This window comes from Bos javanicus, chromosome 22, assembly GCF_032452875.1.
Source record: "Bos javanicus breed banteng chromosome 22, ARS-OSU_banteng_1.0, whole genome shotgun sequence".
NCBI lineage: Eukaryota > Metazoa > Chordata > Mammalia > Artiodactyla > Bovidae > Bos > Bos javanicus.
Genome location: NC_083889.1, coordinates 48,681,656 through 48,740,696, shown reverse-complemented (window position 1 = coordinate 48,740,696; position 59,041 = coordinate 48,681,656). Strand labels below are relative to the sequence as shown.

At 50.5% G+C, this 59,041-nt stretch overlaps 4 protein-coding genes across 6 annotated transcripts; 1 reads left to right on the top strand and 3 right to left on the bottom strand.

The window, feature by feature from the left end:
• Window positions 1-4,304: 4,304 nt before the first annotated feature.
• TLR9 (toll like receptor 9) lies at window positions 4,305-10,862 on the bottom strand. Its single transcript, XM_061396798.1, has 2 exons — window positions 8,586-10,862; window positions 4,305-7,598 (listed from the first exon to the last, which is right to left on the bottom strand). Exons 1-2 carry the CDS (start codon window positions 8,586-8,588, stop codon window positions 4,512-4,514), a joined length of 3,090 nt encoding a protein of 1,029 aa, XP_061252782.1. The 5' UTR covers window positions 8,589-10,862; the 3' UTR covers window positions 4,305-4,511.
• Window positions 10,863-10,953: 91 nt separating this feature from the next.
• On the bottom strand, window positions 10,954-20,190 carry TWF2 (twinfilin actin binding protein 2). 2 transcript variants are annotated; one of them, XM_061396808.1, is made up of 9 exons: window positions 20,005-20,190; window positions 16,675-16,752; window positions 14,092-14,270; window positions 13,594-13,689; window positions 13,270-13,374; window positions 13,007-13,132; window positions 12,219-12,369; window positions 11,954-12,075; window positions 10,954-11,549 (listed from the first exon to the last, which is right to left on the bottom strand). In XM_061396808.1, exons 1-9 carry the CDS (start codon window positions 20,027-20,029, stop codon window positions 11,382-11,384), a joined length of 1,050 nt encoding a protein of 349 aa, XP_061252792.1. In that variant the 5' UTR covers window positions 20,030-20,190; the 3' UTR covers window positions 10,954-11,381. The 2 variants fall into 2 exon arrangements, with proteins under 2 accessions (XP_061252792.1, XP_061252793.1); XM_061396809.1 differs by lacking the exon at window positions 20,005-20,190 and adding an exon at window positions 16,195-16,328 and having other exon boundaries at window positions 14,092-14,265; window positions 16,675-16,755.
• A 10,692-nt stretch (window positions 20,191-30,882) lies between these two features.
• On the top strand, window positions 30,883-35,396 carry PPM1M (protein phosphatase, Mg2+/Mn2+ dependent 1M). Of its 2 annotated transcripts, none has more exons than XM_061396795.1 (10): window positions 30,883-31,166; window positions 31,808-31,931; window positions 32,073-32,327; window positions 32,773-32,885; window positions 33,229-33,313; window positions 33,406-33,524; window positions 33,662-33,725; window positions 33,959-34,066; window positions 34,170-34,318; window positions 34,627-35,396. In XM_061396795.1, the coding sequence occupies exons 1-10, from the start codon at window positions 30,943-30,945 to the stop codon at window positions 34,769-34,771; spliced, it is 1,386 nt and encodes a 461-aa protein (XP_061252779.1). In that variant the 5' UTR covers window positions 30,883-30,942; the 3' UTR covers window positions 34,772-35,396. The 2 variants fall into 2 exon arrangements, with proteins under 2 accessions (XP_061252779.1, XP_061252780.1); XM_061396796.1 differs by lacking the exon at window positions 30,883-31,166 and adding an exon at window positions 31,202-31,588.
• A 1,896-nt stretch (window positions 35,397-37,292) lies between these two features.
• On the bottom strand, window positions 37,293-56,405 carry WDR82 (WD repeat domain 82). The gene is made up of 9 exons (XM_061396797.1): window positions 55,917-56,405; window positions 50,581-50,678; window positions 47,808-47,874; window positions 43,564-43,663; window positions 43,027-43,143; window positions 42,625-42,780; window positions 42,128-42,197; window positions 41,421-41,563; window positions 37,293-40,157 (listed from the first exon to the last, which is right to left on the bottom strand). The coding sequence occupies exons 1-9, from the start codon at window positions 56,075-56,077 to the stop codon at window positions 40,128-40,130; spliced, it is 942 nt and encodes a 313-aa protein (XP_061252781.1). The 5' UTR covers window positions 56,078-56,405; the 3' UTR covers window positions 37,293-40,127.
• Between the last annotated feature and the right edge of the window lie 2,636 nt (window positions 56,406-59,041).

Here is a 59,041-nt window from a genome sequence, read left to right as displayed (position 1 = left end):
ACTGCTGCAGGAGCGCAAGGATTCATCAACTGCTTACATAGGAAAAGTTCGTGTAAGCAAGGTTTCTAATAAAGATGCAAGTGTGAAAATGGATGATGTCATGGAAGCTCCCTAAGAATATTCAGAAGCCTAGGGCATTAAATGGGCTTCCCTGGTGGCTCAGATGGTAAAGAATCTGCCTGCAATGGAGGAGACCCATGTTCGATCCCTGGTTCATGAAGTTTTCTGGAGAAGGGAATGGCAACCCACTCCAATATTCTTGCCTGGAGAATTCCATGGACAGAGGAGCCTGAAGGGCTACAGTCCATGGGGTCGCAAAGAGTTGGAGAGGGCTAAGCGACTAACATTTTCACTTTCAGGGCATTAAATAATGTGTCCTAGAGGGAAATGGGAGAGCTGTAACTTGGAATCTTAGCAGGTAGAATTTCCTTAATTTTACATTTCTTCCCGTCAAGTTGTCCTAAGTCTTGTGCCCAGACCTTGGCTTGTCTAGCGCCCTCTGATCGCCGATGGCAGGGAAGTACAAGGAGGCAACACCAGGGTGTGCAGATCCCCAGTCCTGCTCCCAGGTTCCTGAGCCTCTGATTCTGAGGCAGGAGATAGACAGGCTCCAGGTTGGATATTTACAGTCCCCCAGCCTCCTCTTTCGGAGAAGGCAGTGGCAACCCACTCCAGTACTCTTGCCTGGAAAATCCCTTGGATGGAGGAGCCTGGTTGGCTGCAGTCCATGGGGTCGCTATGAGTCGGACACGACTGAGCGACTTCCCTTTCACTTTTCACTTTCATGCATTGGAGAAGGAAATGGCAACCCACTCCATTGTTCTTGCCTGGAGAATCCCAGGGATGGAGGAGCCTGGTGGGCTGCCGTCTATGGGGTTGCACAGAATTTACTGCCGGCCTCCTGTTTCCTCTCCAAAATGGAAGTGACCACAGAAACAGGGTAAATAGCCGGTCTTTGTCTCTTGTAAACATCTCAAGGGAATAATCATGACAAGGACAAAGAGAGGCCAGAACCCTGCCTGAGTAAAGGATAAAGGAGGCATTACACATGCTCAGAAAGTCTCCTTGGAGTCGAAAATCAGAGGATATTCCAGGCTGTAATGAGTTTTGCTTCTCCCAGAAGCCTTCACTTTGAGATCCATCTTGGCTAAGGTGTATGTGTGCAAACCTCAGGTGAGGGTCCTGAGACAAATTAACCAGGGGGAGAGCCAGCAAGATGATTGGCCTGAGGGAAGACAAAGACCCGGAAAACCGACCCCTTATAAGGGATTTAAACTTCAAAAAGGTGAGACTCTCTCTCTGAGCTCACCTGTGTGCCGTTCCATATGTACTTTTCAATAAACTGTTCACTTTACACTTTACCTTCTACCGCCTCACCTCATTCTTGACTAAGCAGGCAAAGACTAGAGACCCTAGCCTAACTGCTGGCTCTCTTGCAGAAACCAGTACTCGAGAAACCAAGCACCACACTTGGAGAGTTAGAGAACTCAGATTCATTATGCCAGCGGGCCCAGAGGAGTTAACACTCCAACCTCTGAACCCTGAACAGAGGGATTAGAGTTTTTCTAGACAGACTGTAGTGGGCAACGCTAGCTGTTAATAGGCTGGTTTAAACTAAGGGGTTTCACGCGCACGGGTACAGTGGTCAAGATGGGGAGGGGGATCCCTGGCTTGGACAGGCATGATTAAGCAGGTTTGCAGGGGCTGGGAGATTTCAAAGAGCAGGACAAGGGTGAGTGAGATAAACTCCAGTTCCTAGTATTGCAAGTCCCCACTTTCTGAGACTACATGACCTATGTGATCTAGACTTTGCAAGGGGCAAGCTGAGTTACAGAGGCAGAAGGAGAAGGAGGTGATGTAAAACTTTAACTTTTCCTCTTCAGCTCCACTGTGGTCCAGTGGTTAGGACTCCCAGACTGGGAAAGTAAGACCCTGCCTCCAGCAATGGCTCCCTGCTGCTTGCTGCAAACTGGCAGTTACTGCTGCGTGCGTCCGAAATCAGTTCCACCACAGTTGCCTCTGAACCCCTTTCAGTGCACTGGGCCAGGGCCTTGACTTAGGAGGATCCATCTCTGGATAGAGAGAGAAAAATCTCTCACAGTCCCATCAGCTGGTAGTCCTCAGTGTAAGTCCCATACCTAAAAATAACCACTGGGCGACCAGCTAGGTCTCCCAGACTTGAAACACATTACCATGAATACTTGTAACAGCCTGCAGAGTAATTCTGGCCATTCTCACAGGCAGATGTACAGACTCTATAGGGGAGGGCACTTGCCCAGGATAACCCAAAGAGCAGAGTTGGTGGTCCCCCCAGGTAATCTGATTCAAGGCCAATCTCTTCCCCAGCCTTGCAAAGCCGTGTTGTGGGCAGTGTTAATGGTTGAGGACATGCAGCAGTGTGGAGAAGAGGGCCAGCCACCAGTGTCCTTCCTGACCACAGGAGCCCAGTTCGTAGCACCCCCTGCAGGGCCCAGGCCAGTGGCTCTGCCCCTAGATGTGGTCGATGACAGCAGAACTTTCCCCTGCAAATTGAATCGAGCACCATAGATGCCTCTAGACTGACTTAAGTGGAGCCCAAGAGTGCTCCTACCATAGCCCCCATGCTTCATCTCCAAGATGTTCTTCTTCTGAATCCTCAGAAGAACCAGGACTGGGAGCGTGCATGGCCGGGAATGCAGAGGTCCTAGCTGGGGTCTGCCCTAGGGCAGACTCTGTTGGTCAGAGACAGGCAAACTGTGCTTCTCACACGCAAAATGTGGTGCCCTAGGCAGGGCCTGACTTCTGCTCCCAGATGTGGCCAGAACAGTCTCAGAGCCACTCAGCAGTCCCCTCTCCCCTACCCACAAGACTCCAGCCTAGGGGAATGACAGTTCTTGTTTTATTTTCTCCCCAAGCATGGGTTAAGGACGTGCATGGGGCCGTGCTAGCCTACTCCTCCAGAAACTGGACTGGATCAGGGCCCTCGTGGGGCTACAGATACGTGGGTCAGAGACCCTCCTCTGTCTTTCTTTTAGGCAGGCAGAGAATAGGGGATGCCAGCCTCCAGCAGGAGCCCCTGAACCCAGGTCAGAAAGGAGAAGGTGGCCTAGACTTCTCTCCCAGCTATAGCCTGGAGGGAGGGGGAAAAGCAGCCTCCTGTCCCTACCAGGGATCGCCACAACCAGGCTGCAAGATTAGCCAAGTCTGCCTGAGTGCCAACCTTCCAGCCCAGAGGTCCTGAGCCCTGAGCTGCCCCAAACTGGGCCCATGGCCAGCTCAGCTGGGTCTTCTCTCCCAGTGCCCCAGACGCCAGCTCCAACCAAGAGGCTGCACGTGTCTCCTCTGCTCCTCAAAGGGCAGGTTTAATTGTGGGGATGGGAGACAGCCTGCCTGAGCAAAGTAGCTCAAGGACCCTGGGCCTAACAGGACCCATCACTCCTCACACACTTGTGGAGACACTGAACAGGCTCTCTCCAAACACTGGGCATCGAGGCTCCCAGCAGTATCCCAAAGTCTACACAGAAATCTAGCACCAAAACTAGAAACACACACACATACTCCATCGTGGCTGCAACTCCCACCTACGTACAATCAGCTATGAGAGGCAGGAGCAGGAAAGGGAGGCCCCTCCTTTGTAGCCAGGTGACCGCTCACCGAGGTGTCCCTTTGATGCCAAACAGACAGACTCAGCATGCGCTCAAGGCGGAAACAGGGATGGGTTGTGAGCTCACTTTAGACTCTTCCCTGGCTCTCAGCCTACTGCTGCCAGGATTCACCCACAGGCCTTCCTCTCCCCAGCCTGGACCAGCCTCCCCAGTGCAGCATAAACATGGCCACCAGAAGGCGCAATCACCCCTGCTGAGCTTGCTGCACATCTTCCCGATCGCTTTAGGAATGAACATTCTGCAGGGTTACCACCTCTTAGGAATCTGGTGCCAGTTAGAAATGAAGCAGGCCTGCAGATTCCCTGCCTGCCCTTGAGGTACCCTAGGCCCTGCTGGTGAGGGAGATAGATCCTGAGGACAGTTACAGAGGAATGCCGAGCTCAGTAGGACTGCGAATTGAGGAAGGAGTTGAAAGGGTCAGGAGACCCAGTCTCTTCTCTGGGAAGGACCAAGACCTCACTGTCTGAAAAACATGACAGTGAACACCACTGCCCTTAGCAGCTTCCCCCGTAACCCTGCCAGCCTAAGCCCTGTGGGCCCTCCCCTTTTCTCCATGGCGATTACCGCCAATCACCTCTTGCTCCCCGCCTTTGTTTTAGGCCCAGTGAATTCTCCCCTTTTCCCTCCCAATAGCACCTTCAGTGAGCTCAGGGTTAGCTGTTGGCCCTCCAGCAGCATTTATTTGTGTGCCTGCTCTATGCCAGGGGGCCAGACAGAGCGGTGGGATTGCAAAGGGAGGCAAGTTGGGGCATCCCAGGCAGAGAGGCAAAACGGTGGGGGCGGGGGAGGGGGGCGTTGTGGGGAGTCGGGCGGGGGGGTGGGAAGTGGGGGTGTGGGGTTAAAGGAGTGCTGGGCAGTCACTCTGTGCTATTCGGCTGTCGTGGGGCCCCGGCAGAAGTTCCGGTTATAGAAGTGACGGTTGTCCCTGGTCAGGGCTATGCCCAGGTTGGCCCAGAAACTACCCTGGCCACTGGGCTGGTGGGGCCAGAGGAGGACGCTCTGGCGGCAGAGGCGCTGGCGCAGCCGCACGTAGCGGGACCGATAGGCGGCGGGGCGCAGGATCACCAGCACTACGACGTCCTTGCGGTCCTCCAACAGGCGCTGCTGGGCCAGCAGGAAGCTGGCGCGCAGGAGGCCGCTGACCCGGTCCGTGTGGTCCAGCACGAACATGGTCTTGCGGCTGCTGTAGACCGAGGCCCACAGGTTCTCGAAGAGCGTCTTACCAGGGAGCCAGTCTCGCTCCTCCAGGCAGAGGCGGAGCGCCCGGCGCCCCCGGCGCTCCTCCAGCTGCACGCGGAGCTCGTTGTACACCCAATCAGCCACTGCACTCTGCACCTTGTCGAAGACCACGAAGGCATCATAGAGCAGGGTGTCCTCGCCCCGCTGCCGCCGCCGTCGGGGCAAATGGGCCAGACACAGGTGGAAGCAGTACCAGAGGTCCCAGCCACAGAGGTGGTGCAGCATGGGCACTGCCAGGCCCAGCGCCACCATTAGCAGCGAGAGGCCAAAGCAGTCCAAGGAGAGGGTCTCATCCAGGCAGAGGCGCAGGTCCTGTGTGAAGATGCTGCGGCCCTGGAGCTGGCCCGGACTGCCACATGTGACGCGCCTGGACAGCCCGGGCACGGCCTCCTGTCTCTCCAGCAGGAAGTCCACAAAGGCCGCCCCGCAGGCGCAGTGGAGCGGGTTGGCGCTCACGTCTAGGATTTTCAGGGTCCCTGCTAAGGAACCGAACCAGGAGGGATCCACTGTCTTCAGGGCATTGGCGCTGAGGTTAAGCTCTATCAGCCGAGTCGCGCGGGCGAAGAAGCCGGGGATCACGAAGCCGATGCTGTTGCTGCTCACGTCCAGCTTCTGGAGCCGGATGCCAGGCGGCAGGCTGCCGTTGCTCAGGGCCTTCAGCTGGTTTCCTGCCAGATCCAGGGCTTCCAGCCGGGGCAGGACGGTCAGGCTGCTCCAGTTGAAGAAGGCCAGGTTATTGTCCCGGAGACGCAGCTGCCGCAGGCTCTTGGGCAGGTTGTCCAGGTGACGAGGCAGGAGGGTGTGCAGATGGTTCTCGGACAGGTCCAGCTGGACCAGGTTCCTCAAGCCTTTGAAAAAGCAGAGATAGAGGTCTCCCTCGGCCCACATCTGGCTCAGGGAGTTGCCGCTGAAGTCCAGGGCGCGCAACGAGGCGCTGCTGAGCTTCTGTGACACGCGGCTGTGGATGCCATTGTGCGCAAGGCTGAGGTAGCGCAGGGAGGGCAGCTGGGCCACGAAGCTGAGGTTGTGGCCCACGCCCTGCATGCTGAAGGGCTGGCTGTTGTAGCTGAGGTCCAGTGCCTCCAGCTGCGGCAGCTCCGTGAATGAGCGCCCATGGTACAGGTCCAGCTTGTTGTGGGACAGGTCGAGCACTCGCAGGCTGGTCAGCGGCACGAACTGGGAGCCATTAACCGCCTGCGAGATGCTGTTGTGGCTCAGGCGCAGGCACTGGAGGCGGGAGAGGCGGGTAAACATCTCTTGCTGGATTGTCACCAGGTTGTTCCGTGACAGGTCCAAGGTGAAGTTGAGGTTGCAGCTCGGCATGAAGTCCTTTGAGCTGACGGCGTCCAGCGGGCCTGGAGCGAGGCCCCTGGGCAATCGCCAGACTTCCACCCTGCTGTCCACCTCCCCCAGGGCGGCCGCTGGCGTTGCGGCTCCGCTGATGCGGTTGTCCGACAGGTCCACGAAGAGCAGGCTCGGGAAGGCCCCAAAGATGCTGAGCTGGGCCTGGTTGATGAAGTTCAGCTGCAGACGCAGACTCTGGAGCTTGGGCAGCCGGGTCAGCGGCTGGAGCGTGATGTTGGTGAGGGAGCGGAAGAAGATGCCGTGCATGTCCAGCTTCTCCAGGGACACCAGACTCCCAAAGGAGGACGCCAGGTGCAGGTGGGCGAAGGACACCTTCTTGTGGTAATTGAAGGACAGGTTGAGTCTGCGCAGCTGGGTCAGGTCGTTGAAGATGGTGGTCTTGGTGATGTAGTCATAGAGGAAGTTCTCACTCAGGTCGAGCACTTGGAGCCTGCCCAGGCCGCGGAACCAATCTTTCTCTAGTTTGTAGAGAGAACTGTCCTTCAACACCAGGCCTTCGAGGCGGCTCAGGTGACTGAAGGTGTCAGGGTGCAGCTTGGGGAAGTTCTTTGGGCACTCCCTGCAGGGGTTGCGGGCATGGTCGCAGCGGCGGCAGTTCCCACCCACGTCAAGCACGCGCAGGGCAGTCAGGTTGGCCAGGTCCTCGGGTGCCAGGGTGACAATGTGGTTGTAGGACAGCAGCAGGGTGTCCAGGCTGGGGGGCAGGCGGCGGGGCACCTCCGTGAGGTTGTTGTACTTGAGCGACAGGTGCGTGAGGTTGCCCAGGCCGAGGAGGGCGCCTGGGGCCACCTCCAGGGCCCGCGGGCAGGGGTTCATGTAGTAGCAGTTGCCATCCATGTACAGAAAGCGCAGGGAGTGCAGGCCGGTGAAGTGGGTGGGGCCTAGCACCAGGATGCTGGTGTGGCTCAGCGACAGGGACACGAGGGAACTGGGCAGGGCAGGCACGGTCGTGATGCCGTTGTAGCTCAGGTTCAGCTCCTCCAGGGTGGGCACAGCCAGGAAGGTGTTGGGCTCGATGGTCATACGGCAGGGGAAGTGCATGGGGCTGAGGCCGGCCGGAGGGCAGTTCCACTTGAGGTTGAGGACCCGCAGGTTGGACAGGTGGACGAAGTCAGAGTCATGCAAGTGGTGGATGCGGTTGGAGATTAAGGAGAGGCTGGTGACATTGGCCCGGGGGGCTCCAGCCGAAAAGTGCGGCACAGACTTCAGGAACAGCCAGTTGCAGTCCACCTGACCATGGGGCTGGAGCTCACAGGGCAGGAAGGCAGGCAGGGTGCCCTCGGCCAGGGCCGCTGCCAGTGCCGCCGCCTGCACCAGAAGAGAAAGGGGGTGCGGGGCACAGTAGGGGCCCTGCAAGGTGGGCGCCGGGTCAGAACACGGCCCCAGCTCCACCTCCTCTGCCTCACCTCCCTGGGGGTTCCCCAGAAGGGCTTCCACCTCTGTCTCTCCATCTCTCCCAGCCCTCCAGGGAGGTTCCTGTTTCTCTCTCCAGTGCCCATCACATCTCCAAGGCCCATGCGGAACTTGGACTCAGATCTGAGACCCAGCCTTTGACTCAGAGAAAGGAATCAGAGCTCATCCTGAGACCTGCAATCTAGACTCGTGATGGAGGCTTTCACTCAAAACCAAACCCTAGCTGGACAGGAGAGCCAGGTCAGTGGTCAACAGGCCCCCCAGGCTCATCCTCGCTTCCCCCTTCCATTCCTTCTCTTGGGAGAGACAAGAAGGTCACTTCTCGTCTCTCCCAAGCAAAGAGGCATCTTCCCTTCCCTGCAGCACCCCTGAAAACCTCCCTCTGCTGTCTGTCAGGCTCCCCCCAACCACTCCTGCTCCGTTTGGCCAAGAGGTGGGAATGAAGGTCTCCTGCTGGGGTTCAAGCTGGCCACTGCCCAGGGCCTTGGCCAGGATGGCCACTGCCTAGCTCTTTCATGCTCTGCCCACCTTAGCCAGCCCAGGCACTCAAACTGCTGTGGGTCAGAACGAATTGGAGGGAAGGTTGGGCAGCAAAGGGCAGTCAGGGCATAGCCCTGGCGTCCCCTTGGCTTGCAGCCCAGCACCACCACCACCAGTGAGCCCAGCACCACCACCAGTGAGCCCAGCACCACCAGTGAGCCCAGCACCACCACTGAGAGCATCCCTTAGCCCCAGCCTCCTCACCCAAGCAGTGAGTTTGGGTCTCATGGCTCATGACTTCAGGGCTCAGTGCATTTCCCCAGAGCCACCTGGGTGACTGTGCCTTTCACCCACCCTTGTCTGTAGCTCCCAAGCCCGTGTTTCTCTCCATCACTTCCTCCCCACCTTGTCCCCTTCCCCGGGGGCCGAGGGCTGCTATCCTACCATGACAGGGAATGCGGCTTCTCCAGAGGGTCTGGCGGGCAGGTTGGGAGGCAGCTGCAGGGAAGGATGCTTGGCGCCCACTTCCCGTGCCGCCGGCTCAGAGATCAGAGGAAGTGAGAATTTTGTAATAACCTAGCAGCCCCCTTCCTCCCTATGCTCATGGCAGGGGCGGGGTGTAGGGGACATAATGAGTCAGAGAGGCCATTTGCATAGTCAGGTGGCAGATCGCTCCGCCACCCCTTCCTCTTTCTACTCCCCGCCCCCCACCCCAGTCTGTCTGAACCATCTGTCACATCCCACGTGGGCCTCACACCTGTCCTCTGGGAAGTCTGGGGAGAGGTGAAGGCCCAAAGCTCAGTCTAAGGTTGGCAAGAGATTGGAATTAGGAGCAGTGTCAGACCTGGTGGGGTATGCCTCAGCCTTCTCAGCCCCTGCGCCCCCAGGCAGCAGTCTCAGGCTGGCAGCTCCTTCACTGTCCTTTCCTGCCCTGGGGTACCAGTCCCAGAGCTCTGTGTGTCATGCCAGGCCTGGCGTATGGGGCAGGGGGCAGCACTGGCCTTGCCCAGGGTCATCTGCCCCTGCCACAGCGGCAGCTTCCTCCAGGAGCAGGCCCTCCTCTGCATCCCCAGAGCACCATCAGAGCACAAACCCCACCGCTGGATCAGCTGAGACCTCCTGGCTCATCCTCCCCTGAGGCTCCCCCCACAATCCTTCTGACCCAGATGATTGCAACAGATCACTCAGGCCCCAAGCCGCAGGTTGCCCCGGGACCCTCAGCAAGTCCTGCTGGCTCCATGTTCAGAATCTGCCCATTTTCCCCCCTGCCCCCACTTTCACATCCACCAGTCTGAGCTGAGCTGCCATCTCCTCCTGCCTAGACCAGTGCAGTTGTTACCTCCTCAGGACCGCCCTGCTTCTGCTCTCAAGGTCCACAGTTTGTTCTTATTAGGCCCCTAAGTCACAGTAGGTCCCTTCTCTGCTCAGACCCCTCCATGGCCCTTTCTGGGGTCAGAGCCACAGTCCACACATAGCCAGCAGGGTCCTATGGTATCTGCCTGCCCCTTGCTCCCTGCCCAGTCTCCAGCCACACTGGCCTCCTGGCTGCGGCTCGAACACATGCATGTAATTCTCCTGCCCCAGGGCCTTTGAATGTACTGTTCCCTGTGTCTTGAAGCTCTTTTTCCAGATACTCACATGGCCCCCTCCCTCACCCACCTGACATCTCTCGTCACACATTACCCTTTCAATGAGGCCTTCTCTGATCTTCTTATAAAGCCCCTACCCCAGGTGGAGTACTCCTGAGCTCTTTTACCTAATTTGTTAACATTTTTGTTTTGTTTGCAAATAAAGAGTTTATTTGAAGTGTTAGAAATTGCAATTCTGGATATACAGATTTGGGTAAAATGAAAGAGTGTTTCAGGGAAGAGAAAGAGTTCAGGGGATCATAAAGGCAAAAGCCATAAGGTTGTTAAAGTTGTCTGTAGGTGCTCAACACTTGCTGAATTCATGGGTCTCCACAGTCAGCTCTGGGCAGCATTGAGTGTTTCTGAGTGATGGCTAAGTGAATGAGGGAATGAATGAACAAATAAATAGCGTTTCTGGCAGGACGGGGCAGGGCTGGACATCTGCTACCCCTGCTTCTCTGTGCCCATCTCTGGGTGGATGTCATGGCAGGCAGGCTCCAAGCTGCCAGGCACCCAGCTGGTGCACAGGCCCAGGGGGTTTGACAGCATGGGAATGATGGTGTTGTCTTCCTGCCCACTTGAGAACCAGTGTTTGAAGTGGGAAAGATGAGTCTGCCTTCTATGGGTCCTGGCTTGGGTTCCAGCTCCACTCCCTACAATTCTAAGCACTTCAGTAGAGGCAGAGAAAGGCCCCAGGGATGGGACACTGCCCTGAGTCCCAGCCCAAGAGGCACTTTCCAGAAAAAGGACGGTGCCCATCCAGCAGTGAATCCATCATCGGCCCCATCCATCCCCAACCCCGTACTCTTCCCATCTGGGATAGCAGGGGTATTCTACACACTTCTCAGAGGCAGAAAATGAAGTTCTGGCTGCTGCTGAATCCCAAGTCCAAGGGAGATTCCCCCAGAGTCCCTGGGACCAGAAACCTAGGCAATTTGGGACAAGAGAGGTACCCAAGGTACTCAAGAGGGGGCCAATGAGCTGACAGCGAAGCCTGCACATGTACACACGGACACAGCTCTTCCACATATCTGCAGCCAGGCGGGCTGGGGCTCCACCCAGCAGGCCCACAGGCCCCTTCTGCATTGTGTGTGTGTGTGTGTGTGGTGGGGAGGGATAGGTCTATGCCCAGGGCCTCCCCATACCCAGGGCCAGAGGTGGTCCCTCAGGGCCAAACTCAGCTGTTGATTTAAAAATATTTTATTCTTTAAAAAATACAGCATTCAACCATCTCGTCCTGCGGTGACCCCCTGCCCCAGCCCCAAATGACCTCACCCCTTGTGGCCAAAGGGTTCTGGGCCATGCTGGGGCCCTAATCTTAGTTCCCCTGGGGGCTTGGTTCACGCCAGTCCCCCCACGCAGCCCGTTGAACCAGCCGAGCAGGGTCCCCAGATGCCCTGGGCACAGGGATGATAGACAGGGACAGCAGTGGGGGAGGGTCACAGCACCCCAGGGGCCCTCGGAAGCTGCAAGGATGTTCAGTTACCAGTCCTCCTACCCATAGGAGGCAACCCCCACCCCAGAGCCCGGCTGCAAGGAGGGAGGTGGCCGTGGGGGTGGGGTGGGGGCAGCCCCACAGTTCCACACGCCAGCAGGGCTCAGGTCCCACCACCTAGCTGTCATCCCCATTCTCACCGGGGCCACGGATGAGGCGCTTGTGGCCCCGCTTGCCCTCGGGGCCCCTGGGCTTGGCGAAGGCCCGTTTGGCGAGGTGCTGCTTGGGGTGCACCTCGTCGTAGAGGAAGTCAGCCGTCAGCTCCGCCCCATCACCAATCTCGATCTGTGCAGGGCAAGGCATGGTTGGTCACTCCGAGGGTGCAGGGCCCTGACACACACCACCCTCAGTCACCCCCACTCCTGGAGCACCCCTTGGATCTCTTGCTCTCCAGCCCTAGGGTGTCCTCCCAGATGCCCAAATGAAATGCCACCCCCAGGAGCACAGAGCTGGGGGCCTGCTGGTGGAAGGCCTTGTCACCTTCCACCTGCCTTCCAAACTCAGGGAAAGGAGAGACACGGGTGTCACAGCTGGGGCTTGTCCAGGCCATCAGCAACACACACGACCCCTTGGGTCTCAGTCTCCCCCTCCATCCAACAGGGCAGCAATGCCCCCTGCTCTGCCATTGTCTCAGGACCCTGACATCCAACATAAGGGGTGGTGACAGGGCCCGAGGGAACAGCACCCACCTTCTTGGCGATCTCCAGCTGGAAGTCCTGCTCCACGGAGTCGAGGAGGCGGCTCTTGCAGCTGGAGTAGAGCATGCGCTCCTTGATGCTGCACTTGTAGCCGGGCATGGAGTAGATGAACACTGCGGGGGATGGGGAGGTGAGCTGAGGCGGGCCTGGCACTCCTGCCACCCCCACAGTCCCTGCAGGCGGCCCGCCCAGCCGTGGGCCATCATGGCTCCTGCCCAGCCACTTGAGCAGTGGGAGCCCCGCCATGGCCACTCACCCACAGACTCCAGGGGGTCACCCTCGTGGGTGTGCTTGTAGAGGAAGAAGTGGTAGCGGGCGGCGTCTCGGGGCACTCGGGACGGCAGCTGGGCCACGTCCGTGGGCTCTGTGTGCACCAGCTCGATAGTCTCCCGCTCCAGGTCCAGCTTCTGCCGAGGGGCAGCAGGAGATGTGAGGGCACCGTGCGGGCGAGGGCCCAGGCCCACCCTCCCTGACAAGAATTCCCCAAGGTGGGAAGCCGCTGTCAGCTCCTCTCCCAGGGCTCCCCTCCCCGACTCTGAAGAGGCCACTCCTGAGCCCAGGCCGAACTCTGCCCCTTTGAACACTCTGCTAGAGAAGGAAGTCCCACCAAGGACGATGGACAGGTCAGGGGCAAAGGCCTTGACCTCAGGGAGGCAGCATCCCTGGGCCAGCCCATCCTCATGATGGAAGAGCCACTCTGAAAGGGGGAAGGCTGGACCACTGAGGCACTGGCTGGGGAAAGGCGGGTGATCAGGGGGGCTACAGAGGGAGTCTGGGACAGGAAGGGGTTCAGGGCTGAGGGGGGAGCCAAGGGTGACGTGTGCACGCAGCATGGAGGGTGGAATGAGGGGCAGTGTGGCAGGCGCCCCTGCGGGAACAGACTGTAGTCACTACACACGGCAACTGCAGGAGGCAGGCAGGCATGGGGGCAGCCTGTTCCCATGGGTACAAGGGTAAGCTGAAGCGAGCTCATGCGTGGGGGCAGGAGCAGGTGGGGTACAGTGTACCCCAAGTGTGCGCCTGGGGCAGGGAACCAGCACCTACCAGCTGGATGTAGTTGATCGTCTTCTGTCTGAGCTGCTGAAGTGCCCGTTGGGCCTGCGGCTGCAGGGGGAAGGCCAGGCCCTGCAAGGTCTGGTGTTTGCTCTCCACGCTGATCTCTGTCTTCACCTGGGGACAGGTGAACAGTGAGTGAGGCCCTCACCTGCCCACACCAGGGGGTAGCCACATGGGGAGTGCAGGCTCAGCCAGTGGGGCCTGACTTGACCTGGAGGCCTTGGGCTGGGACTTCTGCCCAGCGTGCCCACCTCGTTAATACGGATCTGCTGGAGTTCTCTTTCAGCCGAGGTCAGTGGGGCAGGCGCTGCACAGGACGACAGGTGCTTCTGGTACCCGGCAAAGGAGAGGTCATCCTGGCCAGTGGATGCAGCGTAAGTGAGCACCTTAGGATGGGCTGGCAGAAGCCCACTGAGCACCCCAGCTTGCAGACCTAGGACTCTCCCAGCCCTCCCTACTCATCCCCTGGCACCCACTTGCTCTGTAACCCTGCATAGCACCCCACCTTCTGTGGGCCCGTGACCCTAGTCTGGTGGGGTCCTGGTCTGGGGTGGTAGGGTGTAGGGTGCGGCTACCTTCACAGTCCCGAACAGCTCATCCTTGATGTGGCCGCCTCCAAACTCCTTCTTCACTGTGGCCCGTGTGGCTGCATATAGCATCTTCAGCCGCACCTGAAGGGCAGGGGCCGAGCCATGAGACTTCTCTCCAGGCAGGGCTGCCTGTCCAGGAGCAGGCATGAGCCTCTGGGTGGGGACCAAGTCCCCTCATTGTGCCCACTCACCCAGCAGAGGGCGCAGCACGAAGGCGAGGCTGCAGTAGGGTGGTCTGGACAGCAGAGGGAACCCTCACCCAGCGCAACCTTTGCCTCTCAGAGCCAGGCTGACAGGGTGGGGAAGCTCTGAGATGCCAGGCTCCAAGTGCAGGACCTTGTCCCTCCCTCATTCATACTCCCTAGAGCAGGATCTGATATCTCCCGCTTTAGACTCCCCAGGGCAGCGCCACGTTATCTTGATCAGACCCAGCTTCCCCTCCTCCTCCGATCCCTCGGCTGGGCAGGAGTTCCGACGACTCACGGGGGAATTATCAGGTGACCAGGCGAGGAAGAGCCACTCGAAGCCCTGGGCATTCTGCGAGTCCAGGCGGTAGAGCAGGTAGCAAGGCTGTTGGGCATCCAGCAGCGGCAGAACGGCCCCGTCATAGTCCTGGTCCCAGCAGCCCACCAGCTCCCGAAAGGCGCCCAGCACGAGCTGTTCTGGGGGCAGAGGCCAGGTGAGCCAAGGAGTAGCCATGTCCCACAGCCACCTCTCACTGTGGGCCTTGGCCTCTGGAGGTGACTCAGACCCACTGACCACCCTCCCTGCCTTCCCCTGAAGCCTGTGACTCAATCAGTGTGTGAGTGAATGAATGATTGAGGGCGCAGAGCTGCCAGCCTGAGGCTGCTCCCTCTACACACACACACAACGCACATGTGGCCTCGAGAACATGCCAACAGATGACCCAATACAGACAACCACACCAAGACACGCAGCTGTGTACCCACAGCCACCAACAACGCAGCCTCTTACAGATACCCACACCCCTCACCCCACTGGAATACACCCAGTGGACGGCCCCACTGTGCCTCCGGCCCCCTCCTCCCTCAGCCTGGGGCTCCAGCAGACCCCCCGGCACACTCTTCTCAGAATGAACTCAAACAGAATGCTGTTTGAAGTACTGTCACAGCCTCAGGCCCCTGCAGGCAAAAAGGCTTGTGGGAAAGAGGGAGACAGGGGCTCCCACCAGACACTGCAGAAACAGGTACCCTGCTGCCCTCCACCAGCTGTAGTCCCCTTCCCCAAAAGTAACCAATCAAAAGCAGCCAACCTCTTAATACCCAGGGCTGACCAGTCCTGCCGCCTTCCTGGCTGGCGCAAAGTGGCTGAATGGACACACACTTGACCCACCAACCCCCACCAGGCGTCTTGGTGTGGCACCAAACACCAGCCCATGTATGCACAGGCCCAGGCTGGAGGAAGAACTGGGGTAAGTGGACAACTACCACCTGGCCTGAGGGTACCAGCACCTGAGCACCAAGCCCCCCTGATGGGGGCAAAGGGCTGGGTATCCAAGAGCGCCTACAGGCCGGGCCTGCCAGCCCATCCACCTCCCTCTGGCCTTGGCCTCTTCACCTATCCTCCCAGAACTCAGATAGATCAAGGCTGAAAACCAGCAGTCACAGGCTGATCAAGGCTGAAAACCAGCAGTCACGGGCTGATCAAGGCTGAAAACCAGCAGTCACGGGCTGATCAAGGCTGGGGAAGGCGGGGGCGGGCGGGGCGGGCGGCGGCTGGGCAACAGCACTGCCAAAATTGTTTAATTTGTTGCCAACATTTTTCAAACTGGAAAGTCTGATGTAACAAGTGGAATTCCTGGCTCTTCTAGAAAAATCAGGAAGATCAAGCCACACTCAGATAGGCTGCCGGCAGGAGGCCTGGATCCTCTGGGGCTCCCAGATGCCCAACAGCAGAATGCAGATAAGGGCCCACTGAGAGACTCCTCCTGCTCAATGTCTCAGGGATGTTCTGTCTGGGAGGTGACAGGGAAGGCTGAGGTCTGGGGTCCATGAGTTCATCTCTTTGGAGGGGTGCAGGGGACTGACCTACCCCCATATCCCCGACCCGGCCTCTGAGGGCATCTGAATTTGGGGACCCTGGACACCATCCAGCAGAGCTCTAGCTCTAAAGCCTGGGTGAATTCTCGGTCTGGGCAGACCCAGCTTTGACCCAATTCAGCATGTGAACAGTCAGCTGGGCACCAAGCCCATTCAGGAGGCACCCAGAAGGGCCCACTACTGCATGGCTATCAAGAAGGGCTGGAAGGATTTGTGGGGGCCTGGCCCACTCCCCGGAGAAGGCGATGGCGCCCCACTGCAGTACTCTTGCCTGGAAAATCCCACAGATGGCGGAGCCCATTCCCAGTTCTAGAGTCTGTACTCCTCACCTCCAGGGACAGCCCTGTACCCCAGGACTTACCTACCCAGAGCTCCCCAAGCCTCAGTCTAATCCTCTGCCTCCCCAAATTCCCTCCCCACTTTAGGCCTCAGCTCAAGCTCACTCACACTCTAAGCCCTAAACCTCTAGCACCACCCCTTATGGAAGCCTCAGGTGCCCCAGGTTCAAGTCATGGCCCAGCCAAACCTGGAATTCCTTGGTCCTGCTCTCAAAGAGACCGACACAAGTTCCTTCTCCCCACAGCGAGGGCAGTCCCCCTGAATAGGGCTCCGGCTTCTCCTTAGGCATCTTCCCCAGTCAGCAGTCAAGTGAGGCCAGGCCTGTCGACCACCCAGGGAGGTAAACAGCACTAGACACCGAGGGCAGTGCCTGGCCTTACTCATCCCCTGCGACCCTGCCCTGCCCCGCCCCCTGACTAGGCCAGCAGATGACTACAGAGCCTCTGGAAAGGCTCAGCAGGACCCCTGGGCAGGGCTCTCCTTGCTATGTCCCCAGCTCCTGTGTAACAGGCGTAAGGACCATGCCCACCACCAAGGCTCTCCTACAAGGCACCTCTCATTTCCAGATGGGATACTGAGGGGCTGAAGGACAACATTCCCCCCACCTCCCAGAGGAGCAGTAGGGTCCAGCCACCAGTCTGTCCTCTTGCCCACAGGAAGCACTCACCGTCCTCAATGACAACTTTGATGAGTCGCACAGAGCCAGCCCTCGCCTTGGCAAAGAACTCCTTCAGCTCTTCAGTGGCTACAAGAACAAGAAACATGGTGGGCGCTGAGCAGGCACAGGGAACAGCGTGGGCAGGGACACACTCGGGGCTTGCTCTGTCCTGGGGGTCTGGTGGCGGAGCTGGGAGCCAGATTATATACGGTCCCCCATGTGACTGGGAACCTGAGACGGCCGCTGAACGCAAGCTCCCAAATTTAGCCAGCAGAGGTGGCAGGCAGGCAGCCTGCTGGCTGGGATGGCTCTGTTGACAGGGCACATGGAGAGGAGACAGCCCACCCGGGAATGGGATAGGCCAAGCCAGCCAGAATGAACAACTCCCACCTGTTCCCTACACCCCAAGAAGGCCCAGCACAGGGCTAGCCTGGGACACACCCAGCATCCTCATATCCACAGACAAAATTACAGGAGCCCCCAACATGCATTGACCACTATGTTTATTCACACATACACACACACACACACATGGATACAGTCCCCAGGTTGCTAATAAATTCAGACACAGGCAAATGCAGAGCATGGCTAACAAATGTGTGCAGGCAAGTGGCTGTACACAGAAACACAGAGGTACACACTGCTGCGCACACACGCATACACACACACACACACACACACACGCCCAGCCCCATCCCCCAGCCAGGCTGCCTCATGCTGGGAGGCCCTGAAGAGCCAGGCCAGCCCTGGCTCAGTCCTGCCAGGGGGCGATAAACCTCCACCCCCAGGCAGCCAGGAAGAGGAGTGATTCTCAGGGACTCTCCAAAACAGACCCTGATTGTGGTCCCTGAGCCACAGAGCCAAAAAGTGACAGCCAATGACCAGGAACACAGCTGCAGAGGAGAGGATCATGGTCAGAGCTAGGGAAATGTGGAAATCTCAGATCCACTGGTGGTTCAGATGGGGGAGTAAAGGTCCAAGTTGGGAAGGACCTACTTGGGTCTCCAGAGGGCTGCACAGGGCCAGGCCAGCATGACCTTGGGGCTGCCCAGGGGTCAGGAGAATTGTGTGGGAACACAGCTGGAGGGTTGAGGTCAGAGAATATTTATAGGGCCCGACTGGCAGCTCGAGGGTGGGTGCGGGGGGGCCTTTAGGAAAACAAACTCTGGTCATGTCCTCAGGTGCCCGTCATGCAGGGTGACCGTGCGCATGATTCACAGGGCGGCACTGTGTCCCACCTTCCAAAGCCACAGGGTGGGTGGAACTGCAGCTAAGCCGGGCAGGCCCTTGGGGTTGACAGCAGCATGGTATGGAGACATAGCCCCACTGAGCCAGGACAGATCTGCCCCTCAGTGGACTACAGGCCTGAGGTTCCACCAGATGTATATGACCTCTGACCTCACTGAACCTCAAACTTCTCTGTAAGATGGAGTTAATACCTCCCACAGCATTAGAGCCTGTCCTAATAACAATTATTCATTTTTATTACTGCAATGACAGCAGGGCAGGCTATTACCTGCTCAGACCTTCCCCAAGGGAGAGGCTGACACACCCCTTCTAGTGTTACCAGGACAAAGTGACACCCCAGTAGCGGAAGACACACCGCCCTCCATGTCTCCTCAGCCACCATCAATAATCCAGAGGCCAGGCCTGGGACACCTGAGCCTCTATCATCAAAGATTCATGCCCCCCACCCGCACTCCTGCTGCCTTGCCTCCCACCCTCTCCCAGTCAGCCTCAGGTTACAGCCCTCTCCTGCCTGCTGTGAGGCAGTGGATAGGGACTGGCACCCAGGCATCCACGGTGATCTCTCCTGCCACCTCCCCAGGCCAGAAATGGGAAGGGGTGGGCTGCTCCCAGGCGGAAGGAGGGCTGCCAGATTTCCCTAGGCAGGCTGATCTCAGTAAAGGGAAATGAAGGAGTGAAGGAGGGCCCAGGCCACAGGACCAGTCAGCCCAGCATGTGCCCATGTTAGGGCAGTGGAGCCCTAACCTCTAATCCCCTCCCAGTTTGAGGCAGCAGCAATGATCAGACAAAGGGGAAGGAAGGGGCAGGTCTGGTGAGGGGTTGTTCCCTTCGTGGGGCTGAGTCATGAAGCCGCCCCTCCAGCTCTTCTTGGAGAGCCCTGGCCCAGACCCAGGCTCCTGCTTTTTCTGGTCCTATGGGGCGTGGCCAGGGAAACCCGGTCAGGGCCAGCCACCAAGCGGCCACAACCGCAAGCAGAGATCCAGGTGGTCAGGTTGGTCGATGGTGATGGCCCCGGGCAGGGGATCCTGGTGTGGTGGGAGGAATGGCTGAGGGCCAAACCACCGGGCTTCTGGGCAAGCAACCTGGGCCTTTCCCACAGGCCAGGCAGCCCTCCCAGGCCAGTGACACAGGGGGACACTGAAGTCCAGATAGGGTCAGGACACCTGGCTCCTGGCCACTGCTTCTTCCCTGTCCTGTGGAAGGAGGAATCGGACCCTTGCGGGAGGAGGAGGATGCTCTGGGCTCTGGGGTGGAGGACCTGGCCTGGAATCTCTAGGTCAGAACCTTCTTCCTTGCCTCCAGCCTGGAGCTGGGACCTTCCAACCCTGACTAGGGCAGACTCAGGAGATCAGAGTGGAAAATGGCAGGGAGATCAGAGGTCAAGGTCAGACTGGCAATTCTCCACATCCCCACTTAGAAAACACCTGTCCCAAGGTTTTGCCAGCCTAGTTTGTGAGGGTCTGGGGAGGAGCCAAAAGGTCAGGACCCCCTCCTCACACAGACACAGCCAATAGGAGCCATACTGTGCATGCATTGAATCGAATGAACACTGAAAGGCACCCAGATTGTGCACACGCACACAGACACCCCCAGATATGTGCACACAGTCACGAAACACTGATCATGGTGATTCCGTCATCGTCTGAAGATGATTCCAGCCGACAGTGTCCAATCAGCCATTAGTGCAGGTGCGCTCGATGTACACAAGCAGTCAGATCCAGATGTGCATACATAGGGCTGTACCCACAAGACTAGTGCACATGCGTGCACACTCCCTCAGATGTGAACATCCGGGTACACCCACCCTGCGTGCTAATAGATGGGCACACACAGGCACATCCACCCCCAGATGGGAACACAGACGCTTCCACCCCAGCTGCGCGCCTGCACGTACACCCACCCTCAACTATGCACAGTAAGTCCGCATTCCACCAAGAAATGACCACCCCAGGCGACTCGCGGCTGCAAAAGAAAACAGGAAGCTTCCCCAGGCTGATGCCGGGAGAGGAAAGAGGGGCCCGACAGCCAGGGAGGGGCTGCAGCCGCGAGCAGAGACCCTCGGCCCCCTGTCTGTTCGCCATCCGTCCTCACCGTGGATGCCGGTCTGATGCGCCATGACTCCGTGACCCGCTCCGCCCGCGCCCTCGGAGCCCTCGGCTTGGCCCCGGCCCGGCTTGGCTCGCTTGCACTCGAAGGAGAGGAAGGAGGAGGATGTGGTGGCGGCCGCCCAGACTCGCGCAGCTTCCCGGGCGGTGCCGCAGGACCCGCCTCCAGAGCGCCCCGCCCCTGACGGGCGAGGGGCGGGGACTCCGGGCCGCGCGTGCGCATAGTGGGCGCTTGGTTCCGGGTTCGCCTAAAACTGGGAATCGATCGTATTGCACGCGCGCTTGCGCGTGCCGTCTGTGACCGAAAACAGGTCCAGCGTATAGCTGAGCGTGTGTGTCTGTGCACCCGGAACCGAGTGGCCTGGCGCTGGGGCGTCCCCGTGAGTCCCAGCCAGGTGGGTTTGCAGGTGAGGGATCCGCGCTTACCCCAGTTTGTGGCCTTGAAGTGGGTGGAGGCGTGTGTTTGAGTGGCATCCCTTTCCTCTGAGACGTTTCTTGAGCACCTCCTGTGGGGCCTGCGCTCCTCGAGGCGGCTCGACCCGCCGGCCCTGCCCTAGCAGTGGGAGCCCAGACAGACCTTCTACTGGGCAGTCAGCAAATGAACGGAGTCTGTGGCAGTGAGCACCCTGTGCAGAGAGCAAGGGACCCTCAGGAGGAGGTGAAATTTGAGTGGAGACATGGAGGAAAGCCTGGTAGAGCAAGGGAAAAGTTTTCCGAGAAGAGGAAATTGCGTGTGCAAAGAGGGTCCGAGTTTGGTGAGTCTGAGAAACTTCCCAACTCCTAATCAACTTCTGACTCCATAGCCAGGGGCGTTGCCTTCTCTGACATCAGCCCCTGCCTGCTGGTTACCAACAGAATGTATCTTCCAGGCCACTGTGATTGAGTCAGGGTGAGCACATGATTGGACAGTCTGTCCAATCAGAGCCTGTACTGGGACTTTGGTTGGGAAGGTTAGAAAGGCTTTGAGGGCTGGGGTTGCTGAGAGTTGGTGATGGACTATGTGGCCTACCTGGTATCAGGCCTCAGCTTGAGCTCCCTGCCCCCTGTCCCTACCTCACCCTAACTAGGCAGCATTGAGCCCTCCTCTGTGTGCCCCACACCCTGGGTTTCTCCAGCACACACAAAATGAAAGGTTTTTTCTTATTCATCTTCCTGTGCACACCCCGAGGACTGGGCCTGTGCAGTGAGCTCACCATGACCACTTCAGCACTTACTATGGAACCTAAAAACCACTTGTGACAGTGAAACCAGCTGTGGGGAGAACAGTTCATTGGCAAGTGCCCCCAGCTCTCTCACAGCCCACTGAGGCCAGCAACACCGAGACTCTGGTTATATCAGCTCTCAGACCTGCCTCCCTCCACAAGAACACTTGGCAGCTCCACAGAACCATAAGAACCTCAACCTCTTGGAAACAGGAATTAACCAAGAAAACAGATTAATTAAAAAAATAATAGGGTTCTGTTCCCTATTAAAATGTCCCATCACTAGATGAACTACATGGCTGTCTTAACATCAAGGTCTCCCCTGCTACCTGGTTGGCCCCACCCTGCATCATTCTCTTTGTTTTTATCACTACTTAACATTTACTTGTTTATTTCTTTATTGTCTTCCAGTCGTTAAGTTTTTGCCCTTGCTCTATCCCCAACACTGCTCTATTCCCAACAGTGCCCAGGATTAGTGGGTCCCCAATAATATTTGCCAAAAAAAAAAAAAAAGTCTGAATGAACTGTGAGTCTCTGTGTTGCACAGTTACTATGGCAGGGCACATTTACTTAATACTCATGACAGTCCTACAGGGTAGGTGTTACTGTCTCCTTACACATTTAGAATCTGAGGTTTGGAGAAATAAAGTGATTTGATCCAAGTCACCAGGCAGTGAGTGTTCCCCAAGAACCTAAGTTTCCTTTACTCTAGAAATTAGGACAAAGGATGAGAAATCCTTCTGGGCAGTGGCCCCCACGGCCTCCATCACTGTCTCACACCTGAGTGAAAAGGGTTAAACCAGAGAAAGGAACTTCCTGAGAGAATGGGATTGTGGCTCAGTCCTGCTCAGTTTCAGAGCCTGTGATGCAAGCCAGGAGCCCAGGGAACAGTGGAGCATCCAAACAGACTCCATCTCTAGCTGAGATCTGGTTTCAGGCAGAAGGATGAGAAAGCTGCACGCAGCTCCTCACACGAGCCCAGGGATGATCAGGGTGTCCAGGAACAGGTTGGTTGCTCCTTTCTTGCCAATGTTTCTCAACACAGAGTCAGCCATTGAAATTATTTGAATGTATTTTTTTTCAGATGAGTCAAAGATTAAAAAAAAAATTTTTTTTTTTAAGTGAACTATTAATATAAAGGACTTCTTGGTGGCTCAGGCAGTAAAGAATCTGCCTGCAATGCAGAAGACCTGGGTTCAATCCATGGGTCAAGAAGATCCCCTGGAAAAGGAAATGGCAATCCACTCCAGTATTCTTACCTGGGAAATCCCATGGACAGAGGAGCCTGGCAGATTACTGTCTATGGGTCACAAAGAGTTGGACACAACTGAGCGACTGCTGCTGCTGCTGCTAAGTTGCTTCAGTCGTGTCCGACTCTGTGCGACCCCATAGATGGCAGCCCACCAGGCTCCTCCATCCCTGGGATTCTCCAGGCAAGAACACTGGAGTGGGTTGCCATTTCCTTCTCCAATGCAGGAAAGTGAAAAGTGAAAGTGAAGTCACTCAGTGGTGTCTGACTCATAGCGACCCCATGGACTGCAGCCTACCAGGCTCCTCCGTCCATAGGATTTTCCACGAAAGAGTACTGGAGTGGGGTGCCATTGCCTTCTCCAACTGAGCGACTAACACACGTTAATATAAAATTACTGAAACAAAGGGAGGAGATTGTAAAATCTTGGAATGGAGAAGTCCTCCTGTTATGTTACCAAACCTAGAAACCATAAGAGAAAAAAAATTCATTTACACTAAAAATAAAAATTGTATTATGACTGATTCGAGTTGTATGTATGGCAAAAACCAATACAACATTGTAACAATTTTTTAAAAAGGAAGAAAAAGTCTATATAGAAAAACCCACAGTCAAAATAAAAACAGAAACATAAAACTGTTCAGTTCATTTCAGTTCAGTCGCTCAGTCATATCTGACTCTTTGTGACCCCATGAATCACAGCACGCCAGGCCTCCCTGTCCATCACCAACTCCTGGAGTTCACCCAAACTCATGTCCATTGAGTCGGTGATGCCATCCAGCCATCTCATCCTCTGTCGTCCCCTTCTCCTCCTGCCCCCAATCCCTCCCAGCATCAGGGTCTTTTCCAATGAGTCAACTCTTCACATGAGGTGGCCAAAGTATTGGAGTTTCAGCCTCAGCATCAGTCCTACCAATGAACACCCAGGACTGGTCTCTTTTAGGATGGACTGGTTGGATCTCCTTGCAGTCCAAGGAACTCTCAAGAGTCTTCTCCAACACCACAGTTCAAAAGCATCAATTCTTCGGCACTCAGCTTTCTTCACAGTCCAACTCTCACATCCATACATTCACCACTGGAAAAACCGTAGCCTTGACTAGACAGACCTTTGTTGACAAAGTAATATCTCTGCTTTTGAATATGCTATCTAGGTTGGTCATAACTTTCCTTCCAAGGAGTAAGCGTCTTAATTTCATGGCTGCAATCACCATCTGCAGTGATTTTGGAGCCCAGAAAAAGAAAGTCTGACACTGTTTCCACTGTTTCCCCATCTATTTCCCATGAAGTGATGGGACCGGATGCCATGATCTTTGTTTTCTGAATGTTGAGCTTTAAGACAACTTTTTCACTCTCCTCTTTCACTTTCATCAAGAGGCTTTTTAGTTCCTCTTCACTTTCTGCCATAAGGGTGGTGTCATCTGCATATCTGAGTTTATTAATATTTCTCCCAGCAATCTTAATTCCAGCTTGTGCTTCTTCCAGCCCCTGTTTCTCATGATGTACTCTGCATAGAAGTTAAATAAGCAGGGTGACAATATACAGGGGCGGTGGCTGAGAGGAGCTACCCCATGCCCGAGGTCAGGGGCGGCGGCCGAGAGGAGCTATCCCACGTCCAGGGAGTGGCAGCTGCACAGGCGCAAGAGGGCTGAGAGCAGCTACTCCACGTTTAAGGTCAGGAGGGGCAACCTCATCCAAGATAAGGAGCAGCGGCTGCGCTTTGCTGGAGCAGCCGTGAAGAGGTACCCCACGTTCAATGTAAGAGAAACCCAAGTAAGACGGTAGATGTTGCAAGAGGGCATCAGAGGGCAGACACACTGAAACCATAATCACAGAAAACTAGCCAATCTGATCACATGGACCACAGCCTTGTCTAACTCAATGAAACTAAGCCATGCCGTGTGGGGCCACCCAAGATGAGCGGGTCATGGTGGAGAGGTCTGACAGAATGTGGTCCACTGGAGAAGGGAATGGCAAACCACTTCAGTGTTCTTGCCTTGAGAACCCCATGAACAGTATGAAAAGGCAAAATGATAGGATACTGAAAGAGGAACCCCCCAATTGGTCGGTAGGTGCCCAATATGCTACAGGAGATAGAAATTCCAGAAAGAATGAAGGGATGGAGGCCAAAGCAAAAACCATACCCAGTTGTGGATGTGACTGGTGATAGAAGCAAGGTCCAATGCTGTAAAGAGCAATATTGCATAGGAACCTGGAATGTTAGGTCCATGAATCAAGGCAAATTGGAACTGGTCAAACAGGAGATGGCAAGAGTGAACGTCGACATTCTAGGAATCAGCAAACTAAAATGGACTGGAATGGGTGAATTGAACTCTGATGACCGTTATATCTACTACTGTGGGCAGGAATCCCTTAGAAGAAATGGAGTCCCCATCATGGTCAACAGAAGAGTCTGAAATGCAGTACTTGGATGGAATCTCAAAAATGACAGAATGATCTCTGTTCGTTTCCAAGGCAAACCATTTAATATCACATAAAATTGTAACTGACTACAAATAATATACTTGCAAATCATTTCAAAATAAAGAGTTTATTTATTTTATATATAAAGAACTCTCATACATCAATAAGAAAAAGACCAATAGCTCAGTAAGAAGACTGGGCACAGGATACAAAAAGACCATCTATAGGAAATGAACTGCAAATAATGTCTCTCAAATCTGTGAAAAGTTGGTTATCTTCTCCTATTAAGTGAAAGTCAAACTAGACTTGCATATTTTTTACTTATAGGTAAAAATTAAAGGTATGTCTGTTCAGTTGCTCAGTCGTGTCGAGCTCCTTGAGACCCCATGGACTGTAGCCCAGCAGCCTCCTCTGTCCATGGAATTTTCCAGACAAGAATACTGGAGTGGGTTGTCATGCCCTCCTCCAGGGGATCTTCCCAATCCAGGAATGGAACCCACAACTCCTGCATCTCCTGCATTGAAAAATGAATTCTTTACCACTAGCGCCACCTGGAAAGCCCTTAGGTAAAAATTAAAAACTTTATTACAAAACTGCAATGGTCAAAGGATGGGGAAATAGGCTGATTGGTGCCACCTTCGTGTAGGACAATATCTACAAATTATTACATGTATTCCCTCTCCCCCTTTTTCTTTTAAATTGTGAAATTCACATAACATAAAATTAACCATTTTATACTGAGCCTGTGCACCACAATTAGAGAGTCCACGCATTGCAATGGAAGATCCTGCATGCTACAGACTCAAGAGAAGCCAAATTATCTAATTAAAATAAACAAACCCTAAAGGGACCTCCTTGGTGGTTCAGTGGTTAATGAATCCACTTGCCAGTGCATGGGACATGGGTCTGATCCCTGCTCTGGGAAGATCCTCACATGTTTCAGGGCAGCTGAGCCTGAGTGCCACAACTACTGAATACCACCACCACCACACCACCAACCCCCGCCTGGAGTCTGTGCTCTGAAACAGGAGAAGCCACTGCAACGGGAAGCCTGCAGTGAAGAGTAGCCCCCGGTTGCCACAACTAGTAAAAGCCTGAGCTTTTACTAGAGAGTTCACATGCCACATCTAAGTCCAGCACGATGAAATAAATAATACATTAAAAGATTAACCATTTTAAACTGAACAATTCAGTATGTCCACTATGTTGTACAACCACCACCTCTATCTAATTCCAAAACATTATTTATCACTCCAAAATAAAACTCTATATTCATTAAGCAGTTACTTCCAATTCTCCCCTACTCTCAGCCCCTGGCAACCATCAGTCTCCTCTCTATTTCTATGGATTTACTTACTTTGGATATTTAATACGTTGTTCAGTCGCTCAGTTGTGTCTGACTCTTTGGTGACCCCATGGACTGCACGCAGCACGCCAGGCTCCCCTGTCCTTCACTATATCCTGGAGTTTGCTCAAACTCATGTCCGTTGTGTTGGTGATGCCATCCAACCATCTTAGAAACATAAAATATGTGACCTTTTGTGTCCAGCTTCTTAATATAATGTTTTGGAGGTTCATCTACCTTGTATAGTGTATCAGCATCTCATTCTTTTTATGGCTGAATAGTATTCCATTGCGCATATGTGCTACTGTTTGTCCATCCATTCATCCAGCTGATGAACAACTTGGGTTGTTTCCAACTTTTGGCTGTTATGAATAGTGTTGCCGTGAACAATGAATGCCTTTGATGCCACAATTCTGTTAGTAGGAACTGATCCTACCAATATGCCCACACAAAAAACTTGTAAAGCAAAAAAATAGAAAACTATTCAAATGTTCACACTGGGGGACTAGCTACATAAAGTCTGCATGTTTGCAGAGACTGCTCGGTAGCTCCCACAAGGAACAAGGCAGCTCTTGAAGAACTGATGCAAGAAAAGATAAAGGTATCTTTATGAAAACTGCACATGCAGGATACAGTGTAGAGTATCCTATCATTTGTGTGTATATATATATATATATATCTCCAACTCTTTGTGACCCCACGGACTATATAGCCCACCAGGTTCCTCTGTCCTTGGGATTCTCCAGGCAAGAATAGTGGAGTGGGTTGCCATTACCTTCTCCAGGGTATCTTCCTGACCCAGGGATCAAACCCAGGTCTCCTGCATTGCAGGCAGGTTCTTTACTATCTGAGCCACCATAGAGATACAGTTTTTTTTACCCATTCATTCATTGACGACACACGTTTTTTTCCATGTCTTGGCTATTGTAAATAATGCTGCAATAAACATGGTGGGGCAGATAGCTTTTTAAGGTAGTGATTTTGTTTTCTTCAGATAAATATCAAGAAGTACAATTGCTGGGTCATACAGTAGTTCTATTTTTAGTTTTTTTGAGGAACCACCATACTGTTCTCCTTGGAAGGAAAGTTATGACCAACCTAGATAGCATATTCAAAAACAGAGGTATTACTTTGCCAACAAAGGTCCATCTAGTCAAGGCTATGGTTTTTCCAGTGGTCATGTATGGATGTGAGAGTTGGACTGTGAAGAAAGCTGAGTGCCGAAGAATTGATGCTTTTGAACTGTGGTGTTGGAGAAGACTCTTGAGAGTCCCTTGGACTGCAAGGAGATCCAACCAGTCCATTCTGAAGGAGATCAGCCCTGGGATTTCTTTGGAAGGAATGATGCTAAAGCTGAAACTCCAGTACTTTGGCCACCTCATGCAAAGAGTTACTCATTAGAAAAGACCCTGATGCTGGGAGGGATTGAGGGCAGGAGGAGAAGGGGACGACAGAGGATGAGATGGCTGGATGGCATCACTGACTCGATGGATGTGAGTCTGAGTGAACTCTGGGAGTTGGTGATGGACAGGGAGGCCTGGCGTGCTGCGATTCATGGGGTTGCAAAGAGTCAGACACGACTGAGCAACTGAACTGAACTGAACTGAACTGAATACTGTTCTCCATAGTGGCTGCACCAATTTACCTTCCCAGCAACAATACATGAGAGTTCCCTTTTCTCCACATTCTTCCAGCACTCGTTGTCCCTGGTCTTACGTGGTTTTGTTTTGCTTTGCATGCACGTGCACAGCATGCCCTTGACACCTCTGGAAGGATTCACTAGAAAGTAGCACCATTGTTTGACTTCAGGGAAGGAAACTGAGTCATAATGAAATGTATTAAATATTTTAAATTAAATCTAAAATCTTGTTAAGAACAGATATGGAATTCAACAAAAGCCTTTTCATTGTGAGTGAAAAAAAAAAAAAACAAACAAACACAGCCTAAAAATGGCCCTCTGTCCCTCACAGGCCAGCTGGGTTAGCTGAGGAGAGGTCTCTGGCCAGGAGGGGGCAGGCTTGAGTTCGCTCCAGCAGTTGGGAGAAGGGTGTCATTGGAAAGTGAGGAATTGCAACTTTCACTTTTCACTTTCCTGCACTGGAGAAGGAAATGGCAACCCACTCCAGTGTTCTTGCCTGGAGAATCCCAGGGACGGAGGAGCCTGGTGGGCTGCTGTCTATGGGGTCGCACAGAGCTGGACATGACTGAAGCGACAGCAGCAGCAGCAGCAGCAGGAGGACTCAACCCAGAAATGCAGACAGACCCACCCCAAGGAACCTCACCTACAACTTCAGACACTAGACACAAGAGCCTGGAGGCTTCTGGAGACAGAAAAAGGCAGACACGGGCCATTCCAAAGTCCTGGGAGTGATGGGGTACTGGATTTCAGCAGCAGTAACAGCCAAAAAAACAATGACAGAGCAGTCAGAAAGAATTCTGGACCGAAATATTAAAAAAAAAGCAAAGGCAGGGACTTCCCTTCTCTGATGGTCCAGTGGTTAAGACTCCATGCTCCCAATGCAGGGGTCCAGGAACTAGATCCCACGCATTGCAAGGAAGATCCCACACGTGCAACTAAGACCCGGCACAGCCAAATACATTTTTAAAAAACAAAAAGCAAAGACAGAATACAAGCTCTTTCAGACTTACAAGGACCCAGAAAAATGACCAGAATCCAGTCAACCTTTCTTAGACATACCCACCACTTTGCTGAAGCAAAATAACAGAGTAAACCAAGAGAATCAGTCTTGGGATCCAGACAGGAGCAGAGGCTCCCGGGAGCCTATGGAACCATAGAAGCCTGGGTAGCACTGGAGGAATGCTCAGGCCCCCTTGGAACAGGGAGGATGGGATTGCCATCGGATTCTACATGGCTCTGAAAACTCAAAATAGTTAAGGTGGGCAACAGACCACCTGTGACTCCTGGCTGCCAGGAGTGTCTCTGAATACACCTAAGAGAACAGGATCTTCATCCACCCGGGGAGTCTGAGATGATAAGTGTGGGGAATAGACTGTTTGCATTGGTGCCTCTGGTTTTAGACTTTAAAAGCCTATGAGCCATTGGCTGATGGGATGAGGCGGTCACCCCACTGATAGAATTGGGTTTGCCCCACTCTGGGTCACTGGTGCATTTTGTCCCAATGACAGGTTGTAGCTCAGGTGTCCTTTAGAAAGCCTTCTCTTTGTCCCCTTCCCCTTTGAAGGCTGATTCAAGCATCGTCCACCAGGACTTCCCCATCACTACAGGTGAGCTCATTTCCATTAGTGCTTTTCTCTTGCTTGGGGTCTGACACACCAAGTGGGGACAGTAAATTAACTCCCAGGCTAATTTAGCTTGGCAGTAAATTAGCTTCCAGGCTAGCTGGAACTGAGTTACTTGAGGGACAGCTTGTTGGGCACAGCTCCCCTGCCCCAGGAACCATACTCTGTGGGTGGGGGGAACTCCCAGTGGGGCAGGGCTGGCCTCCAGGAGGAAGTAAAGACCAGTGAGCAAGTGCTGGGCTTAGGCATGGAAGCGAAGGTAGGGACTGCTCCTGTAGCACACCCTCCCGCCCCCTCCCCTGCCCCAGGGCCCTGGGTTGTGGGGCCTCAGGGGTTTTGAGTGGTCAGGCCTGTCTTCCCAGAGGAGGAAAGGGGAAGAGAAATCCCCTGTGGGGGCTCTGAGTCAGCTGCACTGTCATAGTGGAAACAGCACAGCTTTGGGTGTCAGGACACTTCCCCTCTGTGGGCCTCAGGAGTCCTTGTTCTGAGATGGAAGTAACAGTCCTGCATGGGAAGCTGGGCTTCAGCGGCAGAGGGTGACAAAGCACTGTTAACATGCAGGTGTGAAGGGGGACACAGCTGCAGACCCCATGGTGGTAGGCAGCCAGGAGTCAAGAGGCTTACATCTTGCCCCCAGCCCAGATGAAAGTCTTTCACTTCCCTTAGTCACAAGTCTCAACTCTGACTAGTTGGTGTTTCGGGGACCAAGGATTCTGTTTGCCCATCAGTCACTTAACACTCTAGTGAGGCCCCTGCTGTCTGTCTAGAGAGGACATCTTGATCGGAGGCACAGTGTTTACAAGACTTGGCCTTGAGGGTGGGAGTGGACGCTCAGGATAAGGAAGGCCAGGGTGACCACCAAGCCCGGTCTGAAAGTGGAGGGTGCCAGGCCAAGCGAGTGAGGCACGCAGGTCACCTGAGGGAACACTGTGCTCTGAGCCTCTTACTCAATGTGTCAGGCGTGTGACACCTCCAAGTACATCCTGTTCCCATCTTGCCCTTGTGTAAGGTTCCGGGCTAGCAAGAAGAGACCTGAGTCTCTGCCATGGACATTGATCCAACCTGGAGGCCCCGGACCCCTACAGCCTCCCTGAGCGGGGAGGAGGCACTTTCCCTCTCAGAGGCTCGTGCCCCGTACGGGTGGGTGAACCTCAGCCTGCTCAGGTTCCTGGGTGAGCGGAGGCCAGCCTCTTTGTCTCTCTAGGCTCAGTGTTCTTGCCTGTAAAGTGGGGTTGATAACACCATCGGCTTGTCGGTAGGTTTGATGGCACCCAGGCCGCGCACAGGCTCCCTCCCGGGCGGCAGGGAGGTTGGGGTTTAGGGGCGTCGCCGCGCAGCCGGCTCCGCCCCGCCCCTAGCCCGCTTCCTCCTCCGGGGACTAGTGGGCGGTGCCGTCGGCCCAGCCTCTCGCCCGGCGCCCCGCGGGCAGCCCCCGGCCAACGCGCCATGTCAGCCGACTGGTTCCGGCGCCGCTTCCTGCCGAGGGGCCCGCTCCCCGCGCCGCGGCCACCCCGGCCCCGCACCAGCCCTGTGCCCTACCGGCGGCCCCGCTTCCTGCGCGGCTCGGGCTCCAGCTCCGGCACCGCCGACGCCTCGCGCCGCCCGGACGCCCGGCCGGTGCGCAGCCCGGTACGGGGCCGCTCGCTGCCTTGGAACGCAGGCTACGCCGAGTGAGTGCCCGGCCCCAAACGGGCCCGCGCCCGAACCTCCCCCCTCCCCGCGAGTCTTATCCTGAGGCCGCGTCCCCCACCCCATGATCCCGCCCGGGGTCCCGTGCTGGCGACTGAGAAAACAGGCTCAGCTGAGTGAAGGATCCCGCGCCCCCGACCTTGTGGATAACTTCCTCTGGGTCCCTCCCGCATCCCATCGGGAAGGACCTGCCCTCTCAGCCCAAAAACCTACCCCGTCAGGCTTCCAAAAGAGGTAGTGTCACTGGGCAGAGGTCCAGCGTTCTGGGCTTTGGAGAGTCCTTCCACTCCTCACACACACACATCTCACCCTGGGTTATGGCTGAGATGGGGCAGCCGATAGGCAAGGAAGCCTCACACCTCCCTAGGCAGCCTTGCCCTTACCTCCCAGCCCAGGACAGCAGGTAAGCTCCAGAGGGGCTGAGTCCTGAGTTTTGCCTTAGCTGTGAGATCACTGAACAGTTTGCAAACTACCAGCATTTGTTTGTCCAGGTGTGTGTTAGGGACAGCACGGTGGCTATTGCTCCAGAGGGAGGGCTCCCTTCTATGTTTCAACTGTTCTCTGTGTCCATGGGGGCAGAGGTGTGTCCCTAAAAGGGTCACTGATCACATCCTGGCCTCAGAATCATCAACGCAGAGAAATCTGAGTTCAATGAGGATCAGGCGGCCTGTGGGAAGCTGTGCATCCGGAGATGTGAGTTTGGGGTTGAAGAGGACCAGGAATGGCAGACCTTGTGCTCAGAGGAGGTGAGTGCAGCTGAGCCTGAGCCCCTCTTATAGACTGGGGCCAGGACTGCAGACTGAGGTTCTTGCCCTAGTGCCCCATTTTCAGCCAGGGGACAACTAGGGAGGCCAGGCAGATCCTGATGCCAAGCCCTTCCTGTACAGTTCCTGACAGGTCATTACTGGGCACTGTTTGATGGGCACGGCGGTCCAGCTGCAGCTATCCTGGCTGCCAACACTCTGCACTCCTGCCTGCGCCGGCAGCTGGAGGCTGTGGTAGAGGGCATGGTGGCCACTCAGCCCCCCATGCACCTCAGCGGCTGCTGCGTCTGCCCCAGTGACCCCCAGTTTGTGGAGGAAAAGGGCATTCGAACAGAAGACTTGGTGATCGGGGCTCTGGAGAGTGCCTTTCAGGAGTGTGTGAGTGTGACCTTTGGCTGGGGAAGGAGGGAAGGTTTTATCCCCAGGGATCTGAGGGACTCTGGGTTAGGGGGGCGTCCCTGCACTTAATTGTGATCACCCTGGATCTTCGGATTGAGAGGATAAAATTGGGTTGTTATTAAGCAGTCATCATAACCTCTCCTATTTCCCCAGCACTTCCTATTAATATGTGCTAGGTGCTTTTACCTGTATTATCTCATTGCACATCCTTTAGGTCCCTGGTTTCTCTTCCTCACTGTTTACTTCCATACCTCCCCAAGGATATATTTAGATCTCCTGACCACAGGGATCCTGGAGTCATAGCTAGACTTTGGGCAGGGACTGCCATGCTTGCTGGTTGGGAAGTGCGCTGTAGGGTGGGGCTTGGGGACACTGGCACAATGGCAGTACAAGTAGCAGCTAAAGCAGCCTTGGTTTGCCCCAGGATGAGGTGATCGGGCGAGAGTTGGAGGCCTCAGGCCAGGTGGGTGGCTGCACAGCCCTGGTGGCTGTGTCCCTGAAGGGAAAGCTGTATGTGGCCAATGCTGGGGACAGCAGGTGAGTGAGCCCTGGAAGGTGGGCAAGATGGGGCGAGCAGACGGGCAGGAGAGGTGGGGGGACAGTGAAAGGGGGCTGGAAGTGGAGAGACAGAAATGAGGAAGATTGGCTGAGTTGTTTGTGTACCGGGCATGTGTCAGATGCCAGAGGGGCAGGGACCAGGTCAGACGGTTGAGGCTTTACCCTGCAGGACTTAAGCAGTCATGGAGGGGCTTTGAGCAAGGGATTGGCATGGGCAGAACTGGCCCCTGGTGGTTGGAGGAGGGGCCAGCAGGAGGGAGGCCATGGGTAAGGATGGAGGCTGCTCCACAGACCTCTCCGTCTCCTCTAAAACTTCATCCAGGGCCATTCTGGTGCGGAGGGATGAGGTACGGCCCCTGAGCTCTGAGTTCACCCCAGAGACTGAGCGGCAGCGGATCCAGCAGCTGGTAGGTGCTCTTAGTGGAGGAGGATGTGGATGCAGCCCCAGCTCCTGGGCCACCAGAGGGAGCCTGATCTGAGCAAGGCCTCCCTATCCCAGGCCTTTATCTACCCTGAGCTTCTGGCTGGTGAGTTCACCCGACTGGAGTTCCCTCGGCGACTGAAGGGGGATGACTTGGGGCAGAAGGTCTTGTTCAGGGATCACCACATGAGTGGCTGGTGAGTGAGGTGGGGTTGGGGACACTGTGGGGAGGGCCCTGGGGTCCAGGCTCAGCTGGGTGGCCTGGGGCAGTCCCCTTCCACGAGGCAAGGTGGGCCCTGTTGGCCTGGGTTGATGCTGGGTCTGCTCCTGGTAGGAGCTACAAGTGTGTGGAGAAGTCGGATCTCAAGTACCCACTGATTCATGGACAGGGTAGGCAGGTCAGTAAATGGCCACTCTGAGAATCCCTCTTGAATCACCCCCTGTGGAGGTGGGAGCTCCTTTGTCCCTCGTGGGGTGGGGGGCCTTGGCTGAGGTCCTAGGGGCTGCTCCAAGGTCACAGGATGTTTCTCCCTCAGCCCAGGGGCCCATGGGTCACAGTCCACCTGTGTGTGCTTTACGTGTACATTTTCTGGGGCTGTTTGCTATCACCTCACACCTCTATTATTTCCAGGCTCGGCTACTGGGAACCCTGGCCGTCTCCCGGGGTCTAGGAGACCATCAACTCAGAGTCCTGGACACAAATATTCAGCTCAAGCCCTTCTTGCTATCTGTCCCACAGGTGAGGGGGCCACAGCACTTCCATCTGCCCAGTAAGGCAGACAATGCAAGGTTGGCGGGAGCTAGGAAGGGAGCAGTGAGGAGACCTCAGACTTACCTTGCAGGTGACTGTGCTCAATATGGACCAGCTGGAGCCCCAGGAGGAGGATGTGGTTGTCATGGCAACTGATGGGCTTTGGGATGTCCTGTCCAATGAGCAAGTGGCATGGCTGGTGCGGAGCTTCCTCCTTGGCAACCGAGAGGACCCACACAGGTACTGTAGTTGCTGGGATCTGCCTGGACCTGGGTTAGTACCAGCAGCAGCATTAAGAAGTACGGAGAAGACAACACAACAGAGGAGTCCGGCTAAGAACAGTTGGCCAGGACTGGAGCTACCTCAGGTTTCCTGGGGGTGACTGTGGGTCCTCAAATTCTCTGGGTCCATACTCACATGGTCCACACAGTCAGACTGCACTGCTTGAGTTCTCAAGTGTCCAGTGAGAACTGGGTGAGCTCTCCCGGAGGGCTGGCCTTGCCTCTTTGATCTGGCCCCAAAGTACATCTGCAGGATGGTCCCCACAGGTTCTCGGAGCTGGCCAAGATGCTGATACGCAGCACACAGGGGACGGACGACAGTCCTATACAGGAAGGGCAGGTGTCCTACGACGACGTCTCTGTGTTCGTGATTCCCTTGCACCACCAGGGCCAGGGGCACAGTAGCCGCTGAGGATTCAGACACCGCATCCCAGAACCACTAAGGGGCCAGGTGCGATATGGGTATCCCTCCACCACGGTCAACAGCAGGTCTGCCTGCCCCAGTCCCAGACCGAGCCCTGACCCCAGCCTATTTCAAGGTGCGCATTTCTACAAGGCAGTCAGAGCTGGAAGAACATAGGGAGTTCCCCAGGTCCCCACCCCTGCCAGGCAAAGAACGCTGTCAATAATAATGTATGGCAGTCACTTGACATTAGGATTCCACGCAAGGCTCCTCAGAGAAGATCCTGAACAGCCTCAATACATTATTCCCAAATGGGGACAGCTGGACTAAGTGCATTGGCCGAGGATGCCAGAAAGGGCAGACAGCCTGTGGTTGGATCCAGGTCTCTAATGCATGAATGTCACTGAGATCCTGGTCTGCTCCCCTCTGTGCTGGAGGAGAGGCACGGACCCAGGGGCTATAGTTGGGGGAGAAACTAACGGGCAGAAGGAGCCCCAGAGGTGGCTGAGTGGTGAATGCCCTCATCACTGCTCCTGACTGCTCCTCTCTGGCCCCAGCCCTGCCCAAGGCTGATGCCTCAACAATGCCCTTGTTGCTTCCATCACCTCCCTATTAAATGTGTATATGCAGAGAACCCTTGTGAATTGTCAATTGCTGTAAAGCTTGGCATTATAGTACACTTTTTGCTTTTTCTCGTTCTCTTCTAAAATAAAAAATCAGTCTTAGCCTTAGCTCCACCTTACAAATTTCCTACAATCAGCACTGTTTTCTCTGCAGCCTCCCTAGTTCCCAGCTTGGGATGAGCCCCAGTGAGAGAACTGCTGCCCGGGAGAACAGAAGGGAGGGTCCCCACTGCTGGCTGTGAGTTCTGGGCTTGAGGTACCAGAGGGAATGCCTTTGGGTTTTTAAAAAATGCAAATTATAGTAGTTTTAGTATAAAGTTTACAGTAAATTTAGAATAAAGCTAGACTTACTGACCGGAGACAAGTTAGTTGGGGCTCCAGAGCTTGCTGTTTCATGAGTAGTTTAGTTCAACTTCCTCACAAGACCCCTTTTTATCATCCAGCACTGGCCAAGGCTTAGATGCTTAGTATTTGTTGAATTTCATAACCTCAGCCTTATCTAACTCCTCCCTCATCTACTCTTACTTTGGTGTACAATTGAGATTAATTCTTACCAGGCAACTCACAGCCTTAAACTGCAGCCAGAAAGGACAAGGACCACTAAGCCCCAATATGATGGTGAAACTTGTTTATTTAACACACTGGGGAGGCTCCCAGAGCTCCTTTCCTGCCCATTAACTCACTTTAGACTCCATTTCCTACATGTTCTCTAGGGAAGAGATAGGATAAACTATGAAATTACTCACTTTTTACAGTCATATTCCATAGCCCTGCACTTCTGGGCCTACCTCTGTCCACAGCTGGGTCATGACCAACTGTGGTTAGCCCCAGCAGCTCTGGGCACCCTCTCCAAGACTCTAGTAAGACATCTGGCATGCACAACTGTGCCCTACCGCCCTGCAGTTTTACTTCCTATTTCTTCAGCAGTCCCCACCCTCCACTCCCCCGACCCCAGCAAAGCTTTGTGAGTGGTATCCTGTGCCTGCCAACCCACTACCCACGTCAGCTACTCAGCCAGCTCACCCACAGTCTGCTTTGCTTCTCACATCACAAGGCTGAAGCCCAGGAAGTGGGCAACGGTAGGTCTCTCAACTGCAAACAAGCCAAACCAACAGGAGTGACCACTGCAAAGGCAGCCACGGTCACCTGCGTGTTCATGTCTCTCAGCAGAGCCAAAAACCACAGTAGCCTTCATGGCAGGCCGTTAGGGGGACCTCCTCCTCCCTGAACAGTCGTGTTGACAGCCTGTGCATGGCCTGCCCCTTACACGTTGGCTCGCTCCCTCTGCTGCCCTCCAGAGCCTTTGGTCAACCTCTAATGACCAGGGGCAAAGTGGCAGGCCCCCGGTATTGCAGCTGAGGATGCCACGGTACTAGTGAGTTGCCAATTCACCAGCCAGGCAGTGGGTTACCAAGGAACAGGCCAGGCCTTCTACCAGAATTTTATTTCCACTATACTTGCCCCCCCCCCAACAACCTAGTGCCTAGCAGGATGAACCTTATTCCAGCTAGAGGTTGCCAGCTGATCAAGAGTTGAAGTTAACAGTGAGGATGAAAGGCAGCTTGAGGTGTACACCAAATACAGTCTTTGAGGATCTCAAGGTTGGCTCAGGCCTGCCTTTTCTGGGTCACTCATTTCTGGCCTACTGCTGCTTATTAGAATGGGGGGTTGAGGGACCCAGACTGCTGTGCACTGGGAGCTTGATATAGGGTTCCTCCCACCAGCCCACAGGCCTTAGTTACCAGAGGCAGTCCCAGCAAGCCCAACAACCTGTCCACAGCATTACAGTGAGTCCCAGTATGAGCCAGGAGGACTGACAGGGGACAACCCACCCCCATGCCCTCCAACTCTAAGAACAAGGCAAACAGTGCTATGAAAACTCAATGGAAGAGGCTGCAGCCGTAAAATTCTGTCTAAGACAGATAACATGGAAAAAATGTTTATATGTTAAGTACAAAAAGGACATAAAATTGTATATACAGTAGAATAACAACTATGTAAACACACCAAAAATCTATATGCACAGAAATGTCTAGAAGAACACTTAACACCAAAAGATTAGCAGTGGTAACATTTGGGTGGTAAACTGATTCTTTTTAAAATTCCCAGATTTTTCTTAATAAGCATTAATTATGACTGCAAGTTACATTTTTTTCTAAAAAAAACCAAAAATACCCCATTGGCTGGTGGTTGAGCAGTGCAGTGTCACTGTCACATATAAATCAGTGGCTTTGGCCCTGACTCTGGAGAGCCTGGTGCGCCCCCCATCCCCGGGAGAACTTAAGCACCTCGGCTCCCACTGAAGGTGTCTTAGCAGCCCTGGTGCTCCTCAGGGTCTCTGACTCACAGACACTCCTCCCTTAATTCTGCCTTATTTCCGCCACCGCATCATCTTCGGTTACTTCCAGCTGCATCTTTCCCTTTCCTTCCCAACTCAGGAGCTGGCTCTGCAGCCACAGGTCCCCATAAACAGAAGCAATGCAGTGCATATTTTCAAAGGACCTGCTGCCTCTGCTTCGGACACACAGGATCTCAATACAAATCATTTTCCTGCGGACAGACAAGTCATGCATGGTGGCTGCTCTGGGTACAGATACGTCACTTACGCAGGCCTTCTTGTTAACCTACAGTTCCAAGTACTCTCTCTGAACAGTTATTCCTACCATGAATTTTCTACCCTGGAAAGCCAGGGGTGGGCAGTTAATAGTTCAGATCACTTGGTTTCTAAAAGTCTCTCCACTCTGAGAATGCAGAGCTTTATAGTGTGGCACTGCAGAAACTGTAGATTTCAGTCTATGTCTGGCAAAGATGTATGCCCCTTGCCCTTAAATTTGAGGAACAAACCAAAAAGTAACTGCTAAAAAAGCAAAAGAAAACAAAACAGTAACTGCTAGCAATTCACAGCCTATTCCTGCTGCTGAATGGCGAGAGTAATGGCTTGCTTTCCCCACCAGTGGGTAGGTACTCTGGGGCAAGTCAAACATAACCTTGTTGGGCCTGTTTCTGGGTCTGCAGGGAATGTGTTACTCGCTTATATGTTTGAGAACTTGGTGAAATAATATGCCACTTGTCCTGCTCTAAGAAGGCCATGCAGGGGAAAAGGTAATGAGCTATCTACAGCTCATCTCAACCCCGATCAGGAAGCCTCCCCAAGACAAGACAAGGAAAAGCAGCAAGAAAGCAGACATACCAGGTAAACAGGAGTGACCTGTAATTGGCAAAGAAGCCTCAGACAAGCTGAAAATGCTCTGGTTCCAGCATCCTGTCCCCAAATGCTAGAAGCCAGACACAAAAGGCATGCAAAAGTGACTGTCACACACATACAGGCGCAGACAGAGCATCACTGGGCAAAAAAGGGGCTAATACTGCAGAGAAGGCCCCAAAGTGCGACTTGAGGAACACAAGGCAGTCATTCCAAGACCCTCACTTAGCTGCCATGGGGACAGCAAACACTCAAAAGCTTTGCTTTTGTTTAGTCTCCCGAAGGGAAAAAAGTTAATAGGGAAGACTCACTAACACTTGTGGCAAACACTATTAGCAAGGATGCAGTCTTTCTCTGGAGGCATGGGACTTCATCTCCTTCAGCTGAACTCTTTGATACTTTTAAAATATATATATATATATATATATGTGCATACATATATATATGTATATATGTATGCACACACACGATATATTTAAATGAAGGTGTACACACACTGTGCTAAAATACAAACAACAGAATCCCAAGTCATATATAAAAAGGCTAAATATAACACAGGCCTAGGCCAGCCCCGTGTTGGGAGCTGGGCAAGGGGTAGGATCATCTGGAGACTATGTACACAACTTGTGGTGGGCAGGGAAGGCATCAATGTAAACAGCTCGGACTCACTCCACAATACTGGCCCACAGGAACGCGTGATGGAGCTCATGCACAAAAATAGACGCCCACCTTGCTTTCATACACAATCAAACTTGGCAGGCACCCAGAAGGACCGAGGGTTTGTGTTGATGACAGGGGACCACACCAAGCTGCTGCTAGACCTCCCAGCCCCAGGAATTCACCTGCTCCCACTCCTCCCTCCCTTTCAGGTTTGACCCTTTGCCTACCCAGAGCCTGAGGCATGGTCAGGTCACCCACCTTCACATGACTAACTGGCAAGACTTCCTGGAAAGCAAGGTCCTTCTGTATCTGTCCCTTTCTGACCCTAAAATACATGGAGACTTACTTCTGTAAATGTTTGGCACCTAAGTAATGCAACAGTTGTGGACAATGCCACAATAACACAGGGAGACCCAGTAACAAGACATGCAGGGTGAGGGCAAGGGGCACTAAACTGCCCTAGCATCTCAAAATCAGAACTGTGGCTTCCCATGCATTTATGGGGGTGGGAGAAGGGATGTGCAGAAATAACAACTTCACCGACTCCTCAGCAGCAAATACATTCAAAACTGAAGGCGTCTCGAGGGCCCACTATACCCTCATCACAAGTCTGGTCACTCCTCTGGAGGAGCTCGGTGCAGTGACAGCTGGAAAGTCTGAGTCCCGATTGAGTCGGCCACACCAAGAGTCCTTTTGAAGAAGTTCGGCAAAGTAACTTTTTTCTTTTGAGCAGATGTACAGCACATTCTTGGGAAGGCCATGTGGAAGGATGCTCTCCAGCCCAGTCAAATGATCCAATCCCACTATTATCTTAGTCCCCTCTGAGTTTTTTCCTACTTGCCACCCTCGCTGTACAGAAAACAGCCAAGCACCATGCAGGTCAGTCATCAATGGTGGGCAACCAGAAGGCCTGGATGAAAGAAGAACATGAGTCAACTCTAAGAAACCAAGGTTCTCTCCTCAATGCTGAAGGATTTTCTTACCCCTCCCCCACCATCAAGGAGCCCAACCCTAAAGTTGAAGCAGTTATGGCTGGTAGCCCTCCCTCCTGACCAACTGACTGGCAATCTATAAACGGAGAAACACTCCCCAATCTATGTGAAAGTAAGCTAGTTCTTTTTCACTCCAACACTAAGTTCCATCACAGAGGTCCAGTGTTTAAAAAAAAAGAAGTACTCTCTGGGAGGTGGGTGTCTGGCTTCACTGTTAACCTACAAGTGACCTCAGGCAGGCCCTCTCATTCAGGAGCTATAAATAACAAAAGAGGTTGGACTGGATGTCTCTGCTACATTTTTTTTGGGACAGTTTTCTTAGTTAAAAAGAAAAAGAGATGGAGCAATGTATTCTGAGTAGGCTAGTAATGAAATGCCTCATACCAATACCTAGACAGGTTTGCTGCTGCTGCTGCTAAGTCGCTTCAGTCGTGTCCGACTCTGTGCGACCCCATAGACGGCAGCCCACCAGGCTCCCCGTCCCTGGGATTCTCCAGGCAAGAACACTGGAGTGGGTTGCCATTTCCTTCTCCAATGCATGAAGGTGAAAAGAGAAAGTGAAGTCGCTCAGTCGTGTCTGACTCTTAGGGACCCCATGGACTGCAGTCTACCAGGCTCCTCCATCCATGGGATTTTCCAGGCAAGAGTACTGGAGTGGGGTGCCATTGCCTTCTCCAGACAGGTTTAGGAGATGCCAAAAGGAAATAGGAGGTTGAGATTCACTGCTACTTTGTTTTGCTCATGTTGTCCAGGAGGAGACAGGGGCCTGGAGAAAATTCTAAGTGGTGAGCTGTGATTAACTAAGAATTTCTGATGAACTCAGCATAATCTGAGAGGAATGGAAAAACTGAAGTTTGTAGCCACAAAAGGCTGGGTCAAAGAGTTTTAAGAAACCAAAAGTTAGCTTCAGGTAGTCTGGACATAAAACCAGGAGCCAGAGCTGACCTAAGATCTCCCAGGACCTCAGAGGTGATCCCAGATCATGGAAAGAAAAGTAAAAGTGCAAGGCCAGCCCAATCACAGATCAGATAACAGAGGCGAAACAGGGAGGCCACCAGCTGAGAAACATGAACGTGGCTGCTTGTAACTGTGCCTACTTAAAACTCACTGTGCTCACAGAAGGACCCCACCCCAAATGAAGAGGGCCCCTACGCGGAGGACATCTCCCGCTGTTCACATACCATGTTAGAACAAGCGCTGGCAAAGGTCATGAACTTGGGGTTGAACTGCAAACAGGTAATGGGGCCTGTGTGTTTGCCATCCAATACAGCTACTTTTATACCACTCTCTCCATTCCAGACATGGATCTTGCCATCCTCCGAACCTGAAGAGTAAAGATCAAGGCATGTAACAACAGCTCAAGGCATACTACAAAGACAAGCGGCAAACAGACACAGACTGACATCTTGAAAGCGGCCAACCTTCAGGACCCAGCCATCAGCAGAAATGGAGGAGGAGTAAAGACAGTGAAGAAAAGACACTTTAGGAACTGATTTAGACTCTATTCTCAGGCAAGCCATTTCCCCTCTAACTACAGTTTTCTCATTTAAAAAGGGGGCTAAATACGATCACCCTACAAACATCTACACTAAGGTGACTCAACGCAAGGTTACAACAGGAAGTTGCTACTATCAGCAAGACAGTGCTTGCAGGACTTAATTCTATGCTGGTCCAGGAGAAGACCATCATTAACGCCCATCCCCAGTAAAGACATGCAAAGCCAGGACAGTTTAAAGACACAATATCTTTGACATAATGTGCTACACAGAAATCTGGAAATTTCTATCAAGAGGATAATAAATGGTTTCTTAATTAGTTATAACCAGCAAAAATAACATAATGCACAGTATCAGAGAAATAACCCCCAAAGGGGATAAAGGAAGCTTACCAATCATAATAAACTGGGAGTCTGGAGTAAACGAGGCCTCCAATGTGACAGCCTTGCTGTTAGCATAACCCTAAAAAATAAAAGCAAAACAATACTCGTTACAGTGCCATTAACAAAAAATAATTGCCTACAAACACTGACTCCACATACACCTTCTCAATGCACAGTGCTACCAAGGTTCCAGACTTGGCTACCACCCTTTACAATTAATTCACTCCCAACTGCATGTTCAAGGGAGCTAGAAAATGTTTATGGTCAGGAATTATTATATATCTAAACACCAAACTTGAGCCACTGAGTGAGAAGTAAATGTCTCAGAATCCAAGAGAACTAATGTCATGTGCAGGAAGAAAATGTCAGTCCATGCCTTTAACCAAGGACAACTGCTGGTCTCCATCAACTAGCTAACATAATTCTCAGAAGGGATGACCATAGAAAAAAGGTAAGAACATTGGGAGGGGAAAAAAAAAAAAAGAGCTCAAAAGTTGTCAGCTCACCCCAAATGTATGCATCACAACTCCCTTGAATGCATCGATCAGACGGATGAAGCTGCCATTGGTGGAAATGAGGATGAGCTTGCCATCATTGCTGAACTTAAGTCCTGTCCACTCACAAGTCCGATCATACTGCATCTTAAATGTTGCAAATGGCCCCTGCAAAAGAAAAAGACAGCAGCCTCAGGCCCAAGGCACATCAATCATTCTTTCTGCCAGAGCCAAATCTCATTCTATCCCTTTAGATTCCTTTGGGACTAGGGAAAGCAGAGGATTACATACTGCTCTGATGCTTTCTAAGATCTACCACATACCTCCTCTAGTGTAGAAAAAGGCTCTTCAACGTCCATCTCACCCTTCAAAACTTCCATAGTATCAAGACAGTTCAAAGATTCAAAGATTTACCTTATCAAAAGAGCGAAGATCATAAAGTTTGACCATTTCAGAATTGACACCTGCGGCAAAAATTAATCCTTCTGGATCAAAAGAACAAACTGGCTTGCCCTGTAGATGCATGAGACCCTAAGAAAAAAGAAAATTTTTTAAAAAGTTAATGAACCCAGGATCCTACAAAAACAAACATAAAACTAACTAAAATGAAGTTTTAAAAAAATAGGTCTCCATGCAATTCATTTCAGATCAACTCTAACTGTACAATTTTACAGACCCTGAATTCAAATAAAAATCTAATATCTATAGTTCAGAGTCTCCAGGAAAACTGCCTTTAAAACACTAAGGCATGGATCATAATAAATATGCACTGGATTAAGGTATTAACTCAATTATCAGTCACCTACCAGGAAAAGAAAAGATTTTCTCCAAAATTTAAAGACTCTGGGATTCCAGAAAGAAAACACTGCTTTCCCCTTTCCTTGAGAGGGAGCACCGATGATAGTGCTTACCACAGAAAACACTTAAAGTGTAACTGTGAGGCAACATTACCTGGCAGTTAGGAGAGCGGAGATCCCAGAGCCGAATAGTCTTATCAAGAGACCCAGAAATGAAAGTGTCATCCACAGGTGACATGGACAAAGCCACCACCCTGCAATGCATCAAGATAAATAGTAGTTGAAGCAAAATATCTGCAATAATTGTATATGAACTCTAAACCACTTGGCCTGCCTCCCTATATACATGTTCTCCTAAGAATGTTATTTTAAGAAACAGGCATACACAAGCAATCTGGAATAATCAAAGGCAATTAGTATAATTTAAAAAGCAACTTAAAGCTACAACATAAAAATATACGATTCCAAATCAAATCAAATCATGAGACACCATTTCATACCCACTAGCAAAGCAAAAATTAAAGAGAGATAACAAGTGTGGGTGAGGATGTGGACAAATTGGAATCCTGATACACTGCTGGTAAGAATGTAAAATGGTACAGTTGCTTTGAAAAAGTTCTACACTTTCTCAAAAAGGTAAACATTCCGTTGCTAGGTATACACCCAAGAAACAGGAAAACATGTCAAAAAGAAAAATCCCCATGCGTCTGTGTTCATAATAGCATAATTCATGACTACTAAAAAGTAGAAACAACTCAAATGTCCATCACCTAATAAATGGATAAACAAAATGTGTTATCACCACATAGGAATATTACTTGGTAATAAAAAGAAATGAAATCACTTATTCATATTAAACATGCATGAAAGTTAAAGAGGTTAGATAGAAAGTAGATTAGTTGCTGCCAGGGGCTAGGAAGACGGGAAATGGGGAGTGTTAATGGATACAGGGTTTCTATTTGGGGTGATGAATATGTTCTGGAATTATATAGTGGTGATGGTTGCCCAACTCTGTGAATATATTAAAAACCACTGAATTGTACACTTTAAAAGGATGAATTAATGGTATTGAACTATATCTCAATTTATTAATAAAAAAATTCCTTAACTAGAGGTTTGTGGGTCCAATAAGTCGGACAATCTATGTTTCTAACACGTTCCTAGGTGATGGTGAGGTTGATAGTTTGAGCGCCATACCTACGGAAAGCCACAGGCCTGTGCTAACAGCCTATGCTATGTTTCTGATATGGGTCCCCTTTTATGGTTATACTGTTAAGATTCACTCACTGAAAAATATTTCTTCCAAGGCCTCATCTGGACTCTCTTTTCCCCTCTGCTCATGTTCTTGCTCTGCCATGCTCTGCACTGAAGATACCCACCATGTCCCCAGCATTTGGGCCCAGCCTATGGAGAAGGACAGCATGTGACTCTGCTTTACCTGCCTCTTGGAGCATGCCAGAGCCCTAACCAGGGGGGTTCTTGAGGAAGCCCTTGTGAAAATGGACACTCAGATGGTGCTTCCTTCTGGGTGTTATGGAAGAGCAGCTCCACATTCTGGCTTGGCTAAAAAACACTTCATAGGGACTTCCCTGGTGGTCCAGTGGCTAAAACTCTGGGCTCCCAATGCCAGGGGCCCAGGTTCGATCCCTGGTCAGGGAACTAGATCCCACATGCCTCAACTAAGACTCAGCGCAACCAAATAAATAAATAAATATATGTATATTAAAAAAAAAAAAAAAAACACTTCATAGACAAAAGAGTGGGTGTCATAAGTGAAGATTGCAGAGGAAATGATGGTGGTGTACTGTTTCATTTTGACAAAGAAAAATCTGAAGTTAAAAAATAAGGTGATTAAGTCACACAACTCATTTGTGAGTGGATTTTTTAACTGTAGAAATAGAGGAAGTTCAAATTTTAGATGACACTGAAAGGGGTTCAGGAGGTTTTGGTTCCATGAGAAAGAATTAAAATGTGTGCCATGAACAGAAAATGAGAAAATGTACTTTCCCCGCCACCCACCCCACTCCAAATCTTCCAGCATAACTAAATTAACATTTGCACTAGATCATCAACTTAAAAATTTTAAAGATACTATAAGCCAAAATTTCCTGGGAATGCTGAGGTGGTAATAAAACAGAGTGAGGAGATTGCATATGGACATGTAATTTTATGTCAGAAGTTCAGAGGAAGTCTACCTTGGCATGTGGCTCTGTTAAGAAGCACAGGGAATGCAAGGAGGAACAAGATTTCCACTCTAAGAAAGCTTAACTGTCTAGCCCAGACAATTCCAAGAGAGGGTCAGAGAAGGCTTTCCGGAAGCAGCTACACCTGTGTTGAATAGGGTTTCAATGGGAGTGGTCTTTCTGGAAGATGCCAGATAGGAGAAGGCATGAAGCAGTTCAGGAAGCAGCGCAAGAGTTCACCTCAACAACACTGGGAAAACGGGTCAGACAGAAAAGAACCTGACTCCAAGGTTTTTTGATGGAGGCTGTGAAGTGGTCAGAACTGTAAAAAAAAAAAAAAAGAAAAGAAAAGAAAAACTAGAGTGCAGAAGCAGGATAGTGAGTGGTGGGGAGATTAGGATTTGACAGTAATTTACCTGAGCAAGGACAGAAGCAAAGGAGTAAGTATGGAGGAAAGTGACACATGAGGTTAAACCTAGGTAGTGTCAACAGGATTTAACAGCTCACTGAATGTGAAGGCAGGGAAAAAGCAGTGAACAGACAACAGAGGCTTTGAGTTGGGAGAACTAGAAGAGACAGATGGAAAAAACATGAGGCAAACAGAGGAACTGGCCCAAGGAATTTAACGAAGGATGGAGTATCAGATCTGTCAGAGACCTACAGAGATGTGTATAAAACTTGTAGGTGTGAAGTCCAGTCTGAAAATCATAGGCTGAAAATACTGATTTGGGAAGCCATCTGAGATGAATGAAATCAGTGATGGAGGTAGCTGAGAAAATACCAAGAAGAAGAGAAAAAAGCTAGGGTAGAACCTTGCTTACTTCAGAGTTAAAGGAGAAAGAGAGGCCAAGAATATCAAGAACAGAACCAAGATGGAAAGCCAAAGGGGGAAAAAAAAAGCTTTACTGAGAGGCTGAGTGCCAAAGCAAGCCCCAGGCAGTATATTTTACCTGGAGGCAGCAGGGAAAGGGGAGTAAACAGCTTGGCTTGGATGAGAGAATTAAACAGTGAATGAATGTTAGGAGGTAGAGATGGGAATATGCAGATTATTCTTCTATGTCTGACAGTGAAAAGAAGTGGGTGATATTCTCAACCAAAAAATTCAAGGTAAGGAAGTCTGTAGGCAGCAAAGGAGATGGAAGAAAGTAGAGAGGGGTTGTTTTTCTCAAGGAAGAAAAAAACTACTTCTTTCTCAGGGAAAGGTTTCTAAGGAAGAGAAGAATTTAGGCGGAAAAGACAGAAGTTGAAAAGAACTCAGTTTGGATGGCCTTGACTTTCTCACAAAAGAGGGACAAAGTTATCTATTTAGAATCAGGAGGTCAAGAAATTGGGCAAGTGGTAAAATTGGACAGTTTCAAACAACTGCCATCAACTCCCAATTACAGACAATATGTTTGTGAACGTTAATTTAACAAACAAAAACATCTACTAGTCACAAGCCATTCTTTGTCTGAACTACACAGTAACCAACAATTGCCACCTCTTATGTTCAGCAACAAAGAAAACGCCCAGCCCAATCACAAGTGCCACTGTAAACAGGGTGTTCTCCGCCCACCTCTTATCAGGGCTCTGAACCACTCCACGTTGGATTACTGTACATTTGCAAAGAAAGTACCAGTGATTAAAATAGCATCCAAGGGAAATTGTGTTTAACATTCAACCCAAACTTGAAAAACCAGAGGAAAAATACTAGGAGAATTGGGATAAGAGACAAACAACCTGCATTATGAAACTGAATAAGGAAACAAGTTTCTTAACTTTCAAAAAGTAACAAAGAACAATTTATTAATTTTGCATTCTTATGAAGATCTTCATATGGAACATGTTTATGTAGAGGAGGGGCATGCTGAAATGGGGGCCACCTATACAGGAAGCCTCAGACATGTAAACTGTCCTTTCATTAAGGGATGTCTGATATTTGAGATCTCTAAATGCCAAATACAATTTTTACTATATAGGTTTCCAATGAATATCTTTAGTCCACATTTTTCCTATTAATGTTTTAACTGAGGTTTCAGTTTATCCATGAAGTCCTACCCCTGCCTCAACAACCTTGATTAATCTAGAGCTGACTGTTTAGGAAGGGTTAACAAGAGAAGACTTAAGAGATACGCCAAGCAGCAGTGAGAAACTAGCTTCATTTCACTAATAAAATCTCTCCACTCGTTTATTCTCTGGATAACCTATTTACTTTTTTTTAACACCTGTGTCTTACCTTTTGCTATGTCCAGGAAAGTACCTGATATATTTGTTGTCATGCAATGACAGGTAACGAATAGTATCTGAAAGAAGACAAATATCCTATTATTTTTAAATAATTTACTTTGCGTTTTCATCTTGAAAAGACAAGGTAAAAGAATTCATTGTTCTCCATTATTCAAGCAAAGTTTGAATGCACAATAGTGAATAACTCCTTTCCACAGCACTAGAGATTTCACGTAACTCAAAAGCAGAGTTCTCAAGCTGAAAGCATAGAGAGCTATGTTTAAAAATCATTGTTGTTACCAATCTTTGGCTTCTGCATAGTTACAATGTAAATTATCCTGCAAATATGCCCCACCCCCCCAAAAAAACCTCACAACAGTTTCAGTACCCACAGAATGCAAACCTTAAAGAAAAACATACTGAGCTACTGACGAAACAGGCTCGAAGAACTAAACAACCATACTGAGCTCTGGATCAGGCTGGACTCTGGCATATTTTTCTCCAGTATTCTCCAACAGCATGTCAACCCAACCTTCACCTCATCTGAATGTAAACTGAATACACAATTTACATTAAAATTAAATAAAATGGAAAGAGAAGTAAAGTTCTACTCCTTTTCTAATTAACCAACTATAATGGCCCCTTATACAGAGAAGTGAGTTAGAAAGTGGCCAAAAGAAGAAATGAGAAAATTTAGATTAAAAAGACTGCAAGATATTTAAACATCAGAGTCATAAACTATACCAAGTCCAGTTCACAGCAGTGAGATTTTTACAGGATCAAAGAAGGGAGTCATCAGAGATCTGTGCTTGCAGAAAATAAGAAAAGTACTCTTAAAACCCAAATCATTCCTTCTGAAAAAGTAAAACAAAATACGATGGTGCTGGGAAGGGAATGAAGTTCCATAAAGAATAGAACTGGAAAGTACCATGCTTCTGACAAGACTAGGAATAAGAAACAATTGTTGAAAAATGTAAAAGGCAATAGGGCCAAAATACAGAAAAGGAAAGGACAGAAAGAACATTATGGAGGCAAACAGTATACAGGAACAAAAAGGTTGAAAGCACAAATTCTTTCCACTCGTTTACAGGGGTACTAATATTTAACCTGGGAGAGGGAAAAAGGCACAAAACTAAACAGCTTCCTTGAATACACCTTCAAAGTTCTCAAATGACAACTGTAAAGTATTCCTGACTGTTCTACTGTGAGGAACTCCTCACGGGCCCTGAACAGAAGAGACCCCTTCCCCATTACCTGGTCTCCCATAGGTGGGCAGGGCGTCGCCATCATCTCCGCCCCACTCGGTAGCCGGCGCACTGTTCCCGGCAAGGCAGTGGCCTGTACAGTTATCTCCTGTACCGGGTGGTATCATAGACCCTCAAACTGTACAAACTACTACCTCAGCCTGGAATCAGGCAAAAGGATACGAAGCGTTGGAGCAACTCCGGATGTGCTCGAAACAGGAAAGGCAACGTCCTCACAGCAGAGGCCTGGCAGCAAAGCTGCAAGTGCTACACATTTGCCTCATCTTGCACCATATTTGGAGCATTCTCATTTAATCACCCAGAAAAACACCCCAACAGGAGAAACACCATTCATTCAGATGATCACAGAGATATATTTCCTCAAAATCCTGTTTTATATTCTTGTCCAAAAGTATCAATTGCACTGTTTACTTAGAAAACCACTTCTGAAATAAAGGCATGAAAAGTACAAACAATATACTTACTAAAAATCAAGTACAGAATTCTCATTAAAAAAAAAAAAAAAAAAAACAACCAAAAAAACTTCTACTCATCTGCTCTGAGATATGCATAACCAAAATAGCAGTCTAAGCAACCTTTGTTGAATGACATTAGAAAAATCTTACTGCTAAAAATGAAATAATCAATAAGTCAGTGAGATTTAAAAAAAAAACCCAGTCCTAACATGAAAGTGTTATAGCTCAATTCCAAGATGACCTATCAACTGAGAATGACCTATCACAGAGGAAAAGCAGTAAAAACAAAGATCCTTTATTAGAGAAAGAATTCACAAGTTTAAAATTTGAAAAATAACTATTATTCTTCAAAGGCATTAACTTTATTTAAAGAAGAAAGGGAGTCCAGTGGTTAAGACTGGAGTGGCAGTGGTTAAGACTCTGCGCTGCCAATTCAGGGTACACAGGTTTGATTCCTGATGGAGCAACTAAGATCCCACATGTTGTACACATGGTATGGCCAAAAAATTTAAATAAGTAAATAAATGGAAAGGGGGATAAAATTCAGATCAAAAATGTCCCTGGAATCAAAGAAAACTAAGGTCAGTATATTGTCCTTTGTGACACAAACCATCAATAGATTGGACAATACAAAAACTCTTCTAAGGTCTACTAAACTACCATACCTGAAAGTATCTGTGAAAACTTTTCTCAAATCTGTATTATTTTGAACAGGAAGGCAGCACTGTTTAACACTTGCTGTGTGTCAAGTGTTCTTTTCTTTTATTTCTTCTAAAAGTATTCTTTGAAGTTTCAAGAAGCACAAACGGTAAATATAATTCGTAGCTTCCTATTTCCACTCCCCACCCTAAACTAGAAAACTTTCTTACTCAGTTTCAAGTCCTTCAAAAGTACTAATGGCTTGCTTCCAGCATCTCTTCAGTCATAATGATGTTAGCACAGCAAATATCACAGGAAAATTTAAAATAACTATAAACAAACATAAGCGGTCACAAAGATTCCATAAACCTTACCTAACAAAGGTAATCATGACCATTAACTTGCTAAAAAGAAGCTTGCTTACCGTCTATTTTGTTAGAGCTGTAAACGACTGTATTTGCTGCATGAGTGTATCTGATGAGATCCACGCCGTATTTCTTACTGTACAGGGTTCTCTTTGGTCTGCCAAGGAAATGGACAGAGAAAGAAAACCATCAAAATCTTCCAACACCAAAATCTAGTATCTTCATGTAAAGAGAAGCACTTGAATGATGTGGGAAGGGTGAAGATTCTTGGTAAGTCCTAACACTGAAAAGAAACAGAATTTCTTCCAAAAAGGGAGGAAATAAACAGAATCAATCAAGGGCAACAGCCTGAACCAAATGCCAAAGTTAGGAAGTAGAAGTAAATCTGAGGGCTCAAATCGGACTTTACTACAGTGTTCACAAGTAAGCTTTGAGAAGTAGTACATCTATCTGAGAAGACAGACACATAAAACAATTCATAACTTACAAGAAAGAGGAAAATGGGAATATGTCACACCAGTGAGGCCAGAACTTAAGCCATTCACTTGGAAAGATGCTCTTTCTTCAAGAAATGATTTATCAAAACTGAAACCAGGTACAAAACTGCCTTTCCTAATATAACCTAGTATTTCCATCCTCTCTATCTTATAGTTCCAAAGCACATACTGAGCCTTTTATAAGACAAACCTAACTCTCTATATCAAAACTAGTCATTAGTTCTTTTCTCTTTACTTAAATGTAAAATCACTTATTTCTAAGCTTCAGGTTATCAGTCTATTTGTTGAAATTCCTTAAACGTTATCTTCTTCTACAGAATCTTAAAGATCAAGCCGAAACTGATCTCATCAAAATATTTTATCAAAAACTTCATAATATTCTACATTTATGTACAGGAGGATTTCATAAATCCTATACTACTGTTTACCAAGAATTTATGGAAAAGAAGTTCACCCTCTCAATGTAAAAACCTCTTGAAACCTAGATGCTAAACAATCAGATGACTCAGGGAGCTTTAAGAAGTCAATCTGCACTTTCAATTTTTCTGACGTCAAGGGTTTCCCTACATTAAACCTATTTACAAACAAGATTTCTCACTCCAAATGCACTGAATTTTCCCATTCTCACCGTTTCCCAAAAGATGAGTTAATAAAAAGATCAGTTTAAATGCTACCTTGTCGAGTCCACCATCCTGGGTTCTGCCATGTAGTTACTGTGTTAACCAGTGAATGAGAGTGAGGGAGTGAGTGTGCATATGAACATGTGCTTACTCTCAAGACAGTTGACTCTGCGTCTACCAATGCAAAGAGAAGCTTACTTACCTCAGTATTGGGCCTACAATAATCAAGACAGAGCCTGAAGAACCAATGTTAAAGGGTATGGTCTAAGGAAAATATTCAGTTTCAATTACATATGGTCTATTTGTCTCAAATATATCAATAATACTAACCTAAGGTTTTGTGCTTAACATAATCTTTTACCTCATATCATTTTCTAGTTTGATAGCTAGATTCTAATGCATCCATTTCAGAGGACTATGCACATTTTTTCACAAATATTATGGTAAGCTTCTTTGCACAAACTATGATTCTGGTGATTAGGTAAGAATCAGATCAGATCAGATCAGTCGCTCAGTCGTGTCCGACTCTTTGCGACCCCATGAATCACAGCGCGCCAGGCCTCCCTGTCCATCACCAACTCCTGGAGTTCACTGAGACTCACATCCATCAAGTCAGTGATGCCATCCAGCCATCTCATCCTCTGTCGTCCCCTTCTTCTCTTGCCCCCAATCCCTCCCAGCATCAGAGTCTTTTCCAATGAATCAACTCTTGGCATGAGGTGGCCAAAGTATTGGAGTTTCAGCTTTAGCATCATTCCTTCCAAAGAAATCCCAGGGCTGATCTCCTTCAGAATGGACTGGTTGGATCTCCTTGCAGTCCAAGGGACTCTCAAGAGTCTTCTCCAACACCACAGTTCAAAAGCATCAGTTCTTCGGCGCTCAGCCTTCTTCACAGTCCAACTCTCACATCCATACATGACCACAGGAAAAACCATAGCCTTGACTAGACGAACCTTTGTTGGCAAAGTAATGTCTCTGCTTTTGAATATGCTATCTAGGTTGGTCATAACTTTCCTTCCAAGGAGTAAGCGTCTTTTAATTTCATGGCTGCAGTCACCATCTGCAGTGATTTTGGAGCCCAGAAAAATAAAGTCTGACACTGTTTCCACTGTTTCCCCATCTAATTCCCATGAAGTGATGGGACCGGATGCCATGGTCTTCGTTTTCTGAATGTTGAGCTTTAAGCCAACTTTTTCACTCTCCACTTTCACTTTCATCAAGAGGCTTTTGAGTTCCTCTTCACTTTCTACCATAAGGGTGGTGTCATCTGCATATCTGAGGTTATTGATATTTCTCCCGGCAATCTTGATTCCAGCTTGTGTTTCTTCCAGTCCAGCATTTCTCATGATGTACTCTGCATATAAGTTAAATAAACAGGGTGACAATATACAGCCTTGACGTATTCCTTTTCCTATTTGCAACCAGTCTGTTGTTCCACGTCCAGTTCTAACTGTTGCTTCCTGACCTGCATACAAATTTCTCAAGAGGCAGATCAGGAGGTCTGGTATTCCCATCTCTTTCAGAATTGTCCACAGTTTATTGTGATCCACACAATCAAAGGCTTTGGCATAGTCAATAAAGCAGAAATAGATGTTTTTCTGGAACTCTCTTGCTTTTTCCATGATCCAGCGGATGTTGGCAATTTGATCTCTGGTTCCTCTGCCTTTTCTAAAACCAGCTTGAACATCAGGAAGTTCACGGTTCACATATTGAACCGTATAAGAATAAACAATATTAAATCCTTTTCTCTAAAATTCACATCATCTACCACAAGTAATATCCTTTGTATGCTTTCATACTAAACAAACAAAAAAAATCATTTGGGACTTCCCTGGCAGCAGTGGGTAAGACCGTGCATTTCCAATGCAGGGTTCGAGGGTTTGAACCCTGGTAGGGGAACTAAGATCCTACATGTCTTGTGGTGCACCTCCCCTCTCCCCAAAATCACTCAGTGGATGAACTCCATTATTAAAAAAGTGTCAATGAACAGTAAACAGAGAAAATATTAAGCACAAAGAATTTTGTTTTAGCTATTTTCAAACTCCCAACATTAGTACCACCTAATACAGATACTGTGCTTTCCAAGGAAATCTTACTTTTCTTCCAATGTTGGTTTGACCTACACTAGTGGCAATTTTTTTTCTTCACGTTATCACTTAGGATCATGGACTCCTTGAAGCTAGAGAAGAGATCTGACCAATGTCACATACCTAGTCACAAAGCCAAACTAGAACCCAGTCTATCAGATCACTCTCTTATCACAGATCACCATGAAACAAGGTCACAATTCATATGAGAATATTTTAAAGAATGTGCTGTATACTACTGTGTTAATATTACATCTCTAATTTGGATAACTGTACTCTGGTTACATAAGAAAACGTCCTTATGCTTAGGATATCCGTGTTGAAGTGTTTAGGATAAAGGGGCTTGATACCTCTATATTACTATCTAATGGTTCAGGGGAAAAATGCATATATATATATATATATCTGTATATACATACACACACATATACACACATACATATACGTATGTAAATGTAAACATTTACATAGAGATGACAAAGAAAACAGAGCAAAACATAACTAATTATTGGATCCTGGGAGTTCTTGGAAACAATGGTGTAACTTTTCTGCAAGTTTGTAATTATGCAAAAATGCTACATGAATGAATGAAGTGAATTATGTTATAAAATTAATATTTTACTTATAACAAGAAGGACTTCCAGTCAATGTCATTTCTACTAAGGGGTGGAAATTATGCCATATTTGGAGACAAACTTTGAAGAAATGCTTTCACGATTTTCATTTTCTTTGAATGAAGACACACACCTCCATCCTCAAGTTCCAGGGAGAGGTTCTAATCTGTGCACAAGCACTAAGCATTTCAAGCAAGTCAGCTTCAAATTTCTTCTAGCTCCAGGACCCCACAACCTCTATCTCCACCCTAGCTTTATACGTGACTCTAATCCACGTTAATGCAAGTGGCCAGACTTGGACAGAAATGAATACATCACCACTCAGCATTGGTCCAGCTAACAATTCTCTTCCCCTTGGACCACCACTATAGGCCACTCTTCCACACACTGCAGGCAGATCCAAAGCCAGTTACATAATACTTTTTCACAGCCCAAATAGGAAAAATTGGGGAGAACAATAGACCATTACCTCAAATAACCAAATTCAGAAGTGAAGAGACAAGTTCTGAAAGTTTATAGAAGACATCAGTTTAAAGAAAACAGACAGAAGAACGGCTGGAGAAGGTAAAGAAAAGCCCAAGGATTCAAAAAGGAGCTCACAATTTAGAAGGGACATGGAGAAAGCAAGTCTGGGGCAGAGCTGAGGAAAAAGGGGGGAATTGGCAAAATGCTGTGCTTTTAAGATTCTGCAGAGATACACATGTGTTGGGTCTCCAGAGGACTTGGGACAACCTAGAAATGTCATGATCAGACTTAGAACTGTGGTTAAGTCCTAATGGACTGTAAGGTGTAATTTAAAAAACAAGTACAAGAAGAAACACGAAATTGTTACACGATATTTTCTTTGTTCTATTAGGAGGTTCACATTCAGGTCGGGATGGGACGGCCAGGTTCGTCCGTGTCTGGCAAAAAGGAAAAGTTTCAGATGCTGTTACAAAGTTAACTATAAACGGAGGAACCGGGGCTGAGGGAGTAAGAGAATGATTTGCAACAGAAAGGAAAAGACAAGGGGCCCAAAGAGGCACAACAAATAAATCCTGACAGGTAACAACTGCAACCCACGCGGCCTTCCGGCAGAAACACGGCGGGAAGCTGAGGGGCAGGGGACCGGCGATGGGCCAGGACTGAATCGAGGTCACCGAGCAGAGGGCAGAGGGAGCTGCCTCTGCTGAATGAGGCAGCCGAGCAGCCTCCGCGGTTCTGCAAGGGGGACACAGCCGACGGGCACCGAGGACTAAGCCCGACTAGCGGAAAAGCTACCAGCTGGGGCCGCGGTGGGCGGACCCGGCGTTTAAAGGTCAAGGTCAAGGTGGGGTTTGGCCAGAGATGCAAAAGCGGTCTGAAAGGAGACCGAAGGCAGACAAGACAAAAACATGATTATTGTTATCGCCATCGTTATTAAGAAAAAAACGGTCTCCCAGACGGCTTCGGAGGGGACGCGGCCCTGGCAGGAGCGTGTGCAAAACAGGCCGCGGGGCCGGGCCCGGGCAGAGAGCGGGCCGCGGGGCGAGCGCAGGGCCACGACGCGGAGGGCGGGAGGGACTCAGACCCGGGCCCAAGGCCACCGCCGCACTCACTTGCCCTCCTGGCAGTCATAGAGCACGATGGAGTCGTCGTCGCTGCTCGAGATGACCGTCTCGCCGTTGGGGCTGAAGTCGAAGCAGTTGATCTTGTCAGAGTTTTCGCGGAACACCTTGGCGACGCGGAAGCTTCGCAGCACGCTGTCGGTCAGCTTCATGGCGGCGGCTGCCTGAGGCGGCGGCGGCGGTGGCGGCGGCGGCAGCGGCGCAGGGCCGGGGCGGGGCCCGGGGAACGGGCGGGCTGCCGAGGGGCCGACCGGGGCGGGGCGGGCGCCGCGCCGGCGGCGGGCGGGAGAGCGGCCGGCAGTCGGGACGCCTCCTCCTCTTTCTCCTCCTGCTTAAGCAACACTCTTCTGCCCGGACTGTGGGGCCTTGCCGACCGTTCGTCCTCACGGTCGCCTCAGGGCCAGTCGGCGCGACGCCGGTTCATTGTGTCCGCCATCTTGGGACAACAGGCAGAAGCCGAGGGCGAGGAACCTCACCGCGGTGCCAGCCGGGAAAAGGGGCGGGGCGGGAACGGCGGCGCGAGGCGAGGAGGCGGGGCGGTGACGTCAGCGCGGGCGGCAGGGAGTGGCGTGGCTGGGTGGCCCCAAGAGGCAATTCCCCGACCTGCTGCGGGGGCGGGAGGAGAGGGGACTCCCACGTCCTTACCCCTTGGATTCCAAGGCCCCGGGTGACCCGGAGCCTCGGGCTTGTGTGCAAGCTCGCCACCGCTAAGAGACTCAGGCGCCCCCTGCAGGATCCCCGGCCGCAGGCCCAGGGACAGCAGGTACTGTGGAGGTGGGCTACGCCCCAGGAGGCCTGTTCTGGGTGTGAGTCATCGCTGGCAGCTTTTGACCGTTGGTCCACAACAGACAGAACGAGATTTCAACTTCTGTATTTTTTTAAGGTGTACTATATGTTAGATTGCCTAAATTTTAAGTGGATGGGTTTTTTTTTCATTTGGTTGTACCTTCTTGTGACGACCACCCACAACTTTTCTTTAAGCCTTCTTTGAAAGCGTTGTTGGGCTTCCCTGGTGGCTCAGTAGTAAAGAATCTGCTAGTGCAGGAGACACGGGTTCGATCCCTGGTTTGGGAGGATGTCACGTGCCACAGAGCGGCAGAGCCGGTCCTGCACAACTATTGAGCCTGTGCTCTAGGGCCTGGGAACCACAGCTATTGAGGCCAACTCCTTGGAAGGAAAGTTATGACCAACCTAGATAGCATATTCAAAAGCAGAGACATTACTTTACCAACAAAGGTCCGTCTAGTCAAGCAAGGCTATGGTTTTTCCAGTTTTTCCAGTGGTCATGTGTGGATGTGAGAGTTGGACTGTGAAGAAAGCTGAGCGCTGAAGAATTGATGCTTTTGAACTGTGGTGTTGGAGAAGACTCTTGAGAGTCCCTTGGACTGCAAGGAGATCCAACCAGTCCATTGTAAAGGAGATCAGTCCCAGGTGTTCTTTGGAAGGACTGGTGCTAAAGCTGAAACTCCAGTACTTTGGCCACCTCATGCAAAGAGTTGACTCATTGGAAAAGACTCTGATGCTGGGAGGGATTGGGGGCAGGAGGAGAAGGGGACGACAGAGGATGAGATGGCTGGATGGCATCACCGACTCGATGGACATGAGTTTGGGTGAACTCTGGGAGCTGGTGATGTACAGGGAGGCCTGGCATGCTGCAATTCATGGGGTCACAAAGAATCAGACACGACTGAGCGACTGAACTGAACTGAACTCAGGCCTGAGCGCCCTAGAGCCTGTGCTCTGAAACAAGAGAAGCCACTGTGATGAGAAGCTCCTGCACTGCAACTGGAGAGTGCCGACTCCTTTCGACCCCATGGACTGTAGCCCTCCAGGCTCCTCTGTCTATGGGGATTCTCCAGGAAAGAATACTGGAGTGGGTTGCCATGCCCTCCTCCAGAGGATCTTTCCAACCCAGGGATTGAAGCAAGGTCTCCCACATTGCAGGAATTCTTTACCGTCTGAGCCACCAAGGAAACCCAAGCCTGCTGCAACTCAAGAAAATCCTGTGCAGCAACAAAGACCCAGCATGGCCAAAAAATAAATACATTATTTTAAAAACTTTTGTAGTTGATACTTAATATAAAGTGTATGAAACAAACTAATTTTAAGTGTTCAGTTCCATACATTTTATAAACACCCATCTTTAAGTTTTAAAACATATTTATAGCTCCCAAAATCCATAGCATTAATAACAAATAAATGTTTTAAAGGGAAAATTATCTCCTTCTCCAGCAAAACAGTTTTAAATTCTCCTGATAGCCTCCATACTCATATATCCACCTAAGCTGTAGAAGCAGCCATTTCCTCTCGTGCTTTAACATTATATCTTACACAATTTTCATGTTACTTAAACCAGTTTTTGTTGGTGTTCTCAATCAAGGTATAATTTATGTACAATAACAATTAGCCTTTTTCATAGTTCTTTGAATTTTGGAATCCATATACAGTATTGTACAATTTGTACAACCACCACACTCAAGATATATTAATAGAATAGTTTCATTACCCTCTTTGTAGTCAATGGAATTGTTGTGATAGTTTGTATAAGGCAGGTATCCCAAACCTCCAGACTATGGACTGGTACCAGTCCATGGCCTTAGGAACCAGGCCACACAGCAGGAAGAGAGCAGTGGGCGAAACTGGGGGCCACTGGTATAAGAGATTCTTTGCCTTAAAAGGAAGGAAAGTTGACCTCTGACAAAGGAAAACGATATCTGATTACAAAATAGGTACACACCTTTGCTTTAGTTTCCTTTGAGCATTCAAGCAGCCCTTTAAGTTGCGTTCAGCCCCTCAAAAGGTTAATTGCTTGGGTCTACAGCCCTGGAGGAGGAAATGGCAACCCACTCCAGCATCCTTGCCTGGAGAATCCCCATGGACAGAGGAGCCTGCTGGGCTACAGTCCATAGCGCCACAAAGAGGATACAACTGAAGTGACTTAGCACACACGCACAACAGTGGTGGCAGAGGTCTATTTATTTTGTGAAACCTCAGTTTCACTAAACTGAGGTGTCTAAAGAGGAAGAAAAGGGAAGAGGGAAGACAAAACATTTCAATCACTCATACTAGGAAGATATGGTATCCAGAGAGCAGATATAATTTGGACAATGTTGAAG

Bases quoted from the DNA above. Each gene is read 5' to 3' on its own strand.
- TWF2 (XM_061396808.1), bottom strand. From the start codon at position 20,029: ATGGCGCATCAGACCGGCATCCACG. The intron at 13,133-13,269 runs GTGGGCACGCTG...ACCTGTCCCCAG, and splicing joins AGCAGATCCGTATTAACGAG to GTGAAGACAGAGATCAGCGT. The intron at 12,076-12,218 runs GTGAGTGGCCAT...CATCCCCCGCAG, and splicing joins TGACCCCCTGGAGTCTGTGG to TGTTCATCTACTCCATGCCC.
- PPM1M (XM_061396795.1), top strand. From the start codon at position 30,943: ATGTCAGCCGACTGGTTCCGGCGCCGCTTCCTGCCGAGGGGCCCGCTC. The intron at 32,328-32,772 runs GTGAGTGTGACC...GGTTTGCCCCAG, and splicing joins AGAGTGCCTTTCAGGAGTGT to GATGAGGTGATCGGGCGAGA. The intron at 33,525-33,661 runs GTGAGTGAGGTG...TGCTCCTGGTAG, and splicing joins GATCACCACATGAGTGGCTG to GAGCTACAAGTGTGTGGAGA.
- WDR82 (XM_061396797.1), bottom strand. From the start codon at position 56,077: ATGAAGCTGACCGACAGCGTGCTGCGAAGCTTCCGCGTCGCCAAGGTG. The intron at 42,198-42,624 runs GTGAGCTGACAA...TTTATTTTTTAG, and splicing joins TTGTGATGCATACATTTGGG to GGTTATGCTAACAGCAAGGC. The intron at 40,158-41,420 runs GTATGTGAACAG...TCTTTCATCCAG, and splicing joins CCAGCGCTTGTTCTAACATG to GCCTTCTGGTTGCCCACCAT.